At 40.4% G+C, this 72089-nt stretch overlaps 2 protein-coding genes across 2 annotated transcripts in view; both read left to right on the top strand.

Annotated features, from left to right (window-relative positions):
- parvaa (parvin, alpha a) overlaps positions 1-3619 on the top strand; it is a 23683-nt gene extending 20064 nt beyond the window's left edge. Inside the window, exons 12-13 of the mRNA XM_054777438.1 lie at positions 12-84; positions 1909-3619. Of these exons, the coding sequence (XP_054633413.1) occupies positions 12-84; positions 1909-1985 (150 nt within the window). The 3' untranslated portion in view covers positions 1986-3619. The remainder of the gene's footprint in view (positions 1-11; positions 85-1908) is intronic.
- A 10721-nt stretch (positions 3620-14340) lies between these two features.
- Positions 14341-69441, top strand: LOC129181745 (transcriptional enhancer factor TEF-1-like). The gene is made up of 12 exons (XM_054777331.1): positions 14341-14591; positions 40739-41108; positions 55036-55100; positions 56422-56484; positions 57809-57940; positions 59272-59321; positions 60100-60161; positions 60965-61092; positions 61846-62019; positions 65030-65170; positions 66747-66899; positions 66974-69441. Exons 2-12 carry the CDS (start codon positions 40904-40906, stop codon positions 67085-67087), a joined length of 1287 nt encoding a protein of 428 aa, XP_054633306.1. The 5' UTR covers positions 14341-14591; positions 40739-40903; the 3' UTR covers positions 67088-69441.
- Positions 69442-72089: the final 2648 nt, after the last annotated feature.

The following is a 72089-nucleotide window of genomic DNA, read 5'->3' as shown; positions in this document are numbered from 1 at the left end:
TCTCTCCTTAGGTACATAATGTGTCCTTCTCCTTCGAGCTGATGCAGGATGGAGGTCTGGAGCGACCAAAGCCAAGGCCAGAGGGTACGACGATGTTGCAATGCACAATGACATAATACAGTGGAACCTCTGTTTTCGTCATACATCCGTTCCAAAGGGCCCGATGAAAACACAAACGTACGAAAACTGAAGCGATGTTTCCAAAGTAAATAATGTAAATCCAATGAATCCATTCCAAACACAAAAATATGAACAAATACACCGTTTATACAGAATAATTATAGTTTTACATGCAAAACAATGCAAAATGATGAATGAAATGGTTACTGTACACGAACATTTAACTTTACTCTTTTATCTTTACTGAAGATGGTGAACACAGAAAAGAGCAGAACTTTAAAGAGTGGATAGTCAGAGCAGTATACTTGCTCACTTGAAGTTTATTGTAAACTTCAGCAGCTAGTACAATCATTATTACACACACCGGCTCGGCTCACTTCCTGTGTCTCCCCAAACTTCCTCCTGCAACATGTGTTAGCTACTTTACTTACATTACAATCCTATTGTAAGAGACGCTACTTTCGTACTTTGCTACAACTTCTTTCTTGAATTCAATCGCGTTTCTCGCCTTTTTTATGAAAGTTCTGTCACTTTCAACTTTCTTTGATGTGGTAAGATATTTTGCAGCCATAATAAATAAAACAAATGGCACACACAACACTCAGAAATACACAGTGCGCTTGAACGCCTCATCAGTGCAGGACATCCATCCGTTTTCTATGCCGCTTATCCTCATTACGGTCACAGGTATGCTGGAGCCTATCCCAGCTGACTTATGGGTAAAAGGTGGGGTACACCCTGGACTGGTCGCCAGCCAATGGCAGGGCACATATAGACAAACAACCATTCACACTCACAGTCATACCTATGGACAATTTAGAGTCACCAATTAACCTAACATGCGTGCTTTTGGAATGTGGGAGGAAACCGGAGTACCCGGAGAAAACCCGCGCATGCACGGGGAGAACATGCAAACTCCACACAGAGATTTGAACCCGATCTCTTCACGATCTCCTAACTGCGTGGCCAACATACTAACCACTCGGCCACCATGTGGCCCAGTGCAGGGCAAACAGTTCTTATTAGGAAGAAGAAAGGAGACAGAAACTGAGTTGTTCTTCTTTCTGTGTGCGTTCTACAAATAAATAAACCACACACACATACATAAAAAAGATGACTGAAGGATTCCCTGGAATCTGTCTATCGTGTCCCAACTCCAAAAGAACCACTATCTGCTCTTCACAGAGTCGCTAACATGTGGATGCTCTGTTAGGGCACTTTTTGGCCGTACGACAACTAAGACAGTGTACCAAAACCAAGACGTATTATTGGCAATAATTTTCGTCAAAAAACTAATCCTACGAAAACCTCCATGTACTAAAACCAAGGATTCACTGTATAGATATTTCATGATTTCAACAAAAATGCTTAACTTCAAAATGTGTTTATCTTTATTTTCAGATATAATAATGACAGTTTCAAATTTGTATATTGTCTTGAGTGTAATTGAGTGCATTTAGAGCTCAGCTTATCTTGTATGCTTCAGTTTTTCCTCATCATCTGGTTTTACAAGTTATTTATTTATACTGTGATTTATTGTGCCCGCTTATTATCTCATCTGTTGTCACTGAACAGCTACACTTAATCAGCTTGAAGTAAGCAAGCTAGTTAGTGGGCTAATTCGCTGCTGAAGTGCCAGATGTTGCAGGCTGTCCAGAAACTGGGCTAAGTGGTTATTGGACATCTGCGTACTGCATATGCACCTGTAAGCTTTAGCGCAGAGACAATGACCACATGGACCTTTGCTGGTGTTCTGCCATTCATTTGTCTTTTTTTCCCCCTTTGCAGATATAGTGAACTGTGACCTTAAGTCAACCCTGCGTGTCCTCTACAACCTCTTCACCAGGTACAGGAATGTAGACTGAGGACACAATCAGCAAGAGAGATGCTTTTTTTTTCCTTTTTAACCATGGACCACACTCTTAAAGCTTAAAAAATATCATATTTTTCATCTTTGAATTTGAGGATTATACTTCTTAGGGCATACTCACACTAGGCCGATCGTACAGTACGTTTGACTTGTGTGAACGCACTGATGCGTCCAGGCGCTCGTTTGGCCACCATTCCTTGCACATCCATAGAATGACTACAATGTGATCACTCTATGCAGATTTTTAACCAACACACTTCATAGTGCTTACGCCCTAAATCCAAAGTCACTTGGCATTGGGATTCAGACCTCTGGACACAATTTAAAATATGTGTTAAACATCCTGAGCAATGGCTAATTCTCTATAAATATATTATTGTTGGACGTATAAAAATTTCACATTGTATTTATTGTACATTTTGATACACAAGTGCCTGTTTTGTTTCCACTTCTAATACTTGATAATGGGATGAACACATTCCAAGATTTTAACTTCAGAAATGAAACTTTGCATATACAGTCGTTGGATTTGACTGAAGTTCACTTGCGTCAAGGCCTCTTTACTACAAAGCAGTTGCTTAAAACATCTTTCTGACTGCTTCCAGACTAGTGATAATCGGCCTGGCATTTTGACACAAATCAGCATCTGCCTTGTTTTTAAAGTTGACGACCAAGAGAGATCAATATAAACTCTTTGTAAGTTTTGCCTTTGGCTGCTTGCAAACATCCAAGAGTTAACAAAGCACCTGCAAATTTAATCCGTTAGTTTAGGTCGTTTTTAGACTCATGTTACTATTAAGCTTATGTGGACCACAGCAATAACACCCTCGAAATAAGATGGTCTCGATCCAATCACAAATAATGCTGAAGACATTTGATTGTGAGAACAAGGCCTGATGATAATCTGGCCATAATTTCATGTTTCTCAAGCAACATAGTGATTGAATTTGTAATACAGGGTCAGGCAAAATGATCTGACACATTTGTAGGTTAAATAAAAGACAAATAAAGTAAAGAAACAAGAAAGTGTTTTTATTTTCGAAAAGTACATATAATGCCATTCTGTTTCATTTATGTTTTAAAAATTAAATCAGTGAAATGGGATCCATTATTGTCCACACACTCAATGCAGATCCAGTAGCTCTGAAGTTGGTAACCCATAACAAGATGGTGTTTCGAGCTGGTACGGGATCATGTCTACCAAGATTGAAGTGCAAACGGAACGCTCGTTGTGTTGCAGTTGCAGATTCGTTTGTTTTGATAAACGTTTCCACAATGAAAGCGCGATGCTCACCAGGCCAATTCATGGCAGCACCTGAAAAAGAAACGAAAACCAATGGCATTATAAAGAAACAAAGCAAAATGGCATTATATGAATAAAATGGCATTATATGTACTTTTCGAAAATAAAAACACTTTTTTGTTTCTTTACTTTATTTGCCTTTTATTTAACCTACAAATCTGTCAGATCATTTTGCCTGACCCTGTATATGTTAAGATAAAGATGGTATGGGCAAGGTAACTATCAATGCTGCCCACATGCTATCTATGATGTATCTACTGTATTTATGTATTAATCTACGGCATTTAATAAATACTTTAATCCCAGATAGCAGCTGCATCTTGTCTTTTTACTCGAAAGCAAAAAAAAAAACATTTCTGTAAAAATTCAGGACAGGTGGATTACTTGCTCGGAAACAGTGAGGTGGACAAATGTGTCAAAGTGAGTCACAGTTAATATTAACAAATAATAATGTATGATGCTTTTGGTATGAGTGTATACTGAAAGTGGCTTCAAAGAGAGAACACTTTTGCGTGAGTCACAGTATCCAATACTCAAATGCTCCCATCTCAGATGGAACAGATCCTGCGGGATCTGAAACCATGTTATGATCATTTCCGCTGCTCTCCTTCGCCCGGGGAACAATACTGCAGTGCTAGTTATGACTTTGTTACATGAATGTTATTGCATTATTGTTACGTCGGCACTCTTTGTAGGAGTCACATTGGGATTCTGAACTACGATTTAGAAGACACAGCAGTGTAGCAATGGATGGTTCTTCCTTGTCAAGGACAGGTAAACAGTTTTACCAGAATTAGACTAATTGTAAACACAACCCACTTTGTTGGCATTTTAAGAGACAAACAAATACTGTACACCTTTGTAATACGTACACATTGGATTCAGTTGAACTTCTGAAGACAATGATCTGTCCCTTGTACATTTTTGGACTGAATTCCTCTGATTTGACGATGTATATGAAAAACGTCTCCCATAATTTCCTTGTCTGGTTTCCTGCTCTTATGACTCTTCAGCTCCAAGTTTGTCATTGAAAAAGCTTAGTGGATGTGACTGCTATATGCCACGTTTCTGTTGAGTTGTTCTGAGGCAGTTATGATGGAGCCATATGAACGCTGTGTAGCATCAAGTGGACAAAAAAATGTGACATGGCCATGAAAAAGAATCTGAGCAATTCTGCTGATGTTTTGTACATCCAGTATGTTGCTGTGTCTACTAAAATACAGCATATCGGTTTCACAAAGCGAGCAAAACAATATATTTATAGCATATCTGGAAACACGCGAGTGACGTTTCATGCGAAATAACACATTTTGCCATGTTTAATGCTGATATTTCTCCGGTTGCTCCCGAATTCGACATCTGATTTGAATGAGAGACATGTCATTCGAAAGCTAATACAAACTAGATTAGGCCTCCAAATTTGAAATTGGCCAATAGGTTTATCAGAAGTCACGGGAAGACGTCATCACAGGATACATATTCATATTTATGGGCCTGTCATAAAGAAATTGTCCTTGTTTCTGGTCGAAATCATTTCACTGTAACCCCAAACAATGCACTAACATCAGAATCAGTGCCATTATGTTCCATTTGTGACTGCAGAGTAAGAGTGGACACTCATTACCGTCTCCTGGGTTTACTTCAATGCATTATTTTACTCCACAACCACCCACATTTGTGACAATTGGCACTACACATTCTCCTGGGTTTCACAATGATTTTGTTAACAGACTGCATAAAATGAGTGGACGCAGCCAATGTGCTGTCATTCATTGGTTTGTGATCGTTACAAGTAAGACCTTGTCATATGAATGCGTGTATAATCTTCATATCCTCTCCCAGACCGTTTTCGTGATCTGTTTAAACTATTTACATCTCGAGTGTATCTGAATAAGCTGCCAAGTCATTCAGGACTCAATACTTTGTACAAGGTCTCTCTAACATTTCAATGTGTTGCAATTAATCAGAGTTGAATGCTGTCAGATTTAGCTTGTAAACAGCTCGGTATTGAGGTGATAAAGGGGTACTATTTCAATTACTTGAACAGCATTTATGCTTGTGTGATTACGACTTGTATCGTAAACAAACTCCATATCCACGCCATATCTTTTTAATGATCAAATCCCTAGTACTCACGTTCTACAGTTTGAAACCTTTTGGACCAGGATATTTTGGTCTCACCCCTTACAAATGCAGCCATGATGGTGAACATAAAGCCATGAAAGGTAAAGCTGATTAGATCAGCAGTGTTCTCCCTGAGAAGCAGCAGAAGAGTGAGGGATCTTCTGACCTCTTTTGACTAGTTCATTCAGTCTATCTTCTCCTCTGAGCAGCTTAATCAATGGCCATCATGAAAATGGAGCCTGAAGGCCAATCCTGTAAATGCTATCTTTCGCATCTGCATTGCGCTCTATCATTCAATAAATGTCAAAAATCCGAAGCAGGCTGGGCTGTTCTCAACTGTCCGTAAAAGGCAGCATTTAAGAGCACAAAAGCTGGAAGAATATTTGTAGACCTTAAGGCCCACTTGGTACTCCTCATCTTTTACAATGCTTTCCACTTTGCAGAACTCACTGAGTGGGGAGAAAACTGTGTGGGTTGGGGATGAAATACACACTGCGCTTGGTATACAGTATTATTAGTAGTAATTATTTCAACTGTTTTCATTCAAAGCAGCTTCATGTGGATGGTTGTTTGATTGACCAATCCAGGGTGTACCCCGCCTCTGCCCGAAAGTCGCTTTGGATAGGCTGCAGTTTCCCTGTGGCTCTGAAAAGGATGAGAGGTAAAACATGGCTGGATGGATGGCGGTGTGATTTATTATTACTGCTTATTATTACAGTTGGGAACATGCATACATACCGTACTATATTTGACAAAAATGTTTAATACTTTTTTATATCACCAGTTTATTTCACACTTTTTAAAATGAAAACTGAAAGGTATGAAAACCTAAACAATTTGGACCTTTTAGGAAATAATATAAATCCAATGAATTCTTTCCACACACCCAGCAGCCTCCTGTATCGATAAGAATTAGCCATAAATCTTTAGATGAATCGATTGTGGAGACATGCGCCAGGCATCGTGAGATAAACTTACAAACAACACGAGAGCCTGGGCTGCCAGCAAAAGGATTGTTGCGCACGCTCTAAAGCAGGGGTCACCAACACAGTGCCCGCGGGCACCACGACCACATGAGATGCCCGCAGGCCTGCTTTTCATTCAGGTTTTCAGTTACTAATGTGAGAACACTAGAAAGAAATGTATTCTGAAACCTAAAATGTGAGTTGTGGATACCAGCATTTTGTGAATGTTTTGGTAAAACAAGCACATTTGATTTGTTTGGGTTGAAATAAGGTTTGAAAATTCTTTCTACAAAAATGAGTAGCTCGTGGCCATTTTCATTTTCTAAAAGTAGCTCTCACAAGAAAAAAAGTTGGTGACCCTTGCTCTAAAGCTTGCCATGGTTGAAGACGAGAATGGTTGTCATGCTAGCAGGCTAGCCTGCTGCTGTTAGCGAGTCACCGCCTAGCTAGTCACCATTAAAGATTTTCAACACATCAGCACAAAAAAAAAGATTGGAACGTCTTTGCATTTTACAAGAAGAGCACAAAACTTGACCAGCCTGACCATCAGAGGTGAGTATGGTAACTTTTTGCTTTGTAACTTGTTTACTTTGAAACATTACCCATTTGTTACCTCCCCGGAGTGTTGAAAACTCAGTGCTCGGTCTGAAATGTTGCACGTTGTTATGACATTATTACTGTATTATTATAGGATAATTGTTATGACATTTTGAGTATGGGATTGTTTACTTCTCCAAGCTGAAACAGCATTTTCATTGCACCCAATTTACTTATCTGTGTTTGGAAGAGATGTCATTATTTAAGGGGCTTCGCGCTATTTACTTGTGTATTTTTGATTGGACTGAAGTTTAAGACTTCTGTGTTTTCATTGTTATATTTCAGATGGATTGATGCATGGATGTTTATTGTCATTGCACACAGTGCACAACAAAACTTAGTTTGGTGGCTCCACTTTCATTTCTAGCAACATTGAGACATATTAAACGTCAATGTTCCATATGTAACAGGCATAAACATATACAGTAGGTATAAGATTGACAATGTAAAATATTGATCCTATCAAAGAAAAAGATGTTCATTCAGCAAGTCTTTTTTTTGGTGTTTGTCTGAACAATAAATACATTTGACATTATTTTTGCCAGCGCCTTACTGCATGCGTGGGGATATGATGTGCTGTTAAACATTTGAAAATACCGTAATAATGCCACGTTCATATGATTGGCATCTCTATTTTATAATGAAGATTAATGTCTACATCAACAAACATTAACCGTAGAATCAAATCCAATCGTATTGTTTGTGCACTGCATTGAGTCGTATCGAATCATTCTGTTTTTAAATTATATTGTCTTAGAATGATACCGTAACTTGTGTATCTAGATTCGAATCGAATCATCTATCACAAAGAGATTTACATCCCTAACAGGGCCAGTATTACGTGCAATATTGTACGATAATCGAGACAGCGTACGAGGACCCAGGGAATATTTTGGCAAAAATGTTCGTCAAAAACCGAATCATACACTATGTTAAGGTGATTTCTTTTTTTGATTGGGTCAAATATGGTTGCTGATCATAGACGACCAGGGCAACACAGAAAGACATCAATGGAAGTGAAAGGGAAGTCGGTTAAGAATGTATCCAACACCAAAGGATTGGACATACTGATATATTGACATGCCAAAAAGTACTGTGGATGTAAAATAAAGGGCTCCTAATAAAGCATTGAGCAGCTCTTCATCATTAACACCTTCATTATCTCACTACTGTCTGCTTGATATGGCTCATTTTCATACTCGTGTTGAGCCAAAAAGGTCTCACATACATTAGTGACATACATGTACAGCTGAGGTCCTCAGCCATACTTGGCCTTGAGTCTTAGGCTGCTATTGAACCTGTAAGGAATTCTTCAATGAAACCATCCACGATTACTGGATGCAACTGATGAAATGTGCAGAGAATAAAAACCCGTATGTGTGCCAAGCACGAAAAATGTTCCATTACCACTGGAAGGACGAGACTACAGCAGGAAATATGACAAATACAATTACCCTGAATTTTGTATAATATGCGTACACGGGCTGTACATGTCTAAGTGCTTTAGTGAAGGTTATAATCCTACATAATAAAGCCCTCCACAGTCCTAGAGCTCAAGGTTTTAGTGAAGTACAAGAACACAACTCGGCAGCGCTCATGAATGCCTTACTTTTTCAGTTTACTTTTCCTCTAGTTTCTATCATTCTGTTAAATACGAGAGTTTGATTAATTTATGATCTCAAGAGGTTTTTTTAATGACTTATCTTTCATTTGCAGATGCATCCAGCGTTCCTTAAGTGTCTACTTGTATTAATCAGTGGTACCTCAGTTCAGCTTAGATGAAAAACGAAATGTACGCAAACCGTGGCAGTTTTTCCCGTACGAAAATCATGTAAATCCAATTAATCTGTTCTAGATATCCAAAATATATCAACAAAAAAAACTAATTTTAAGAAGAATAGTTCTAGTTTTGCATGCAGAAAGCAATGTGAAATAATTACAAATGACGAATAGATTGACCTTATTCTTGATGCGGACTTTCCGTACATCGTGGCAATGTTGAATTCACTAGTGTTTCATATTGCAAATTGCTGGCACTCGCAACTTCCTTTGGCCCCATGGTGGGTTATTTAGCAGCCGCACTCAATAAAAAAATGCACAGGCAGTGGGTCAGCAAAGCATATCATGCTTTGTTTGGACACTTTATTTTACAGAACGATACACTACGTGGCATACGTAAGTGTTTATTACGTGAAATATTGTTCGAAAATCGAGACAAAATTTGCAAACGTAGATCCACAAAAAGCCCTTCAAGCTGATCAAATCTTTGTGCAGGTGACTTCCAAGATGAATCCAATGCAGAGCGTCTATAGAAGCGTCCGGTTGTTAGTGAAATGTTACCACCACCACGACTTCCATCTTAAAGGCGGTACACGCCTGATCAAAATTTTAAGACCAGTTGAAAAATTGCAAGTATTTACATTTTGCACTGTTGGATCTTAAGGAGGTTCCAAGTAGAGATTCAAAATGCAAAAAGATGAAATGGGACTGAGACGAAAAAAAAACAACAACTGAGTAATCAGTTTATTACAGCCATTAAAGTGAATGCTGTTCGTCAGCTGATCAAAAGTTTAAGACCATAGCTAATAAAAAAAAACAACAACCCTGAAATCCCCCCAAAATAGACATTTTCCATGAGTATCTGCGCCGTTCTTGTAGATCATGCTCGATGCGAGTGTTTCTTGGAGGCTAGTGGGAATGTTGCTCCAGGTGGTGAACATGGCTTCACGGAGGGCACCCACTGTCTGGAACTGATGTCTATTTTTGTAAACTTCCCTCCCCATTCATCCCCAAATGTTCTCAATTGGATTTAGATCAGGGAACATGCAGGATGGACCAAATGAATGAGGTTTTTTCTCTGGAAGAGGTTTTTAGGTGGGCATTGTCAACTGCAGCGTTGTCAAAAAACAACCCAGTCATTACCACACAGACGAGGGCCTACAGTCATGAGGGATGCCCCCTGCACAACCTGACGGCCCATTGTTCCATTGAAGGAAAAAGCACCCCAGGTCGTGATGCTGTGAGGAGTGTAATCGGTGTTGCTGATATGCAACACGCGCAAAGAGCGCAAGTCCTTAATATTTTTACTCTTGTAAAAGCATCAACACATCACCAACACATCTCGCACAACCTGTTTCACGTACAGGTACGATATACTATAGCCTCAAGAAAAACATTTAAAAAAATCACCCACAATCAGTCCTAATTGGGGGTGGTTTGCTTCCCTTGATGCGTCAGTTACTCCTGACTGACCACAAGAGGGTTCTTGATTGCTCCCTGCATTTTCCCTTGTCATTTTCAGGTCCACGGCAAGCCGAAATATGACATTGCAATTATTCAAACGAGAGCACAGATTAAAGGGTTCCTTTTACTCTGCTAGACTTTATCTTTAAGTATTTTCGAATCTCTTAGAGCAGCGGTGTCCAAACTTTTCCCACCGGGTACCACATTTTGTGCTCTAATGATGCTAAAACCGATCCATCGTAAGGCCAGTTTATGCAAAGATATTTGAAGAAAACATTAACATCTTAGCTTTTGTGTTATAGGTGACCAAGCAAATAACATAGTAGAAGGGGAAACACTGCAATTAGTCAAACAGTTGAATAGGAAGAGTGCAGCAGCATGATGCAAGCTAAGGTTGCATTGAACTAACACTTCAAGCAACACGACCACACTTTAACATAAATCTTTCAATACTTTTGTTGATACAATAAATGTTCACTTCCATTTTGCTCTTCCAATCAACCGTTTAGGCCTCGAGGCAGAGTGTGTTAATAAAACATCAGGTAACCAGGTGAGGTCAGATTTAAGGTCAAACCGGTGACCTACAGGTCACTGTGCTGAATATCTTAGTGGCCTGCTTTTTTTCTGCGTGGCTGTGAGTCGGAGGAAGGAGACGCACGTGTCACCACACACATGTGCGCACGTGTGGCTCAGCTGTGTGCGGGTATGTGTGCAAGCGTGAATGTTTCTTCCAAACGGCGCAGTATGGAATGGAATAGTGTGCCTGCTGCTGTGCTGCTTGTCCTATGCTGTGGTGTAGGGTTTCAGTGGGTGTTCCGGGCTGTGACCCTGGCATATCTGTGTTTGTTTTCTGTCACAGCCACTCCCTCTGGTGAGATGACAGCCCAGCCTTGCCTGAGGGGATGAAACCTGAGATAGGCAGAGCTTAGTAGTAAACAACAACTCCTTTATGCAGCGGCTGCTTGCCTGCATTCAAAGATGTGACAGACAGACTAAATATTTTCTGGTTCGGCCAGTGGCTCCCTGCAGTGGTGGGGCCACATATAGTCAAACCACACTGAAATAAGTACATATTTAATTTTAAGTTCCTTACAATAACTGGTAGGCTGTGCAGCAGTTAAACATAATACACAATACTTAACCCATAGGAACCCAGAACCATTTCTGGAAAATGATGGGGGACATACCACAGAACAGATATTATTTTGATGAAATACTACTAATTAATGTCACAGGTCCGTGATGTTATGTTACATTGGGTGTTAATGTAAATGTATTCTTTCTTTGAAAATAATTAAACTTGATAGTTTGTTTTTTTGCCGAGCCACCCTTCCCTACACTCAAGAACACGTGCTGTGTGTCGGGCTCCACGATCCACAGGGGGCAACATTTTGCGCAAGGGGCGCATTCTCCGCAAATGCGCAAAGTAAGCTCATTGCTCATTCCGTGAGGCACCAAGTCAGTCCGAGACAGGGACCGAATTCAGCAGGTAACCTGTTAGTCCCTGGTGATGTACGGCTGCTTCCTCTTCAGGCAGAGGACACGAGTTTAATCCCAGTCCCGGATGGATTTATTCTGTCAATTAGATATTTTGCACTACAAATATTTTATTGAACAATTAGTTTCCCATGTATTTCTATTACTCCAAACCAGGTTTAAGTCAAATAGTATAAAAATAGCTTTTAAAAATTGTGACAAATTCATCAAAGCAATATTTTTGTAGCTTATTTTTACATCAATTTAAATAATATAACATTTGAATTGTTAGAAGGGTTTAAAATTCATTTAAATGATTTTTAAAAATAAGCTTTTGGAAATGAACTGACACACTGGAGCGACTTACATGACACCCACCCCAGAATATTTTGTATACGTCGCTTATAGGTCTTAATAATAAAACATTTTTAGCTTTGCAGCACATACAATCTGTGACTGACCCATTGACTTGTCTCCATCTTCTCCTTCTCGATTAACGCTAAGCTGTCCTTAAATTTGCAGCCGGGTCCGTCAAAGGCTGCGCTTCAACTGCCAATTTATCAACTCGACATCATTTCAAAGGTGCTTTCAAGTGTAGCCAAGAAATGTGGCCTTCGTTTCTCACCTGAATACGTTTCACAAGATCTCACCAACCGATTTGATATTTTTAGAGTAAAATAACACCGAGGACATTCCAAATAAATGGACTCTTGCATACTTTAACACAAGTGCGGCCCCTGGGCCATTTCCGGCCCAGGGGCCCCTGATGTAGTGAGGGAAAATTGAAATGTTAATTCTAATAATAGTGCCCTGCGATTGGCTGGAAACCAGTCCAGGGTGTGTACCCCTCCTCTCACCCAAAGTCAGCTGGGATAGGCGCAAGCATACCTCAGCGAGTATTAAGCGCCATAGAAAATGAAAGAAAAATTATAATAAGTTTGTGACCTATAACACAACCTATTGTAACGTGTTCATTATTAATGCTCGGTTAATTTGATAAATTGTCCACAGCTGTGAATGGCTGGTGGTCTATATGCGCTCTGTGATTGGCTGGTGACAATCGCAAGGATAGAAAATGAATGCATGGTTTTAGCCTGTTTAAACAATCGCAAATATCCAAATGGCCCCTGAATCCTTGGATTTTTCAGTATCCAGCTCTCAGTGGAAAAAGTTTGGACACCCCTGCTTTAAAAAGTTAAAATGGGTCTGCAGGGCACAAATGACAAATGCCCCACAAATTCTGCCAAGCAACAAGTGGCTGGACATGACGCTGACTAAAGTTCAGAAGTCATTGCTAATTAAACACGCCCATGTTTTTTAGTACCGTACTTCTGGAAGAAATTATGAGTGTGTTTGAACACGACCGCCCTAGAGATGCGTCTCGGACCGCCGGCCAGCAGACTCTAGTCCTTGGTGAGGCAAGTGTGAACGTGTGAATGAACCAAAACAATGACAGCACCAAATGCCAACACAACCAGATAACGCATATCAACACCCAACAGAGACATTACTTCTATTATTATTTCAGTTATTTTTGCACCATTGAAACTTATTTTTAGGCATAATAAAACATGTTGAGTAACCTCTGAGAAGCCTATTTGCCTTTGTGTCTTTTTTTACAGACAGTATTTTACAGGATAACCCTTTTCTATCCGTACAGAGGAGGCATGCTTGAAATGTATTGAAATGATAAAGCATCTTTGAGTAAACTTAGAGTATCATTGGAGCACCTCGTTGCCGGGTCGAGCGTCCTGGTTTTCTGTCATGAAAATATGGTCACCTTATGCAATGATAGCTTTAACTTTAGTAGCTAAGAGGGAAAGGCTTGGCACACCAATTCCACCCACTCTTACTGTATTTAAGGCCTAGGCTACCAGCACTTATTAGTTCGCTGACGAAGCTCTTCGGATGAGGAGTGAAACGTCCGACACCTTCTTCACAGAAGTACAGATGACGTCTCAAGAAGCCTTTTCCTCGATGGACAACTCCTGTACGACTGAGAGCCTACACAGACGCTTTAGTAGCTAAGCTTTGTCAAATCGCTATTGTTATTTGATAACAAGCATAACTAATACGCGGGACGTATTAACGTGCTCAAAGCAGGAAGAGGGCAGGATATGCTGTCATGCTGGCAGTCCATTCGAAAGTTAAGTTCAGAGGATGATTTGGTCTGCTGACAGAAACCCTTGCGTGAATGCAAACCAGACTACACTAAAGTGACCACCAAGTATCATTTTTAAAGTAAAGTGAGTCATGTGCCGCAAGTGTGCGCCTTAATTTAAAAAGTACAAAAAAAAAACGAATTTTATAATAGCTAATATAGCGTACAGTAGCTAAAAAACACTATTATAATCTGCTCTCTGTTCATTGGGATGCCAATTTTGTGTTTTCTTTTAGTTTTAACTGTAAGAGTCTGACTAAATACACATGACGTTCCATTTTCAACTTTGAAGTGTTTTGCGCTAAACGGCCTGTATTTGCTGTCAGCTGCTTGCAGTTATTTTCTTTCCCTATTGAAAAGAGTTTGCACTCTTTCCTTTTGTTGCCGTGAGGCTCCACTCCAGTCAGCCTGGCCCCTTCCCCCAGCTCAGCTCTTTCTTTTCTGCCACCCATCCTCCCATCTCTCACTCCATTTCATCCATCCAGGGTGACGCCAGTCACCCCGCCCCGTTCAACTCAGTCCACCGCGTTCATTTCATTCCTGCTCCCATTCCGCGCATATTTCGCATCCTTGGAGAGAGCGGGGCATTTTACGCACTAAGCGCGCCCTGTCCTCAATCAAACCAAAGCCGAGTGGACACTCTCCAGTTGCCGGAAGACTTCCACATGTCGCGAGGGCTCATGCGGGCGCCAAAGTGTGGGAATTAAGCGAGAAAGAAGCGAATGAATCGAGGTAAGTTCTCCAAGAGGAAACCTCTTCCTTCTCTTTTGCTTGTAAACCGCCGGACGCTCACCCCCAAGTGCTAACTGACGCTTTAAAACACTTTCGTCCACATTGACATGAATGTAGACTCTTAACGTCCATGTTTGGCGTATAAACAACAGTACGAACCGCATTCAGTGATTGTCGTTCCACTTTTAGTTGAACGATACAGAGAAAAGAACCGTGTTTTTATGCCAAAATTGAAAGGCTGCTTCCTGATCGTTTGCGTTGTCCTGATTGATTGATCGAACAAGCAGAGTGCAACAAAACATACATGCCGCTTAACAAAGCAGAGTCAATGGAGGACTTGTTGCATCGGCGGCTTTTCTCTTCCTCTGCAGGCAGGCAGGCAGGCTGGCTGGGAGGGTGGGAGGAGGGTGGAAGGCAGGCAGGCAGGCAGGCAGGCCTCAAGCACTGCACATAGGCCACAGTCTACACACACACACACACACACACACACACACGCACACGCACTCACACACTTGCATATAATACATTACACAGTACTAATCATATACATGAAAGACCTGAAGGGTGAAACCTGACCTGCCTATTGGCCGGTCATCCTGCGAACATGTTGTATACACGAACGAACATGTTGTATACACAAACTTAGTTCATTAATAGTACAGCACATTTTAAAACAGCTGAAATATGTTGTCACTCTTCCATATGCTTACATGCACTCATAAAATGAATTGGGTTGAAACCAGGTTCTGAAAACACACAAACGCCTTAATTTGATTGTGTTTGACTTTTTAAAGATGGGATTAACATACCTAGTTTATGCGAATGGATGCCAGTTGCCTCATTCATAAAGTGGATGGATAAATAAAAAAAAGTGTCGGGATGTTCTCAAAGAAGACACTTTTTATACGTGACATGACCCCTGAACGCACCCCGGTGAGTAGAAACGTATTAAACAGCTGTATTTTAACACCAAATCATGTGTAGCTAGTGATAAGTAAACATAGCGGTAGATAACATAAAAAGTATGTGAGAAAAGCATTCCCATCCAACATCCTTAATCATACTTGTAGTATTAAAAATAAGAAAGGAATGTCCATAAACAACCATTTAGACGTCATTGGCATGTAATTCAGAAATGTCAAAATAATTCAATGTGTAGCACAACATTTGTATAAAAATAAGTCAAAGCAATCCATCACAATGGTGATCTGAGGAGCACCACAACCAGAAGAACCAAAGCAAACGTCATTTAAACACACATTAAAACAACACAGAAGAGCCGCGGAAAGTGAATGTAAATCTGTTAGACCAACGGCTTCTGCTAGTGACAGCTATTAGCATGTACCATTCTCTTCCTCTACCCATATAGCGAAACAACCACTGTCAAGCCGTTGCATTTCGGAGGCGCACAGAGTTTGATCAATTATAGAATTACAGGTCGTGCATGTAAACTGGGACTTCACAAAGAAGTGTGAAAAATGGAGAAACCAAACTGTTTGGGGATCAATTTCACTGCATGTGAACATACTGATTTTTGGGATCATTTGCACGCGCAACAACAAAGCTAAGATATCCTTTGAAATGACCAGACTTTGATATTCATGATGATGAAAGAGCTGTTTTTGTGCTTCACAGTCATATTTATGGCAATGTCAGATTTTACAAAGATGCCTTCAGGTTTGATCAGGGGTGTCCAAAGTGTGGCCCGGGGGCCATTTTCTCCACGGTCGACGGGCACAATGTTATAAATGCTACAAATGGTACAAACACAAACAAACTCCAAAAACAACTGCATGTGTGCAATGCAGAAGTTAACCAGGCTGCAAGGGGATCCAGACCTTTGCTTAGGTTAACATTAGCTGCTTAAATGGCTTGCTCTATAATATTATGAAATATTACGGCCAAGTGTTAAAAAAGACAAAGGAAAGAAAAATGTACCTTTTCATTCTGCCTCTTCAAAGTCTGGCAAACTTCTGTTTAATTCTGTGAGCGTGCAGCATTTTTCTCATGCAGTTATCGTTGGGGTTTGAGTGTGTTTTTTGGCATTTAGAGCATTTTTTTGTTTTTTGACCTTGCAGCATTTATGTGATTGCAGCATGTGTAATTTGCAGCATTTTCCTGTTGCATTTGTTTTATGGTGTTTACTTGTTTGCAAGCCTTTTTTATATCTTTTTTTACTAAAATGATTGTGTGTAACAATCAAATGCAAATACCTCAAGTCCAAATTGTTGTACATTTGCTGATTTACCCACGCTGAGAACAGTAGTGTATCTACGTTTGTGCGTGTTTTAGTTCATCACAAAATGACTTGCTTGTGTAGTACATTGTTTGTGGTGTTTCCTGCAGTCCCATGGAGAGTATTTTCCTAACATCGATACTGAAAGCAAAAGCAAAACATTGTCATGTCAGCAGGGCCGAATTTATTAAGGGAGAGATCTGCATTTAACCATTTTGAATCAATTCTGGGGAGAATTACAGATCCATTTATTTATTTTTTTATTTGAGATGTCAGAAAGTACTGAGGGGAAGTGTGTATTTTCCATAGATTTTCCTTTATGAACTTTTGATGTGTTTTTTTCCTCTAAAGGCAGTAATCAGAATACAGTCCTCCCTTGTTTATCACGATTAACTGGTTCAAGACCCGACCGTGATAAGTGAATTTCCACACCCCTGTAGTCACTTTTACACTCGCATTAACGACAGAAAATAAGGCAGTTAAGACCTAAATAAGACATAATATAGACTCACACGTGTTAGCATTGGAATAGCCACACACTAATTCCTGCAGTGGCTATTGTCTCATAGAGGTAACATTACTGACACCTAGTGACTAGTGTGGAATACTACATATCAAAAATAGGTATTTGAATGTGTCTTCTGAATGCCTTATATTTTCATTTAGTTCATTTAGATGTTTTTATGCTTGAAAATGCCAGGAATACGTAAAATTTGCTTAAATATTTTTTGACTAGTAGGCTGTAGTCAACCACAAAACAGCATGCTTTATTGATACATTGTGAAGCTGAGAATTTCAAAGCGTGAAGCGGTGAGGGATGACTGTAGTTGAGATCGAGTGAGCAGTGCCTCTGCTGGCTGTAGTCAAGTAATGCATTCAATTATACCTTCATTGCGTCACGCAAACAATACAACACAATTGACCAAATGCATAAAACACAATCATTGAATTGGTTAATAAATTATGATACACAATCCTGTTAATGGGCATACTTAATCTATGGTATAAACTTAATTGAAATGATGCCAGTTCCTATGACGCCTTCAAGTTGTTTTTTTTTTTAAATCCAGGAGTCTTTACTTGTACACACGCACACACATTTGTAAATAACTGACACTTTTTTTTATCCCCCGTGCCCTAATAATTGATAAGTTAGTTGTGAAAGTGTAATTGTGTGAATGCTGTCATTGTCTTTGCTGTGTCCAGGCCTGGGAGTTTACAAAGCTTTTCATCACCCTGGGCAAACAGCCTCCCCTCGTCCTCCTTTCCCTCCCCTCATCCACCTCCTCCTCCTCTCCCTCTTTAGTCCGTTGACATCTGTTTTGAGTGCTGTGTGCACCTGTAGACTATGGAAGTGTGTGTGTGTGTGTGTGTGCGTGCGTGTACAAGAGAGGGGAGGAGGACGATAAAGGGAGGCGCAGAATGCAAATCCAGGCGTTTGTTTCGGGACTAAGCAATGCAGACCGGCTGACTAACGACCATTTGGTGTATGTGTTAGCCACTTGCTGTCCTGGCCAGGCAGGTCTATTGTTGCAGCAGCAACAGGCGCCCGTGGATGAGGACGCACCATATGGCCTCTGTGTGCTGTGTGCTCAAGTCACAACCGCTGTGTGTACTTGTGTGTGTGTGTGTGTGTGTGTTCACGTACCAAACCAATGCGGTGTCAGTATGGTGGAGTTGCTCGCTGCAAGCTGCTCGCTGCCTTCCTCCCTTTTGTGTCATCTGTCGTCTCATTGCTTGACACGAGGACAAAATCTGGCATCCAGACTTCTGCAATTTTCTTCTAAAGACATCAGATTTATGCCGCCCTGCTTTTTAAAAGCTCCCTCTTAGAGCAGAATCGTTTTCAATTAATGCCCAGTGCAGCTCTGTGTCGGCACAAATCAACAGGTGATACAGTAAATCTGGGAATTAACATTTCTGGCAGCAAAGTGCTCTCTGGTGCTCACTGATGTGCCAATTAGAGACCTACCTCTTTATTTCAAAAAAAAAAACATCTCCTCTATACCCTAAACAGCTTTAATTCTGAGATCATCACCTTGTTTTCTTCCAAAATATAATAATCTTGTTTATGCTGTGCTTTCCAGGAAGGCCTCCCCCTTGCACATGTGGTAGTGTACTGTCATTGTGGTCGCTGTTCAGCAAGCCGTGGGTTGAAAGAAAATAAATGCTGTGTGTTTCAAAACAGAAGTGTATATGAAATGAAATTTAGACAGCAGCAGAGCCAGTTTATTAGAGTAACAATGTTGAAAGAGGGGGGGCTGAGTTCTGAGGGGAGCAAGGGGCAACAGGAGTAGGTGGGGGTAAAGGGAGGGTGGGTTTTGGTGTGGGAGGTTGGCAGGCTTTGTTTAGCGGACGGGGGGGACAATAGGCATACTCCAGGGTGGGGTGGGATAAGGGGGGATGGTTTGTGGCTGCAGGAGGCCAGCGGAGCCTGTGCTGGCTTGTCTGACTGCTCCGGCAGCCTGTCAGTCTTCTGCAGTAGTCGTCTGTCTTTCAGTCTGTCTCCAATGGCCACTAATGAAATTTGACCCACAATGCACCTCTGTTAGGCTCGCTTTGGAATATCGAGTTTCACAATATCAATGCTGGCATCTTTTGGATGATTTTGCAATAATTTGGACAATAGGCACCCAGTACGTTTACACCGACTCAAAAAACATGGTTGCACGAATTCGGCTGCAACCACCTTTTGAAACCCGTGTAATTAGATTGTGTTGAACTTTTTAAAGATGAAATTTACACACCTAGATTATGCAGCTGAAAACCAGTTCCCTCGTGCATGTATACACTTTGATTGAGCAATCACCGGAGCTCCGTGGAGGATCATGGCACCTCCCTTAACAACATTAATTAACAGGAGAAGAAGCCGGATGGAGGAGGCAATGTTTACACCCACAAGGAGACAGATTAAAGGTACGGAATGTGAAATAAGTCAATATTTTAAATATATGGACACATTAAAAACCTGTGGCTGAATGTTCTAGAATATGTGGCATGATGCCTGAACACAACCCCATGGGGTACAACCGTATCAGCCAGCCCTATTTACACTTTTTTGTATTCACAGTTCAATTAAAATAGATGACAATCATACATGTGAATTTCATTAGTAAGTGATAAGTAGACAATAACAGTAACACTGGTAAATAACAGTAAAAAGTATTCGCTGCCTCTCAATAAATATACTGTATTTCAGTGAAGAATAGAATGTCCATTTATATCAGTTTGTTGATCCATAAATGTCAAATAATTCACTGTATAGTGGAACATTTGTGTTTAAATAATCGGTCAAAGCAAACCATCACAGCGGCCATTTTTTTTTTCTACGCCTCTGAGGAGCACCATAACCACAAGTAGAAAATAATGCAGATGTCATTTAAACACACATTCTAACATTACCAGCAACACGAAAAGGCTGTGGAATGTTACAGTATGTTTTCCGTTAAACCTGATGCTTCTAAAAGTGACAGCTATTAGCACGTAGCATTCTCTTCTTCTACCCACGTAGCTAAACAGTCTGAAATGACCACAATCGCCCCCTAGCATGTCGGAGGCACAAAGCATTTGGAACACCATCGAATTAGAGAGAGTGCATGTAAACTGGGACTTCACATAGAAAAAATGGAGAATCCGGATTTGGGGAATACGACTGTTTCGGTGCATGTAAACGCACTGACTGATGTGTGTGCAGCATACATGAAATTATTTATCCAAGCACACGTGCACATGTATACATAAAACATGATTAGCAATAATTCTTTCCCTCACTGTATTCTGTATTCTAAAACATTATTAACAATATAACATGTGTAAAATGAAGTTAACCATTGTAATGCCTACTGTTTTAACACCGAGTTCGTTGTGTTGCAGATCGATCAGCTTCACACACCTGATTGTTTAAACATACTTAATTGTTAAAAGAAGTTAACCATCGTTCATAGTAAACCTAAAAACAAGACTTAACTTTGCTATCAAATGTTTAGTAATGATGGAGTTTTATGGCTTTAAATGTGAATAGTGTATACTTTCCACAATCCCTTAACATCGATTTGCCTACAGATAATCCTTTGACGCTCACTGAACTGAGGTGTCATGCGGTTTGCTGATGTCTTGCATGAAGTTCTCAGGCCTGTTTTACTTTAGAGTTTTCACTGATTCACAGACCATTTGATCAGGCAAACCTCTAATTTGACACACTCGTGAGACCATTTCTGCAGTTTGTTAGTTTCCGGGAGCAAGCGTCTATACCTTCGTCATCAGTCAGTGTATTTTCCTGCTTTCCTCCTTATGTATCAGGATGCTTCACACGTTGACACGTTGTTTGGTCGGTGCATAATGGTAGCTGAAGTAAATGCGCATTTTGGTAGTAATTGAGTAGAAGCGGCCTGACATTACTGAGAAGGCTGTTTGTTGACACTGCCAGAGGTGTTTATTTAACAATACAGTACGTTTATTATTGTGGTTGCAGTTTGCAGTGGTGTACAACTTAACTGCGTCATACTGTATCAAATGTTTTAATATGGACAACATTTATTAATACAGATCCTGTACCCATTATAGATGCGATGTGGTTGTTGTGTCCTACTGTGGCCACAGGCAGGAAGTACAGTGGCAGTAGTGTGCACAGCAGAGCCAGTGTTTGGCAGACAAACATGATTATCTTTGCAACAGAAAAGAAGGAATCTGTCTGTACCTTCATGTTTGTCTTTGAAAGTAGCAGACACACAATTATGCAGTTATTATATTCCCTTGCCCACTATGCTACTCACCCCCAAGGAGCCAAGTGGAAGAAGTTTCTGTTAGTCTTGATCAACAGGTAGCGTGTACTTGGCTCCCATCACCTAATGTATGTATTGCTCGAAGCGAGTCAGCGTTTTGCAAGTTTAAGTAAGTCTCAAGTCTTTAATTTCAAGTCTCAAGGCAACAGTCCAAGTCAGGTCTCAAATCAAGACAAGACAGGTCGAGTCAAGTCCAAAGTCATAGGCTTGAAATTGAAATTGATTCCCTCCAAGTCTAAAGCACTGTTGAGTGTCTCTCAAACATTTGAACAATCCATTACATTTGACAAATACAACGAATGCATTTTGAATTGTTTAATTAAAAAAAAAAAGACCAGCGTGTAGTCCTGTCACGATAATCAATACATATCTTAACCGCACGATAAATAAAAACAAAATGACTATTTTTCCTGCCTCGATAAATTGACAGGTGCATGCGTTTTTGTTGGCGCTAAAGAGTGTATACACAGAGTGCTGCAAGGGAGTGTCGTGAGGAGTAACAAGCAAACAAACGCAAATGGGTGATTCTCCTGAAAGGGGTACCAGTGAATGAGAGTGTTCACAGGCGTACCAGCGGCAATGCAGCTACTTCGAGGGTACCACAGACGACTGTGATTTGAAGCCATAACCATGTGAAATTATACTGCAAACATATTGAATAGACAGAGGAAACGATATTGAATACTTTCTTTGTGCCTGTTGTGTATATCTGATGTCAATTTCAGCCCGTTCGTGCATAATTTTGTGACTTGAAAAAGTTTGTGACAAAGACAATTAAATAAATAATACAAAACGGCGGAGCTCGGGTTTCAGTGGCTGTGATTCCTGAAGTACACCTCATTGTGCACCAAAAACATTTTGCTGCATACAAAACATGTGGTGTGACAAAACGTTACACCTCATTAAACGTAAACAGCGCCTTCCACGCACGTTGCTAAAAGACAATCAAGGAAGTGTATATGTATATTTTCGGCTTTGTCTTATTTTGTTTGTTCGTTTTTTTATTATCTTTGTTTAATTTATTTTATTTAAAAGCTTTTGACATTCCTATTATAATGTTAAATACTATTGCGCATTAATACTCGCATTATTATGCCATTTCTTATCATTACATGAATGATGTTGAAAATAGTTCTTTAACTGCAATCATTTGTAGGACAATTATTGTTCAGCAATATGCGTGATTGTGACGGGCACACCAGTGTGACAAGACTTGGTCACAGAAAAAGAGTTGTGACATAGCATTTAGGATTTTGTCAGCGCACAGAAATGTAATCCACACATTTGTTTGTCCTTAAACCTGTTTGGATGTTAATTGAATAATTTAGTGAGGCAGATTGAAAGGGAAAATCTGTCTTGCTGGAAATGACATAACAATCAGACAGTTCAGTACCTTCCTGCGATTGGCTGGCGACCTGTCCAGAGCGTACCCCGCCTCTCGCCCAAATTCAGCTGGGATAGGCTCCAGCATACCCGCGACCCTAATGAGGATAAGCGGCATAGAAAATGTATGGATCGTTGAATACTTTGAATGGGGACACATTTTATGCAACACATTCACTGAAAAACTCTAGTATTTTCAGGCCATCAGAGTAAAGTCCGGGTCAGGTCCCGACTCATTGTTGTCAAAGTCCAAGTCGAGTTGCAAGTCTTTGACGATATTGTCTAGTCGTGTCCAAAGTCATCAAAATTGTGACTCGAGTCCAAGTCGTGTGACTCGTCCACACCTCTGCTTGAAACTATAGGATAAGAAAGGCTCAAGTAGCCAAAGACAAATTCAAAAACATACTGTATTGAAGACATTAAAATGAGCATCACAGTAGAAAAGAAAAAGACAAACAAAAAACAATTGTGCTCAAAATTATCCAACTCCCATTATATTATTATATTAATGTTCAAAATGTGCAAACTTGACATACATTCATTTACGTGTGGCGGCCCGTAAGTAATTAATTTGGACTGCCTCGGCCTGTTAGGAATTCTCCATGTGTATGCATGTTGTGTGTGTGTGTTTGTGTGTGTATTGTAATCGGTGATGCTATTCTCTCGGCTGTTTGCATTGTATGCTGTATTGGTGCTGAAGTCATTGCCGTGTAAGTTTTCCAAAGCTCCTAGAGTTATATTTGAGGCATTAATGACTTCTCCTAAGCTCCTAACTCCTAAGTGTGATGTTTGACTGATGTTCTGATATCATAAGAGTCTAAATGACAGCTGTGTTTATTTAGTAAACAGCACCTGACTGCTAAACAAATGAGCTATTAGGGCTAACCCGCACGTACTGATTTAAGGCTACAGCTTAAGTGACACTTATTTTATGCTAGTATATTTGCCGTCATTGTTAATGCTACTATTCAGTTCATATCAGTTCACACAGGATGGAGACATTGGGTTTATTTAACTAGCACCGTATGTTCACTTCAAGGTTGATGAGTCCATCTGATGACTCTGCTCACTGACAGGAGTGGTCAACATTTCCATACACCAGTTTCAGTTTAATACTCAACACTACCTGTTAGCCCTTCTCATAAACACATTGTTATGGGACATGGCTTTGTTAGCGACATAGAAACAAAAGTGGAACATTTCTGACCAGAACACGAGTACCTCTTTTTGTTTCAGTTGAAATGAAAACCATTTTAGTTTCCAGCTTTTCTGTTGTTTTGACAATTAGCTAAGGTTTATCTTTTATTTGAGCATTGTGGAAGGAAAACCTTGCTTATCTGTCTTAACGTTGCCCTGAGTCAGTTGCTTTGCTAACTTACAGACAGCAGATAAAAAGAATGTGAGTGACTAACTCCTCACTGGGACGCCTGAATCAACCTCTTGTTTCCTGAGCCCAGTAGGAGGCGAACAGGAAGTAGGGATTTCAGCTCCATTTTGCTTACTTTCCCAGCTGGAGGAGCTTCCATGATAGAGCCCTGCAAGCTCAGCAACAGCTTACTCTGTTGTCTGATTCCTTCCAGACTACTGATTGTCTTCTCTACGTAGAACCGGTGGAGGAAAATGCAGTTTAAACCAGCAGTAGGGAATAGTTGGGTAGGCTCCCTTACACAACATGTAGAAATGAAAAAATATTTGGTAATCTATGTGGATTCAGTTTGTAATGTATTCAAGTCGGACATACGGAGTGGTACGTTCCTACGTAGATGCCATGGAAATGAACATACACTCCTGATCAAAATTGCTGCTGAGATCGGATGCAGTGAGACAGTCATTTTAAACTTCTTAAAACATCCTGAGGGTTGTGGAACAAAAAAGTCAAATTGTAGATGCCCCCCCCCCAAAATTCACTGGCCCTGAGCCAGAGGATCCGATTGGCTGTCAAGACATGGGATGATCCTCGGCCCAAATGAAGGTTGGCAGTCCAATAACCATCAGACGGCATCCACGAGAAGGGTTTTAAGAACAAAAAACATTTTAAAAAACCCACGAAATTATCACGAGAGCACCAAACATGGGACGTTGAAAAGTGGAAGAAAGTTTTATTCTTTGATGAGAAAAAAATGTTAACCTTGATGGTCGTGATGGTTTCCAGCGTTACTGGCATGAAAACGAGATCCCACCTGAGATGTTTTCCACATGACACAGAGGAGGGGGAGCCATTATGATCTGAGGTGCTTTTTTCCTTCAATGGAACAATGGAGCTTCAGGTTGTGCAGGGGCGTCAGTCGGTGCATGGCTATGTGGTGATGTTGCAGGGAACATCCACATACCTGAAGGCCCTTGTCTGTGTGGTTGGGTTTTTCAACGCTGCAGTTCACCATGCCTGCCTGACTTCTTCCAGAATAATAACGTCATTCTTTTGGACTATCCTGTGTGTTCCTCCTGATCTAAATTCAATTGAAAACGTTTGGGGAAGTTTACAAATATGGACATCAATTCCAGACAGTGGATGCCCTCCAGCAAGCCATGTTCACCACCTGGAGCAACATTCCCACTAGCCTCCTGGAAACACTGGCATCCAGCATGCCCAAACCAATACACAAGAATGGCACAGCTACTTATTACTTTCTTTTTACTGCCTTTTTTTAAACATTTTACTTCCATTTTAGGGGGTTTGGGTTTTTTGGTCTTAAACTTTGGTATTAAACTTTTGATCACCTGATAGACTTCCTATTACAGTCTAATGGTTGTTTGCAATAAATTGCTTAAACTAAATATTTTTAGTCTCACTCCCATTTGTCATTTCCCATTTTGAAGCTCTACTTAGAACGTCCTTAAGATCCAACAATGCAAAATGTAAATCCTTGGAGTTTTCCAACTGGTCTTAAAGGTTTGATCAGGAGTGTATGATGGTAGGTCAGACTCATGTTTACTATAGTGCAAGTAAGTAAAATACACAGCAAGTGAAATACCACACAAGACAATTTAAAACGTTAAAACGTTTACAAAAACAACTTTTGAGGTGTGGGAGTTGCTCTCATGCTGCTGGGAAGACAAATACTTGACAGAATCCCAAGCAGAACCATCACTTGTTGCTGATAGACGCCTTTTAAAAAGAGTTGTTTTCTCTTTGGAAAAGGCAGCCAGGATTCAGGTTGCAAATACAATTTTGTTTCTAGAAGTGCAAAAAAAAAAAATGCTGGTCAAAATTGTAATAATCTGTTGACAAATATGAACTGATTATATCTGTTAGTTACCATTCAATGTAACGAACACTTACGGATTGTTAGAGTAAGCTTGTGTTGGACCTTCAGTAGTGTGGCCATTATTTTTTTCATAAAACCGAAAAGCCATGTTCTATTGTTGACGAACAATTTCTTTTTTTCTAGTCTGTAATTTTCCAAATTAGAACTCGAATGCAATCTCTCCAAGTCTTAGCTGCTAGTATCCCTAAATGAGTCTATTCATTAAAGAATGTAACAAAAATAATCCAAATACCCCTATGTGTGTGTTGTCTTTTGAATCGTTTGATTCCCATTGATGACCTTTGTTACTCTTCTGCACTCACTCGGTGCCGGTAGTGCTTTATTCTGCTTTAGGACCGTAGAACAGGAAATGACCAGGTTATGTTGTTCAGGATATAAGCTTTCAAATTCTCTACCAAGCTACCACACAGGCACACGTGGGCATATTTTTATGATTTGTCACATCACGTTGCAGCAAACGGATGCATACTGCCTGAGCTCTGCATTGCTGTCAGAGGTTTAGACTATTTTGGCGCTTTTACTGACCTCAGATCTCAATCACAATCACAGGATTGCTTGCTGATACCCTTGGACTGAAAACCATCTGGCATGAGGTACTGATTCATTGGGGAAAAAGAACACAATTGCTACTAGCTGTTAGCAGGCCAAGCTAATAATCGCGAACAAGGTGAATTTTGAAGCAATTACCTAGCCACAGAATACCTCGCAGGAATAATACCGCCCAAGAACATACAGGCCCAGAACCTCCCAACCTGGTTGAAGTGTCAGGGGAGTCTCAGGAGTCAGAGATGTATGAGATGATGGATGGGATAGCAAGAAAATCATATAGCACCTTTTGGAGGCTAAAGAATGAGATGTATGAATCACAGAGGGGGGTGAGATTATACAGAGCCTTATGAAATGTGTGTGTTTTTTGTTTTTTTTTAACCAAATTCCGTTTTTTTTTCGTTTGAATTTTTTTAAATTCAGTTTTGCTTACCTTTTACACATATTTTACCAGCATTGAGTGTGTATGTTTATGATAGTAAAAAAAAGGTCCGTTAATTATGCAATACATCGTTGGCCAATTTTGGCCAGTATTTCATAAACGGATGCAGCTTGTAAGTTTTCTAATGGGATGTCAGCCTCTCAACAAACCCTTGTGATTAAGGAAGACGTGTATTACGTTATTGTGTTATTAATGTAAGATATTTTTTATGATAACCTTATTTTGTTTTCACAATTAAGACAGTATGTGGCGACTAGCGCTCTTACTTTGAAGGCCGGAAGTGTATTGTGTGTGTGTTGAGGGTGTCTATTGACGGTTAAGACAAGCTGGGAGCAAGAATAAACGTGTCTCTGTCCTTATTTCACTCAGAACTTGCACGATGCTCGTGTGCATTAACAAGCGGTAAAACGCACGCATGCCACCTGAGTCACGTGCCGCAATAGAATACTCTGCTAAACTAAGCTAATCCTGCTAGCTTCCATTCACGCTCTGTAAGAGAGGAGTTTTGAAGTTTTGTCACGAGTTCCAAGTTTTTTCGACATTTTAGTTCGGGAGTGTGAGTGTTTGTGAGTGATGAGATTCCGCCACGATTGAGCAGTTCGCCAAGGAAATACTTCACCACACAAACATTTCATTCACATTATGTCAATTTCCGCAAAATTCCATGTTTAACAGAAGATGCTGTCTTTAGTGGCCAATTCGGCGATTTAGTCAGCGGAAATCCTAGGGCCCTAATTGTAGTACGTAGTTACGCAAGGTAAAGTATGAGCTCTCAAGAAGGAGAATGAAGAAAAGAACAGATCACATTGCAACTTAAGAGTAGTATGGATGAGATGGAGCAAGGCATACGCATGAATGATGTGCTTCTGACTGGGTTCTCTATTAAAACCAGTTTATATACCGTGGACGTCGATAACAAAAGGGGAGAACCAGATGAAATGTACATGTATGGAAGTGGATGGATTCCATGCAAGAATATGTAAAAGTTGCTTAATATGGATATCTTTTGACTAATAATAGGCTGCAGTCAACCATGAAACAGCGCCATTTATTAATGAATTCACTTTGAAAAACGGTGACCAAGCGAGGGATTTATGTTTGAACCACAAAGTGGTGCGGGACGACTGTATAGATGTACTGTTGTAGTTGTAGTTATGGAGCAAGAAAATATTCTACGTACACACACAGACAGACACGCGCACACTCTGTCTCGGCAACAGTCCTAAATTCACACTTATTAAATGGTGTTGGGATACCTCCCCTGGCCTCCCTTTCCTCTGTAGGAAGATGTTGGCCTGTTGTGTGCGCGTGTGTGTTTGTGTATGTGAGGGTCTGTGTGTGAGACATGTTCACCTCCACTCCACCGATTAGGAAAAGGCCAGATAAAGGCTTCCCATGACTTGAGTAAAAACTCTTGATGTTGAGTACAGAGAAAAGTTAAACCTTCTGTCACATTTTCCAAGAAAATCTCCTCCATCAATGTGAAGGCTTGGAGCAATTGCCATGGGTGCATGCTTCAGAGCTGATGAAGACATGATGGAGTAATGAGTGTGTGCTATGAGTCAGAAGCCTCTACCCCACCAATAAACATCTCCCTCACAAGTTCAGACTAACACTAGCTTAGAGGAAGAAATTGCCATGCTTTGTTTTTTACTAATACCCCATGCCGTTGAAAACAAAAAAACTACTGCAAGTATTGTGAAAATATTGTTATGCACAAACCTAAAACCAATCTTCGACATAATGGATGGACAAAGGCATCCAGAAATTACAATAAAAAAGAAATATGGAATTTAATCTATCTTCTACTATGAAAACAGTGTCTCCAAGAGCCTAACCGAAAAAATTGTCCATTGATGTTGGATCTTATGTCTATCCATCCATTTTCTATACCGCTTCTCCTCATTAGGGTTGCGGGGGTATGCTGGAGCTTATCCAAGCTGACTTCGGGCGACAGGCGGGGTACACCTGAAACAACCATTCACACTCACATTCATACCTATGGACAATTTAGAGTCGCCAATTACAGTAACATAATTAACCTAATGCATGTTTTTGGAATGTGGGAGGAAACCGGAGTACCCGGAGAAAACCCACGCACGCACGGGGAGAACATGCAAACTCCACACAGAAATGCCCAACTGAGATTCGAACCCGGGTTTTCCCGATCTCCAGACTGACTGTGTGGCCAACATGCTAACCACTAGACCACCATGCGGCCGATCTTATGTCTAAATCACACCAAAATTAACTTCAGGGTCACGTGACACTGAAGGATATAAAATAGTCATAAAACACTGTATACAAGAATTAAATGAAACAAAATAATGAAAGCCAATTTCATAGCTGAAATAATTCTGTGTGTCTGGCAAATAATTGCCTCCAAGACAGTAGTTATGGACCACAACAGAGGCATGCGTAACAGGGAAGATTTCAATGTGCGGGCAAAGCAGCTCAGTCAAAGGCGATCACAACGTCCTTGCCATGCGAACATTCTCACGCCATTCTTCCAAAATAACCACATGCTTGTTAAAAAGTTGTCCCACCAGCTAGACGTCCGATCGGGTCTTATCCCAAATTGCCGTTGTTGGCGGGAGCGGCGTAGCAGTTTTAATTTCAGAGAGCAAAACAGCATCAGCTACGTTCTCCGATGCCCATAATGGCTCCTTTGTTCGTCAGTGTAAAGTGAAAGTAGGCGTATGTTTATTCAGTCATTTCAATATGCTTAAGATGTTTGCCATTGTACGCATTAAATTATACTTATGTAGAAAGGACAGCTTGAGTTTGCTGATTTTGTTTTGGCACGGTTCATCTGATAGTAGCCTGTTTTTAGAATAAAGAGATGATTGATTGACCGCCTCCTCATCATCCTTACATCGTCCGGGTAGACTTGCAATACAATATTTATCCTTAATGATGGTAGCGACAGTCAAGCGATTGCGATTGTGGCACACCGCGCTGTAACTAGTTCTGAAGATAATTACAGTTTTTAATTAATTTACGGGAGCGCGTACGTAATCACTCAGCAGAGTAACACATAACGTCGTAAACCAAAGACCCACCTGTATTTTGGCTTCTCCACTTTCAGTTGTCCACGTGTCATCATATGACCCTGTTCTTACTTCACACTCCTTCCAGTAATGTAGCGTTGATGCAAGACTGCCACCAGCATCACCAACACATTTTCTTCTTTCAGTGTGTGGTTGATATTGTGTTTTTATGCCCATTACCAATGGGTGCTGTCTGACCTACAACAAGGTGTGTGCGAATTGCAGTTAGCCTCAAATTACCTTAAAGGAAAACTGCGCTTTTTCGCATCACAATCCTGATGCGAGGAATGAACACATGTCTTTCTCTTTACTGTGTGTTCTAAATAGAGAAAAGCTGTTGGCATGAGGATTCACCTATTCTGCCTATAAAGCCATCTATTAAAACACCTCCAACAAAGTACACCGTGTAGTAACAGGTACATTCATGATGTAATACACATGTACTACCTACAGTATCACCTACAGTATCACGGACTCTTGTGCACCACAATATGCCATTTTATGACATGGACATGTGCTGCTTATACTGTACACCGGTGCGGCTTGTACATGTACAATATGTGGTAGAAGTGCATTTGATAATAGCTCGGCATGGATATTTTTGCATGTAAATACACATTCGACAGCAAGGAGGAATTGAGAGAGCGTGGAGGAGTGTAGCGTGAAGAAGGTTACACATTGTAGGGAAATTTGAACGCATGCACAGGCACACACGCCTGCACACACATAGTTTAGTTCCAAATGTAAAAATTGTGAATAGTTAATGGTGTTATATTCGTAAGTAAATTATTTTAAAACAACCCTTTTTGGTATTATTTATGTAGTATAGTTGTTTACATATATGAGCTGTCACAAAAGCAAAATATTTTTGTCAAAGTGAAAGTTATGCTTGAAATGTATCTTTCCACAAAAATCTGTTTTTTGTCCCTTTTTTTGTTGGGAACTGATATTTTTCTGAAACTTACCTATGTTCTACTGCTGATTACTAAAGAAGGGAAAAAGGTAGAAAGAAAACGTTTTTTTCTGATGAAAGACGAGATTCTAATCTTTCTTTTGGTAGGTTACATGTTTATGTAGCCATAGAACACAATATTCTGTGTGCCTTGAAAAGTCAGTCAAAGTCGTCGGTACTGCATGGTACAGTTAGAAATCCCCCCGTTTTGCATGTTCATGCTGTTTGTTGTGAATGGTGACCTGTCCCACTTTGACGGTCCTTGAACGCACCTAACTTTCTAACCCATCTAACTTTCACGCTGCACAGGTGGACTACTATACTGTATTTTCCCCGTTTTTCTTTTGCCTCATATTTGGTCCTAAATGCAGATACTATGTGGGAATGCATAAAGCTAAGATTTGATGACGTTATTGAGTGCATATTTGTTGGATTTGTCCACGGCCTCAAGTTAATTTATGCTAGCGAACAGCAACTTGTAATTTTCTCTCCGAAAAACAAACTCCAGGCTTGTAGTGGTGCATGGTGGGTCTGTATTCATTTAGCACTTTTAATTTGATGTTGTCCCTGTCTTAGTTTTACACAATACAGAATAAATAAGATAAATTAGATTGCTATAATGTATGCACTGCTACTATTTTACATCCATTCTTAACTACGAAGCATGCTTAACAATTGTTTTGCCAGCAGCCCAGGCTCTCGCATTGTTTGAGACGCACTGTCAGCCGTTTGCTAGTCTTGCAATACCTGGTGCATGTCTTTGCAAGCGATTAATCTCACAGGCGGCTCCGTCGCATTTGTGACAAATGACAAACAAGCAACGGAAGAAAGTTCACTAGTAGCTCTAAACATTTTGTTTTGCTTTTCATGCTTTTTACCCATTTTATTCCTCTCTCCTTCACAGTAGTGTCCATTTCTTGCAAATGTGTTGCAACCAATTACGTAATTTTAACAATGATGTATTTATGTTTTTCAGAGTTGAAGTAAACGTTATTGTTTTGGTTGACCTTTAATTGTAATATTGTTTCAGGGACAGAAGGTATATCAGCCTTGGCGAAGATAATGTTGTTAAATAAATAAAAATAATAACAACATACATAACTGGTACAATTTTGCCTAGCAAATCTGTTAGGAAGACCAGTCCAGGGTGTACCCCGCCTCTCGCCAAAAGCCAGCTGGGATAGGCTCCAGCATACCCCTGCGACCGTAATGAGGATAAGCGGCATAGAAAATGGATGGCTGGAATCTGTTAGGAAGGCTGCTACTCTTCATGTGACAAATGAAAGCTTACCTGAATCACCTCACATACTGAAATATTCCGTCGCAGTAAAAAGTCAAGATAATTGTGTCCTTGATCCAAAGGAACCATTTGAATCTGGACAAAATATTACACATGCAGGATAATTCGGTTTTATCCTAAAGCATGTCAAAAGTAGAACAATGTTTGCTTTGCGGATTATGGGAAAATCTGCCTTCATAGAGCGTGTGTGTGTTTGTGTGTGTGTGTGTGTGTACATGTTGGAATCAGTTAAAACAAATGCCATCAAATGGCCCAATAAAAGAATTAGTGGAGGGAAACAACTAGCTTGTGATCATAAAAGTACCAACCAAGACCCCCACTGCAATTCATATGTTTATACCCTCTGGTGAAGCAAACAAGCCCAATTTCACATGGTTGAAACAACATTGGCTTGCTTTTGAGACTGTGGCAGGTTTAAGCCATGTGTACTACACGCAGACAGACACACACATGTAGCTGGCATGTAGGATGCTGCAAGAAACTGGTGCACAAGGAAGGAAAGAAACACCAAGGGGGAGCATGTGGGCCCAAAGCAGCTGGAGGATTGTGGCTGGATGCCCTGTGTGTGTTCTACTGAGGGGTTGGCACTGACACCACGAAGCCTGCTGTCCTGGCTGGAGTGGCCTGGGCCTGCCTGACGGCAGACACACCACACACAGAAGGAGGGGTAACTCAGGGTATGGAGCCCAGTAGCCAGAGTTGATTGTGGTGTGACTAATGTTTCTCTCCAGCATCCATCTGTTACTGGGCCCCTCTCATGTGAGCATCTCATGAAAACTATTTTTGCCCCCTTCACCAACTCACTCCTAATGTCTGTTATGATGAGCAAATTCACATTGACTGCAAAACCTATGCTATATAGATACATATACTGTATAGCTTATTATTTACACACAGTTAGTTTGAAAACGATTTAAAATATCATCAACATGTTTCACTGCGCTTTATTTTGATAAGCATGCACTGGAATTGCCTGTCTGCCTTGCTGGCACTTGACCAGTGACCAGATACCTGACACGTCTTGTGTTGACTTTCACGTTGTTTTTTACTATGGGGAGAATGAACAATAGCCCGTAAAATGTGGAGTCAATTGACAACAGCTTGTCACATGCTAAGCCTATCTATGCCAGCGGGTGTGATCGCTCACGTTTCAATATCATTACGCTCTCTGGCATTTCTGTTTACATGCCTGGCTGGCAGCATCTAGCTAGCTCGGAGCTACAAGTCGCTATTACGTTCATGGGACACATTAAGTGTCACTTAACAATCTTGCTCCCTTGTTATCATTATAATACTTATGGCTTGTCTTCAAAACACTAGTTGTGTGTCGAAGTTGTTCAACAGAAACACGTCGTGTGTACAGCTTTAGACAGTGACACCATCACAGGGTTCTCCAACAGGTAGCACGTAAGCTAGCAGTAGCTCACCAGCTGATGTTGAGTAGTGCGCCAAAGAATATTTGCTTCACCTCTTAGCATTTTTATCAGTGTTCTATTCAAACATGACACCTGTATTTAATGAAAAATGAGCACACTGAGTGGAGATGTGATTTGTAAAGATTTTTAATGTTGGCAGTGCTCTCAGCAACTTTGCCATTAAATTAACAGTTTTGCAATGTTCTCGGTTGATGCTCGGCTAGTTGAAAAAAGTTAAGTTGCCGTTAGACAATTCCAAGAGCCTCTGACAAATAGATTGTTATTAAAAATTGTCTTTTTTTCTTGTTGTCTTTATTTGCGTGAAACTATTTTTGTACTATTTGACACAAAGCAGATTTTAATTTGATGAATGTTTTGGAATACAACGAATACTTAAAATAAATTCTTCAATAATTTATTTTTGTTCAAGATAACAAAATTAACAGAATAAAATAATACAAATACATTCCTTTTATTAAACAGAAATTTGTCTTGCTTAACTTATAGGTTGCAGGGGTCTCCAAATTTCAGCATTATAGAGCTGTCTTGTTTGTTTTATTTATGACTGGCAACATTTACAGTAAATGCACTTTATTTACTAAGCAGCTCTCCACTCCAACAGTGTGGCCATCGTCTTTATGCTATTTTGTGGTCTTTTGTCATTATAAAAAGCCATAAAGTTTTAATTAAACAGTAATAGAGTCGAATCTAATATTATTTGACACTTTGGTGAGTCTGTGTAGGCTCTCAGTCGTACAGGAGTTGTCCATCGAGGAAAAGGCTTCTTGAGACGTCATCTGTACTTCTGTGAAGAAGGTGTCGGACGTTTCGCTCCTCATCCGAAGAGCTTCGTCAGCGAACTAATAAGTGCCGGTAGCTTAGGCCTTAAATACAGTAAGAGTGGGCGGAATTGGTGTGCCAACACCCTGCTCCTATTGGTTCGTTACACTAAGCCTGGGCGGAGTAGTGGTATAATCCTATCCTGTTATTAACTGGTGAGTTACTCAAAATCACCTGGCGAGCTAGAAGACCTCTGTGATAGGATCACCATCATAAGGGTGGACACACTCTGTGTTTATGTTCATTGAACAACACACAAATAATGTTTTGAGGACAAGACATAATTAGTATAATGAAACAAGAGATCAAAATGGTTCAGTGACACTTGAAAAAGTTAGTACGTACCCCATGACGGTAATATCCACTTCTGTCTTTCCCATACGACAAAAATGAGCTCCGAACTAACTGCATTGCATGTTTGTCTTAAAAACAAAATGTCACTGTGGTAAAAAGTCACACATGAAGCCTGAGACCAGAAAACTAGCTAGCGAGCTCGAGGTACAGCAAGTGACAGCCAGGCAAAGCGTGTAAACACAGATGCAAGAAACGTCAAACAGGAATAGGTTTGATAAGGGAGTGATCAAACACGCTGGCATCGAATGGCGTAGCCTGTGTCAAGCTGTCAAACTGAAGCCAGACTAGTTTTGATTCTTGCGGCAATACGGGACAAAGTGCGTCCCTCGTCGGCTCAGTACAGGTGTTTTTAGCCCTATGTGACGCAGCACACATGTAAGATTTGCTGCTGCACGCTGATCGTTTTCTGTGATCAGCTTTTAAAGGCATTAATTGGCATATGCTGATCACGTGTTTTTTACGTAAATCGGCCGATAATGATTGGTGGCTGATTGATTGGATACAGTATATTAGCCCAGTGGAAAAGGCAACAGATGGAGTCCTTGCCTCAAACGAACTCTCCTTTCCCTTTCCTGCCCGAGCTGTATCACTTCACGAAGACTCGAGTTTCACTGACTAACGGGTGCTCGTCAAGCATCGACAGACCAAACTTGGTGCGCATGTGCAAGTTAAATAAAATAGACTCTCAGTCTCTTAGCAAAAACTGCACTTCAATAAAAATCACAATCATAACCAAAAACCAAAAAATAGACCCAGTCTCCGTTAAAATAAATAGCACACATATGCAGTGATGCAGTGTATTGTTAAACTAATGTAGGGGTCATATTTGAGTTGGACCGCATATCTGTGGTGACGGATTAAAATGCAGTGTTTCTGTTGTTCTCCGCATGCCTTCTTTCACTTGGTTATACAGTTCAGGAATTGCTGTTTGTGACACGTACATGGATGTTCTCCCAGGCAGTCTGTCAAACACTTCTAGTATTTCCCGAAATGTTGTCTTTTCAACCGTATTAGAAGGTTGCCTTTCTTTTGCACTGTAGCGGGCGACACCGTCTGTGAGCGTGCACCATTTTGCGCTGTTTCGTTTGTATTTACTTGGCCGACCAAACACCTCAGTAAGCGCTGGCTGTCGGAACGAAGGCTCTGCTGCACCTCCTTCGGTATTTTTTTCCCAGTTGAGAAAACAGAATGGATGGTTTTGTTTCAGGTGTGCATACAAGTTGGTTGTGTTCCCCTTCTTCCTCGTCACTACTTTCGAACAAATGCGACATATCGGTTTGTCAGTGTTCATGCGCTCACCTTGTTCATTCTTTTTAAAACTGAAACATTCCCATATTGGGCGTGTGGCATTCGCCTTAGAAACAAGGCCTTGTATTTGTACTTTCACTACTTTATTGAAAACCGTTTCAAATTGTCAAGTATTTAGGATTTTTTTTTTTTTTTTTACAGAATTCTAATTGCAGTACCAGCTGCCAAGAAACTATACATTCAAAAAAGAACAGCAGTGGCCTATAGCCTCCTGGTATATAAAAACAAACAATACTGTTTTGACGGCGCACGTCCGTCACTAACTACCGGCACTACATTTACGCACATACATGCACATACACACGACACTCACTTTAGACGCTCACCTTCCCCACTGTGTCGCTGTCCCATTTATTTAATCACAAACACATGCAATGCCTCCTCCCCGCTGATAAAGTACACCAAGGGTGCACACAGTTGTGTCTACTTTGTCCTGTATTGCATACACGTCACACACATACTGTACATACTTGTACACGCCACTTACCTCCGTCGCTCTGTTTCCCCGGTCCAAAGCAGCACCAACACTTCTGGAATGTTGAAATAGGAGATTTTCCTGTGTCATGTTGGTTACATGACATGACGTGTTATGTAAACTTTCAAAACTGCCTAAAAAGACTTTTATTATTGTTTTATTTTAAATGTTTCTTTATTTGTACTTTTGTGACTTTTTGAATCGTTGTATCAACTTTTTGGAATAGTGAACCATGAGTTATGGTAGAACTCATTGGTGGACTATTGCTCTCGTTATTTGTATATACTTGTAAATTTTTTTTATGTTTTTCTCTTTGCCACTGTATTGTGCACTGTTTTTGCTGTTTTTTGCACTTTGGCAGTAAATACTACCTGAGCATTCAATCATGGTTTGACAAGAGCCCCACCACGGCTGTGCTTACAAATATGCTCATAAATAACAACAGTAGTCAACTATTTTGCATTTTTCTTTTTCTGTGGAATTTTATACCGTAATTTCCGGACTATAGAGCGCACCTGTATATAAGCCACACCCAATTTACTGTAAAGAGAAAAAAAGATTTGTATATATACAGGCCACACCGTTCTATAAGATGCAGGTGTCCACGTCATAACATGGGATTTTTTAGTACACAGGAAGATTTATTTTTAAACAAATTCAGTCTGTGCTGTCTTCCCCAGCAGTCCAACCCCCCCGAAACCCACCGCCGACAGTGGCCCTCCCGACACCACTCGCAGACCCTAGCAAAAACCTGAAAGCTGCATCACTTGCATCTCTCCACGCGTTTTCCATGATGAGGGTTCGCACAAGAAGCGCAATGTGACTAATCCGAAGCACACGAGATGCCACAAGACCAGAACGCGACCACATATTAGCTGCATCACTGTATAAGCCACAGGGTTCAAAGCGTGAGAAAAATGTAGTGGCTTATACACCGGAAATTATGATATATTTAAAGGCTCAACGCCACTGTTTTTTATTTGTTTATTTTTTCTTTTCCATTTTTGTGTTGGCACCGTGGTTGTAGTGTGGCCAGCAAATGGCCCACGGGCCGCGAGTTTGACAACCCTGCTTTACAATATACAGGAAAAATAAAGTTTTAGTTCATATCATGAGCTCAGGGACTGTCAGCGAGCGTCTGATAATGTCATATATCATGACTGTATTGTTACATTATTAAGTAACCATCGCTGTTCACGTAGGAGGGCGAGTGAGTATGAGAAGCCTGTGCCTCTACAAGCACAGTAAGATGGCTCTCAAGACAATGGAACATACTGTATATTCGGGTCATGTATAATGTGACATCATCTTGTGGTTTAAGAACTTCGAATGTAATGTGTGCATGTCAGTTTTTGTGAATTTATAACTGCACCTCATTCATCCGCCTCAAATGCGAAGCATCTCCACACGCGACTCTTACTACCTGGCTTATCCATAAGCCAAGTTGATGTGCTTTCCCCGTACTTGTTTGTCTTTTTTTTTTTTTAAAAAAGACTGCAGACCTTCTTCGGCGTTGACTTTGGAGAGAAAGAAGCGACTCGTGCTCTGTGAACAAACCCAAAACAACAGGGAACCTGGGAATTTGCAAGTTACCTTACAAAAAACAAGCGCTAAGTTGCTTACAATAAGTGGACTTGGCGACACTGCTGCTCATTCACCTCAATGCTCATACGAGTGTACTGCCCACATCCGTTAGAATCCATATGGCTCGCTGAGGGAAGTAACATAGTCGATGTTGCCGATACCTTAAAAAAAGAGCAGATATTAATGTATATTTTGTGTTGATATCAACTTGGTATGGAAGTATCGATTCTTGTGACAACACTAGTTACATTTGTGAACCACTGTCGGTGAATGATGTCCATCGGGTGTATTATCGCTTGAAGACATGCAGCTGTATGTGCACAATGTCACTCACCCTGTAAGTGCAGTAGAAACAAGGTGCTTCAACACGCACACTGCTGAATGAATGGATTGTTGATTGAATGGAATACTAGGGGTGTGAGGGCAGGAGGGCAGAAAGGATGGAAGTAAAGGGCAGGAATTTGGAGAGGAAACATAAATGGAAGTGAACAGAATGACCACGGAAGGGGCACCCGAGGAGAAACACTTCTAAAAACAGCACATCTCATTTATTGAATGTTCTGGGGAGGCTCAGGACCTGTTCACATGGAAACGTTTTTAGTTAATACGCAAAAGGTTTTTACATTTTCAGCCTTGCGTCCACATGCGCTTCTGCTTGCGTTTTGAAGGGGTGAAACGGCCATTATTTGCAAACGCCTGTAATGAGTAGTGCGAGTACACCCTTAGTGTTTGTGTTCTTACGGACCGGAATATTTCCTGATAAGATTATTCATTTTTAATTGTTTTTTTTTTTTTTTTTATTGATTTGGTTTCTATGTGGACAGGTGCTCAGTGTGCTGATGTCTCCTGTGGGGTTGTTTGTGGTCGTATTACACTCTGCTCAAGTGTATAGACGACGTTATAATGCAGCCAAATTTGGCTTGATCCTTTACATGCTCCTGTTGCATGTTTGTGCGTATAAATGTAATTATACAGGCGAGCACACAATAAACACACACACCTTAACAACATTATCACACTCATAGGTTTGTTCAGGCTGAGGCAAGGGCCAGTGCTTGGGAAGTGTGAACAGTTGAGCCCAGACAAAATGACATGTGTTTGCCTAAGGAACTGGCACTGGATTTGTGTGTGTTTGTGTGTGTGTGTGTGTGTGTGTGTGTGAGTGATATGTATTATGCCAACCCTGCTGTTTACCATAGGGGATTTTAGAAGAATTGTAGGCAGCTGGCAACCCCCTTTTAATTTTTTTCTGCCTCCTTAATCTGCTTGTTGCTGTGTGGAGTGTTTGTTGCTCTACTTTAAAAAAGAAATGAAGCAATTTGTTTGTGTTCATGAAAGGAAGCAATAATATGCCTCCAGCAGTGACCAGACAGGCCTCTACTATGAAATGAGTTCTTTATGAACCCCTATGAACCATATGTTAGCCCATTAAGTGGGAAGAAACCACAAAGCCAAATATAAAGTGATAGTAATTGCATCAATTATAGCTACAATGAATTATAAAATCTGATACCAGGTCTGTGTTGTGCATGCAGAGGGGTTTACTGGGACATTCAATGGGATGGGACCATTGTCAATATTTGTGTTTGCTCCTATGCTTTGACAAGCCAAAACATCTGCGATGATTCTTATTCAGATTGGGCAAAATTACCATCAAACAACAACACAGCAATCGTGTTAAATGGCGTTGGCTCCAAATTGAAGTGTGCTTGTCCAGTTGTGACAATGTGTTTATTCAATCTGATTACCCTCGAGAACAATCAAAACCATACTGCAACAAGTCATTATTATGACTTGTTGCAGTTATGGCTCAGAGACTACACCCATGTCTACAGTTAACCTTTATGTTTCGGTGACTCCAGATGTGTCCATGACACCTGCGCTGTCTCTGTAACTTGTTTGGAGCATGCCCAGTTTTGGAAACGAGCTATCATTATGGTGATGGTGTGAGTTATTTTAACGTTCTTTTTCACATCAGTATTCATCACATATCACAATTCACATTCCACATGTCCAAAAGGAGTAGGAAGAATCTTGTGTAGTTGTATTGCAGCAAACGTAATCTATCTGCATATAGACAGATACCACAGACTGTTGATGACAGTTTATCAGGATGTTGGCTACTAAAAAGTTATAATAACAATTGTTAGTGACTAATTGGAGCGTAACTCAATCTGCAACATAAACACTTCTTTCTTTTCTTTTGTATCCACAGGGTTCCTGACAACTGCCTTGGGATTTCTGTCCAACTTTTCACTTTTCTACGTTTTACCAACCATTTGTTTGTAATATTTAGCATTTTTGGACTACCAGAAAACAAAGTTTTAGTTGTGTGCTGCCTTGTGTGCTGACCACACAACGTCAACTTTTAGCTGCAAGTATGGAGCGCAGCAGCTGGAGCGGTAGTGAGAGTCCTGGGGAGGACATGGACAGATTGAGTGACTCTGGAGGAGACAAGACCATGGAAGGGGACCCAGAAGGGGTGTGGAGTCCTGACATTGAGCAGAGCTTTCAAGAAGCCCTCGCCATCTACCCACCCTGTGGAAGAAGGAAGATTATACTGTCCGACGAAGGAAAGATGTACGGTGAGTGTTAACAGGACATGCTGTTAAACCACTGCAGGAGCAAAGTTGTTATTCACAGTGTTGCTTTTTTCCTTGACGAAAACGAGACAGTGACGATGGCTCTTTGGTGACTAAAACGTGACGAGTCGTGTGTGAGTTTCCGTTGACAAGACAAGACTGGATGAAAATGTTAGTGGGTGGTCTATCACAGTTGTCCCCAACCTTTTTTGACCCACAGAACAGGGGAGGGGTTTCTACATTATTCTGCATTCTCACATAGTATCAGCATTTGGGACCAAATGTCCAAATGTGAGGTGAAAGAAAAACGGGAAAACTACAGTATAGTAGTCTGTCTGTGCGGCGTGGGAGAAAGTTAGCACATGCACAATGGTGTGTTCAAGGACCGTCGAACCAAGTGGGACGGGTTGCCGCTACCAAACAAACAACATAACCATGCAAAACTATGGCATTTGTAACTGTAAATTATTTTTATAATAAAATAATGGCCCATATTTGTAAAATTGATATGCATTTACATAACATTTGCTTTTTTAAGTGGTTTTTTTATCATTGCACCTGAAAGTTTCGGGCATAATAATAATAAAAACATCATACCCGCACCATACAAAGACATTTCTGTGTATGGTGTGGGTATTATGTTTTTTTAAGAAATTATATACCTACATTTGATTTTGTATTCACCTGTAAACTTTTACATCAATTTACATCATCCAATTTCCGCTACTTATTGAAATAAATTAAATGTTTCTTGTATTTATTTTTGTACTAAATCCGGACTAAAACTATCACATATAGAAATGACTAAAATGTGACTAAAACAAGAAGCGGGACTAAAAAAAAATGGCTGCCAAACACTGCTAATTCATTAATAAAATGTACCATTTAATGAACCTGCAATCCTCAAATAGTGACCTCCACTCTAACAGACACAGAGTATCAATTAATTGCATCCCCCATCATCCACACATGAAACACATACTGTAAGTGCCTCACACCAAACGACTTGGTTTTTGTACTTAAAAGGTACTATGATACTCCCATTCAATCACAGTCAGAAATCACAAGCACAGGTCATAGAGTCCACTTTTAACACACTGACATTAAGTAGTTAACTGAGGAGCCTTTTTGAACACAGTTACCGTATTTTCTGGACTTTAAGTCATACTTTTTTCATAGCTGGTGCAACTGCTACTGTATATAAAAATATATACTTGTACTGTATATGGATGAAATTTAACATGTGCTGCCTTACAGTTAAAGTGAGGTGGTGTTTTTTTGGTGACACCTCGTGGCCACAATAATTAATTGATAAGGTTGACATTTTTTTGTTACGAAATACGCTTCTGCCTTGGAGACGATGTGTCTGTAAGTAATGTGCAAATATAATTATATGATACCTGTGTTGATTGAGAAATGTCGTATTGTAAACGGCTGTGTTGTTTAAGTAGCTATTTCTAGCTTGGAGATTGTAGCTACTGCGTCAGCCACTGACTGGCTAAATACACACATATAATTTTTTGTCTATTTTAATTCATTTGTGTATGCAAAAATGAACTGTAGTTGTTAAAATATGGCTGTTTGATACATTATACACATACAGCATTGTCCAGGCGTCACGTCACTTATTAGTAGGAGTGGGAATCTCTGGTCACCTCACGATTCGATGCGATTCCGATTCAGAGGCCTGTGATGCAATGACAAATTGATTATCGATGCATCTCTAAGCATCTTTTTTGTGATCAATAGTTTGCCAATTTTTTATGCATCATTTTATATTTCATATAAGTCATACTGTATATTTCTTTTTACTCACTGTGTACTACTAAAACAATACAAATATGCTTTATTTGTAATGATCCACAATTAAAATAAACATGAAACTGAGAATTTACTTATTCCATTATCATTTAATAATTGGAAGGTAACATCTACCGACATATCTCCCATTGCACAGAACCAGCAGGAAAAGTAAAGTACGCCACTAGCAGCATGTATAAATTTAAACTTCAACATATTCTGAGTAACCAACATTAAAAAAAAATCTGCCATTATTCACAAATAAATAATAAAGACTTCTGAATTCAAACTAAAATCCTGAGCATAGAATCTCTGACAAAATAATATTTTTGCTGTATGGCAAAGTCCAAAACAGCTTTCATACAAAATATAGATTTTGGTACCAGTGGCTCTCATTCAAGAATAATGCTTGCAGACGTCAGTATCTTATGAATAACCCCAAAAATAGGCTGCCCTTATTCACAATTGCAGTGTCAGTGAAACGACTTTGCGATGGGACGTTGAATCCAGGTTCCAAAGTGCGCAACAAAGCACGAAAGCCCAGCTTCTCAACAACCGAATACGGCCGCAAATCCTTGGCAATAAAAGTTGCGATTGACTTTGTGATGCGCTACGCCTTTTTTGAGTTGGGTGGAAAATTTGTTATCACCTGCTCGATGTTTCTCTGGTTGGCAGCAACTTCAACTGATTGTTTATCCTCCTCGTTCGCGTGGAAACGTGCCGTTTTTTCTCATATGTTTTGTGTTCCCAAAATATTTTAAGCTTGTATGACAAAGCTTGCATATTGTCTGGGTCTTGTACAGCTCATTTTACCTTCAACTACGTCAAAGCCAAAGTGCTTCCAGATGCTCGCTTTGCGGGTGCAGTTTGTGAGTATTGAAGAGAAACTGACATAAAAGTTTGCATAAATTAATGTAAACTTGCCCGCTGTTTACTCTGGCAGCGAGTTCCCATGGCGCTGTATATATCTTTACATATTTATATTCTTTTTTTAGAAATGTCAAATGGCTCAGAGAAAGTATAGCGTACTGAGAAGCGTCCTGTCTGCTCATTGGTCTATCAATGAAACTCACGCTGATTGGTCCTCGTCTGGGCGACAGCAATGAAGAGTTGAACATTTTTTAACTTTTGCGTCGGTATTGCGATGCAAGCCAGCATGTGCACGAACACGCACATACACAAACTTTCACATGCACGGATTTTGTGTGTCGCTTGGCTGGACGGTGACACGCGATAATCACACTATCGCAGGTTCCATTGAAAATGAATGGAGTAGAGGCGATGTCGCCTCCCATGTGTGGCGCCCTTTACCCTGAGGTGCACTACTATAAACTGTCCAGGCAGCACCTCCGCTTTCCATCTTTTTGTTCCGTGTTTTTATTATCGACATTTATAAATCGATTAATAATCATCTATGTCCGCATCGCTATGCATCTAAGAATCAATTATTTCCCCCACCCTTACTTAGTAGTGTCTTCTTTGAGAACATGCTGACATTTATTAAACAGGTACGTTTTTATTGTATCCATTTACAAATGTGAATTATTTCAGCTCCTGTAGCTTTAGTTTGTCTCCTTGTTGGCGTAAACATTGCCACCTCCCTCTGGCTTCGTCCACTTCTGTTTGAATGTAATATTGGATATTAATAAAGGAGCAGCACCATGACACTCCTGAAAAGCGCCCTTTGAGGGTAAATAGTGATCCATGCGACTTATAGTCCAGTACGACTAATGTTTTTTCCCTCATCATGACACATTTTTTGACTGATGTGACTTATAGTCCAGAAAATGCACTGCAAACAGTTGCATCTACCAAATGAATTGAAAGTTATCTGCTGTATTAAAGATGATCTTAGGTTAGGTGGAAATTCTGACGATTAGCATTCAAGTCCCCTCTGTGCACACTCCACAGTGTCGTGTCCATCCATTTTTATGTTCTGATTAGTTCCACCCAGTCTGCCACTGTCCACCCATCCTAGGTTCTTGCAGTTCTTTTTGCATTTTCTCAATAATCCAGTTATTTCATTTCACATTTTTTCCTCTGAATTTTTTGAACATATTTCCTTTGAAGTTTCCGGTCAAACCCCAAATGTTGTTGAACCACTAAACCAGTTATAAGTGTCTACAGATCTATGTTTAATGTTTTTGACTTTATATGGATCGTAGCCCGAAATCTACTTTGTAAGAAAAAGTTCCTTGACAATAATTTTGTGGCATTTAGAAAAAATTTTCAGCAGATGGATTATTTATCAGGAGAAATACTCAGAGATGGAACAGACAACAGAAAGACATTACACAGAAAGTTTTTTTTCCAAACAGTGCGTACCAGACAGTGGTGCAACACTGCTAATTAACAGTGCAGAACAGAACACAGCTAGTTAAAAACAGTGCCGGATAGTGCATGTAACATAGAGTGGATAACAGTAGCCTACCCTCTTCCGTGTCAGAACTGAACAGCATCCTAATTCCTTCGTCACAAATGTCGGCTCTCTCTCTCTTTTGGTGAGCTGTGTCCTCCTTCAAATGGCAGTACTGGAGTCCTACACGAAGCAGCCATGTTTCAGCCAAATCCGTTGCCATCCATCCATCCATCTTCTGTGCGGCGTATCCTCAAATCCATTGCTTTTAACTTGAAAGCGGCATCAATTTAATTGCTTCGTGTATGTTCTATGATGGATAGTTTGTCACCACCGGGTTGTCACTGCGAATGTGCACAACTCGTCTACATTCCGGTACAGTCGGTGGCGGTATGCAACTAAACTTTGGTTGCGACCTGCAATAAAGTAGAAGAAGAAGAACGTTGTTTATTTTCTGTAGTCAGTGTTAGATGGATGGATGGATAGATAGATAGATAGATAGATAGATAGATAGATAGATAGATAGATAGATAGATAGATAGATAGATACTTTATTCATCGACAAAAGAACAATACAGCATTTTATGTTTTGGTTTATATGCTTATTGTATTACTATTTCTGCTGGAGTTATCATCTGGACTTCATAAGAACAACGGTACAGTGGCACCTTTGGGGCCGCCTTTGAGTCCGCGTAGTGCGTGGATTCTCCTGGATCCAGGTACGTCTCAGCTTTTATACGTTACATTTCCTTTTTGTGTTTATTCATCATAACAGGCTTTGCAAGCTTGGTGGTACATTTATGGTGTTAATTGAATAATTCCAAATCCAACAATGTTTTACATTTGGTTTTAGTATAAACTGTGCTCGATGTTGCTCACTCAAGTGTGTGCAACGAGAACGACAGGGTTAGCAAACGCGGAGAAGGGTGGCTTCTCAGCATGTTTTGGTTGTTTCCTGAACTTTTTTTTGCCCTCATGATGGACTGTCTTTAGTAATAGCCTTTTACGAATTACATATTTAAATGATTAGTAGAAGTTCTGAAGTATAGGGGATGTCAGGAGGGTAGAACATGACCAGACCACACCAAGCATCATAGGAAATGTAGTTTTTAGCCACATATTACTTGTAGCTGCACCGGCGTACAAGCCGCAGGGTTCAAAGTTTGAGGAAAAAGTAGCGGCTTATACACCGAAATTTACGGTATTTCATTTAAATCAGTCGAAAATAAAAACTCAATCCAGAGGTTTTCTGTTCAAAACAAACCAGTGGACTGTTTGTCTCAGATTATCTCACAGGGCATGGAATCTCACAGACTTGCAGAGTAAAGATGTGAGAATGGCTTTAATACCATGTGTGTGTGCGTGTGTGTGTGTGTGAGTGTTTGGTAGTGTGTTTGTGTGTGACTAATAAAATGATGAGCAGATGGTCCTCTGGCTGCCACCAGCTGTGCCTCTCTCTTGCCGCTCTCTCTGCATGCAGAGTGCACTCTAGTGAATTCTTTATGATACTGCTTGAGTTTGGGGCATCTGAGTAATAAATTAGAATCCTGGTTCTCCAATACTTATTTTTCTCTGACTCATTTGAGGAAGTTTTGCTTTGGGACCTTGATACAGTATGTAGAGCTACGGAAATGGCTAAAAGTCATTGGTCATGAAGACTATTGTGCAAGACCCTATATATACACATGTATATATACATGTATATATGTGTGTATACTGTATATATATATATATATATATACAGTATATATATATATATATATATAAATGGAGTATATATATATATACAGTATATATGTGTGTGTGTATTCATCCTTTGACCATTCTTGTTTTGTTTTTGGACCCAGAGTTCTTTATTTTTGGTTTGTTCCCTTTCCCTTCTCAACTGTGAACCCTGCAGCCATCAGCCATTTGACTCAAATGCTGTGATAAATCCACTGTATACCACCTGCTCAGCATCAGACACAGTTAGCTAGCAGCTGGTATGCACCGTGAATAGAATGTCTCGCTCACATTCATCTGGTAAATCCAAATAAACATGGCTATTGATATGTGTCAGTTTGTGCACCCTTCACTGCAATAGCTCGATGAAGCGATAATATGCAAACAATGTGTGCATCAACAGGCCTGAAAACGCTTACACAAATACTGCAAAACCCCAACACATTTGTTAATTCTGGCGACATGCAAATGCTCTTTAGACTATCTGTAGACGAGAGGAGCCACCGTTGATCTAAAGATTACAGCCGCAGAGTACAGTTGCCCCCCACCTACGCGCAGCTCGGCATTCACGCCCCAACATATTGGCAGATTTATTTTCTCCGTTTTAAAATGTAAATAATTGTTTTTTGTTGTTTTTTCAATAAAAAAGTGGTTTGATGGCTCTATCTGCAAGGGGAAAAGGATGCTGCAGTTATGAATCGAGCAGAGGCCACTGTCTCACAAGCGATTTCAAAATTCCAGCAAGAAGTGACGTACAACTGCACGATTTGTAAGTACATTCAACAAAAATATAAACACAACACTTGTATTTTTGCTCTCAGTTTTCATGAGCCGAACTGAGAGAGCTAAAACTTTTTCTGTGTACACAAAAGGCCTATCTCTCTCAAATATTGTTTACAAATCTGTTAGCGAGCGCTTCTCCTTTGCCAAGATAATCTATCCACCTGACAGGTGTGGCAAGATGATTAGACAACATGATTATTTCACAGGCGTGCCTTAGGTAGGCCACAATAAAAGGCCACTCCAAAATGTGCAGTACATGAAAAATGGGACCCCAAAAAATGTGCTGGGTTTATATTTGTGTTGAGTGTATGATACTGTATACTGTATCCCTCTTAATGTGTAAAACTGACTTTAAAATGTCTTTCATTCAAAAGGATGTGAACAACCACTGAAAATGAGTGAAAACTCTGTATTATACCATGCCAGTAGTGGGCTACGACACATCGTAAAGAAACATTTTCTTATTGATAATTTGACAAGCACAAAATGCTTTGCATAGGCAAAATTATGAAGAATGCCATATGAGAACTACTTAGAAACATCTTCACACCTTACTGCCATTAATAGTGGCTTTGTGTGTGTCACAGTAAAAGTAGAATAAGCTGCAGGTGAGCAAAAATGAAAGAGATAATGTCTCACTGTGACAGATGTATCTGGGCCGAAAAGATACCCCCCACTGGCTGCATGAAAATTGGCTGCAATAGAAAAGAAGATGTGCAAGGGTGCCGCGATGTACTTGTTGAAGAAGTGCACCAAAAATTATAAATGGATGCGTGTAAAAGGGAGAGAGAATAACAAGGTGCATAATGGTGCCATTATACAGCAGAGATTCAATATAATGACCAGTAGGCTTACAGTGTTTAACACGCATCATATGGCTACGCTCACAATGTGGTTTACGCCACGGGTTATTGTGCTTTTGAACATCCTAAGAAATAATGTAAAAAAGGAGCAGAATAATATTCTGTACTGACTTTTAATCCGCATGAAAGTTTTAATTGGTATTAATTATATAACGTGTTTTTTTTGTAGCAATATATCATTTTTTACGTGTTGTGTACAGCAATAACTTTTTCACTTTCACAGTGCTGTTGAAGAAAATGGAGTGACAATTTAAATCAAAATTATACATAGATGCTCAGAAAGCATAGAGCGCATCTGGAAAGTATTCAGCGTGCTTCACGAATCATAATGACAACATGAAAAAAGCATATTTGAAATGTTTTGAAATATATTCCAAATTGAAAAACTAGAAAGCTTTAAAAATAATGCAACAACCCCGCCCTGAATGAAAAGTATGCTTGCAGGCGCCTCATGTGGTCATGGGACGCTCCCTGGTGCCCACGGGCACCGTGCACGTTGGTAACCCCTGGGCTATATATGAGATGAAAAATTTAGACAAAAACATATTTATCACTGGTGAAACTTAGAGGATCAGACACCTTCTCAAAAACTCCCCACATCTTGCCAAGTGCCCGCCCCCCAGTGAGACATTTTTCATGGCACGTTTCGCAGGGTGCAAAACTTATATCACTCTCACAATGACAGGAAGTCCCACACGGCAGACATGCTTGTTTTGGCTTTGTGAAGCGAAAGTGGGCAGGAGACGGTCGGTGGAGGCTGGATGCTGCAATGGGGGCGGTGGTGATCGGTGGAGGTGATCAGCGTTATAAAGCAATTATCGACATATGCCGATGCCGTGCTAACAAGGAAGCTAACGCTGGTGTTATAGGTGCGACGGTTAAGTGGGCCAAGTTTTGGCAACACAGCCCATGCCTGTAGTTTCAGCATATTGAAGTCCAGTTCCGACAGAAAAGAGCAACACAGGACGTGACACAGAATCTCCACATAGTGGCCACGCTGGACCGCCACTTTCTGTCATACCACAGAAGATCTTAGTGGTATTGCAACCGTGACTTTTTCATGTCGTGGTATACCGTAAAACCAGTACTCGGCCCATGACCAGTTATGTTATGAATATGTTTGTGATCCCTACAACCATTTCATAGCCTATTGTTCACCGACAATACCTTAACTGGACTTGATATTAGCTCTTACCAAAATAGCAACATTGTCCAGCACATCATTAAGGATATCAACCGATAGTGATATCCGCAGCAGCTCTTACCTCCAAATAATGTTGCGTAATGAACACATGCTTCTTTTCCTGTGACGCCACAAGATACATTTCACAAATAAACACAGTTTGCGCAAAATAAGACAAATACTGCAATATGCAATACACGTTATAGAAAAAGTGCCATATTTATTTAAAATATTTAGCCTTCACAATATAGTCATTTAAAAAGTCACGACCAATAGTCAACTATTATGACCTGTCCTATCAACAGCAACGATACGGTTTGGAAATTTGCACATTTCTATGTGGCACAAACATCTGTATAAGAACAAATTGCAAAGTATGAAACTTGGAACTAATATAATCAGTGAAATGACAAACTGGACTTATTCAGCATATCTCTGAGAGTTGCTTATTATTTGACTGCATGACCACGGCCTGGCTCTTAGTGATTCTTCCCGAGGTATGATATTAGATGAGAAATATTACAGTAAGTTGCCTTATTCTCCCCTCGCATTAACAGCTCTTTACAGTCATTGCGAATTGCATATTTACAATCTGAAGCAGAAACATGGAAATAATTCCAGACCGCCGATATACTGGGCTAGCAATCTAAAGTTAAAATCATGCCAAAACTTCACAAACACATAAAAGGTGTTCTACTTACGTCTATTGATTCACAAACAAACTCAGTGTGGTATTTATTTATTCATTTACAAAAAAATATATCCTTCAAGTACAAAAACAGAAAAAGCTGCAAGTACAAAAAACACTTCTACAACTATGAAAAAATCCTTCAATTACAAAAAAAAAACCAACTACGAAAAACTGTCACATGACTTGAGGCACATTCTTACACTGTCACGTGACTTTTGGCACAATTTTTTTTGCCTTGCAGGTCCACACACAGATGCTTTCAGAGTCACATTGCCGTAAAGTTTGAAATACATTCACAGATTCAGACTTCCTGGATCAATAACACCCAAGCGAACGACAGCAAACAATACCTCTTTCCAACAGTGGTAAGACAAACAATGAGATAAACCTGTTTTTCTTCATCAAAACGACCAGTCCTCTGTAGTATGACTTACACTGATCTCTATGAGCAGCTGGCAGCAAGACTAGACCGCAGGGACCGTCTAAATGTCTATACCGAAAAGAAACAATCAATCATTTTGTAATTTTACTTCTGTGAAGTGTAGGGCCCCCATGCTCACCTCACACATCGATTGCATCATCCTGGTTATACAAGTACTACAGCAATTAGTTTGGGAAAAGGTGCTTTTACATAATTTGGGGTAATTAAAAATGTATTCATAAATATAAAAGCACCTTTTTTGTGCCAGTATAGGCCGATATCGGACATCCCTAATAAACAACAATGGCAAATCAAGGGAAAAGAGTAATACTTCATATGGGCTGATAGTAAAGTGGACATGCATCTCACTTGAACACAAAGTTACCAAAACAATAACTAGTAAAATTTCCTTACATGTATCAAAAATGAGACACAAGAGAAGCCAAAAAAACCCAACAGGTTTTCACGTCAATACGTAAATGCTTGGTAAAGGTATGGGGAAACTTTACTGTGGTGAAAGTGACCTAAAGCCAGTTAGTTCATTTATGAACAGAATCCCAGCACTTTCACAGTGGTTTGGAAAAATACTCAAGTCATGTGACCGAAATCTCAACATATTAAAGTGTGTGTACAAAATGGGCAAAAATTCCCATGAGTGAAGTCGAACTCTTGGGCAGAAGTCGACAGTAGATCCTGCTGGACAGAAACACGTCTGTAGCGCTGGCTTGTTAGTGAGGTCATTCAGTCTCTGACCTTTTGTTTGAGACCTCCTCTGTGAAGCAGCTGCACCCCTTAAGCACTGTCCAGTGAAGGTGGCGACGACGTGCAAAGTGTAGTTTGTTGAGGGCAGCACAGTATTGGTACTCGGTTACTTGGTAAATAAAGCTGCAAATTTGACAGGTACTTCCCTGCTCTCATTCAACAGGACCAGATCTTCGTGTGGTTTTGTAGCTGGTAGCTGCTCTTTTATTTATATGTTATGAGAAGCATTTGAACCCCCACTGAACCTTACAGTATACAGCTATTTAAAGTTCTAAATGGTATTCTTTATTGTATCGAAGCATTAAAAGTCTCAAGTCTCCTCTGGTCTCAAACACTTGCTCTGTAGTTGGAGATAGATGTGTGTGTGTGTGTGTGTGTGTGGGGGGGGGGGTCTTGTGGGGCTTCTGTTTGTCACCGTTAATGACCATCTGACTTTGGCCTTGAAGTCTTTCACTGGGCAAGTAGAGCGGGAGGCAGAGACAAGGAGAGGGAGGGAGCAGAAGGGAAGCCTATTCACTCCAAGAGGGACATAGGAGGGGAAAGGGAACAGTCAGACCAGAGAATGGATGGACAGAGGGAGGGAGGGAGTGTGTGTGTGTGTGTTGGAGAGTTTTTAAAAAGGGGGGCTAGAGAGAAAGATGTATGCCGCAGGGTTAGTGAAGGATGATAATTCACCGTTAAGCCTCCTAGAAAGACCAGCTGGCCCCTCTGGAGTCAGATGTCAGCCTCCACAGCCAGGACTTGCTGTGTGTGTGTCTTGAGTGCACAAGTGTGTGTGCGTGTGTGTGCGTGTGTTGGCAATCATGCATGTATGTACATGTATGTGTGTGTGTGTTGTTGTCAGTGGCAGCGTTTGACTGCTGGAAGGAAAACACCTGCATGGAGAGCTGTAGATTTTATCAGTCTACGCTGCCTATCTCAGTGACAGTGTGATTGGTCAGAACACGCACGCACACGCACACGCTCACACACACACCATCTGCTAGTTAGTTAGGGCTATTGTTGTGAACCATTTGGGTTGTGTGTTGAGGTTTGGCTTTGTGCTGATCTTGACCACCAGTTAGCCAGCTGGCCTGACTTTGGTTTTCTACTTGATTGGAATAAAAAGAACACTAGGACACCAACCAAACAACATACAAACACCCACACATGACATGCAAGCTACGTGACAAATGACATGGAGCTGCCCCATTTTAAATTTCACAACTTTAAAAGGTGTTGTCTATGTGAACACATGCTTTATTGTCTCTGGCTCTTTAGGCTGCACTAATCTATACTAGCCAGGTCATGCTGTGCTCCCTATTCAATGGGTTGAATTATTCAGCATTGTCAGAGTGTGTGTCTGTGGGTGTGTGCGCACGCACATGTGCACCCATGTAAGCACGGTTACAGCTGGCCTGCTGCTTTCTTTAATCAGGAGATGGCCAGTCTGCATGAATGCCTGTATTGTTGGGTCATGTGTATTCAGAACCATGGCATGTTTGATTGTGAGTGTGTGATTATGTGTGTGTGTGTGTGTGTGTGTGTGTGTGTGTGTGTGTGTGTGTGTGTGTGGGACTCAACAGGGGTACGGTGATCACAGCGCTACTATGTGAGGCTGTATGTCACAAGGTCACTAGGCCATTAGTACTAAATTGTGTTATTCATTGCCAGTGTCATGTGATTTCTGATTGGGGAAGTAAAGACTGGTTTTTATGCTGCCGATAACGATCCGGATCATCTACGAGTGAAATTGGCAGATACTGATACTGAACACATACGTTAAGTGTAAATTTTTAAATAAACCAGAACAGTAACAAAATGCTCACAACTCACATTTTGTATTTCAGTATGCATTTCTTTCTAGTGTTCACATTATTAACTGAAAACCTGAATGAAAAGCAGGCTTGCAGGCACCTCATGGTCGTGGGGGGCTCCCTGGTGCGCGTGGGCACCATCTTGGTGACTGCTGGGCTATATGATATGAAAGGGGAACCATAACATTTAGACAAAAACATATTTGACTTAATTTATCTAAATCACTGGTGAAACTTTGAGGATCAGGTGCCTTCTTTAAGGAGACTTTGGATACAAGCGCATCCAGCAGGACCCCAGGCAGTCGGCAAACCCGGTTTCCTCCGCTGACGTCCGGCCATACAGCCAGACGAATCCAACCACTGTTCGGGCTATCACGGGCGCATGCCCCACGTTTTGTCTAATTAGCTGCCACTCGACCAACAATCACAACGCGAGCCGTGAAAACTCCCCACACCCTGCCAAGTGCCCGCCCCTCAAATGCCGCAACAAACATGTTTTGTAGGGTGAAAAGCTTAAATTACTCTCAAGGCCCTGTCACACCTTGACGATTAAGCCAAGGTACGCCAACGTATGAAAAATTTGGCCAATACGCTGGCGTACGTCGAAAAAGTTATGGGTAAATTTTGTATAAGTTAAGAGCACGCTGAAGCACGCCAGCATACGTCACAGTACGTCCAAGTCGTCCAAAAATTTTGTGCATGCACAAAACGTTTTGACGTATGTCAACGTATGATTCATACGTCCCGCATACGCGGGCAATAAGTTATGGACTCGTTGACGCCTGTTCACACACGTTATTTGTAACTTACGCACAAGTTGTAATGCGTCAACATACCTTCAGACAAAACTGTGTCTTCTTGCCAATTTTCTTCAGCATGATGGTGATGTTGACACTGTAATGTCAAGTGAGGTTATGATTTGAGTCATCAAGTGGCCGCCTTTTTATAGGTTACGGCACGTGATCGTCGGCCATACGCTGCCGTGCGGTTTGCATAAGTTAGACTGGCGTTGGGCATAAGTTGTGAACGCCGGAAACACGCTACGCATTCGTTGCTATAAGTTGTCTATAAGTTATAGAAACGTTCTATGTAAGTTAGTAATACGTCAAGTATACGTCGAACTCGTTATGAATACGCTATTTATATGCCCAAAATTGAAAAAAACGTCGACAGTTCAACGTATGCCATCAAAATGATCACGTCGGGCATGCGCTGGCTAAATTGTCAAGGTGTGACAGGGCCTTCACAACGACAGGAAGTCCCACATGGTAGACATGCTTGTTTTGGCTTTGTGAAGGGAAAGTGGGCGGGAGATGGTCACTATAGGCTGGCTGCAGCAATGGGGGCAGAGCTGATCGGCGTTTGAAAGCAAGTATCAACATATGCCGATACCATGCCTTTTCACGGAAATCAGCCGATGCTGGTCGGTGTCCGATCTATCGGAGCAACCCTAGTAAAAACAGTTCAAATGTGATTGTGTTTGTTTTTGCATACAGACAATTGAGCCTGTAAGACATTTCATTCATGTGCTCTGTTTTGTCTTTGCTGTGTAGGTCGAAATGAGTTGATAGCCAGATACATCAAACTCCGCACAGGAAAAACACGGACAAGAAAACAGGTATGAATGGAAGAAACTGTTGAAATCCATCTTATTATGATGTGTATTCAACCCTTTTCATATATGTGCATGTGTATTGTGTATGATATTAATGAACAATCCGGGAAAATTGTACATAGTTTGTTTTTATATGCTGTACAGTATATACAATACCCCTTGTTTATTGCGGTTAACTGGCTCCAGACCCGACCTTGAGTGAATTTCCGCAAAGTAGGGTTTTTTTAAATTTATAAATCAAATATTTTCATAGAGCATAGAAAACCTGTTTACGACATTCTTTATAAATATGGTTTTTAATATTAGAGCCCTCCAGACCTGAATAACACCCGTATAGTCACCTTTGCACTCGTCTTACCCAATAAAGTAGACATAATAGAAAATAAACCATTTAAGACATAAATAAGGCTTGTACACATGTGTGTACCTGTAAATGTGTTCCAGTGGCTCGGACAGGAAGTGACGTCGGTGTTTAGAGTTAAGTTTTAGCAGACATAAATAAGGCTTGTACACGTGTGTGTAGCTGTAAATGTGTTCCAGTGGCTCGGACAGGAAGTGACGTCGGTGTTTAGAGTTAAGTTTTAGCTCAGTGTGTGTTACGGCTGCAACGGTAGCCCTTGTTAGGGATTATTGTGCTTGTTGGGAGATTATTCAAACCTGCTAAAAGCGTGTTGTCTGGCGATCAAGGCTGGTGCTTGTGAGTCTCACCAAACGTTACAGTAACATTACTGACACTTAGTGACCAGTGTAAAATACTGCACATCATGAAAGCGTCTTTGCATGCCTTATATTTGTATTTTATGTCATTTAGCCATTTTTATGCTTGAAAATGCTTAATTTAGGCAAAACAATACATACAATTTGCTTAAATAAGCATTTTTTTTTTACGAATAATAGGCCATATTCAACCACAAAACAGCATGATTTATGAATATATTTTTGAAAAAACGTAATAGAGCAACGCTGTGAAATTCGAAGCGTGAAGTAGTGAAGGATGGCTGTATCGGATCATTTTATTTGTGTACAATACTATATTAATGCCTCAGTCATTTACCCATTGTCCTCTGGTGTCTTTCGGCTATTTTCACATGATGTACATAGATGAATCCAGTCTCTGTTGTTGTGCGAGTAGCATGTGTGTGCATGCATGTAAAGAGTCCTTTCATAACCATGGTAACCTGCCGTTGGATGTTTCTTCTGTCTTTCTATCTTCTGTCCTCATCGATGCACTCCACTCTGCTCTGCTACACTGTTCTACTCCCGTACTGTCATCTCATCTGCTCTGCTTGAATTTACTCTTCTCACCTCTACTGCCTTTTTCCAGGTATCCAGTCATATCCAGGTCTTAGCCAGAAGAAAATCAAGGGAGTTTCAGTCCAAGATAAAGGTCTGTAAAGGGCTGTGAGGTGCACAATACATTAAGTTTGTTGTAAATTTGCACATGCTGATAACCCCGCTTGAATACTAACGTCATAAGCATCAGTGTTGATCCATTTGGACGTTAACTTTTTCAGTGAAATAAAGTGACGGTGGTTCTGTATCCACATACTCAGATCCTCTTATATGCATACAGTACATTCATCCCAGAGTTTCCTCTTTTTTTGTTAACATTTTCGTCGCGTTTTTATTCTTTGATAAAACTGTCAGTTTATTTCGTCAGTGTTTGTCGTCCTTGCATTTTTTTTGGATCATTTTTATCATCTCGTTTTGTGTCAGGGGAAAATTGACATTGATGAAAATTATTTGGCACTGAAATGAACACTGTTGACACGTGAAAGTGCTCTCTTGTTGAACCGGTGGATTGTGCAATTAAGTCCCTAACTAATAGTTAATATTAGATGAAATTAAGAGATGGTGAATAAGATCCATAAATCCTAATCCACCAAGTCTAAAAGACCAAATTTGTAAGATAAACTTAATTTACAGCAAAGCCATACATAATGTCACATTGAGAGAAGCACATTTATGATAAGTTAAGATATTGGGGAATACATACATTGGGGAAAGTTCCTCGGTTACAGGATAAAATTTACATTTACAAAATAAATATGACTAAAGTCAAAATGGAATGAAAAAAATGAATAGAAACGTAAAAAGTAGAACTGTAGTCATCTCAAGAAGAAGGCCAAAACCTTTGTTGTAAAAATTGAAATCTATTGATTTCCAGCATCCTTTTAGTCAGACTTGAATTGTGTTCATTCAGTCAAGTATAAGGCAGGATGAACATCCAATAACAACTTCTTGAAGGTCAACAGTAGTTACTATTAACTGTTATTATTCAGTTAGTTCAGAGACAGAATTAATATCTCTTGTTGTAATTGGTAAAAAAACAAGACGCATTAAGCATTCCCTTGGTGTGTGAACACACTGGAACAACAAATAAACACAAACATGCCACACTGAAATGCATACTCTTCTTTAATTCAAAGAAAAAGGCTAAATAAGATCCATTTGTTTCTGTGCTATCAGTGTATGACTGAACAAAGTGGCCACTCTGCTAAAAAAGATTTTCTACCCAACATCAAATATTTTGTCAGGTCCTTTACCATTAAGCTAGTAAGCTGCTTTAATTTATGTTAAGCGCGTCCATTGATAGGCAAACAAAGCTTTTACTCTCAGCGTGACCTTAACACTACATAGTTCAATGTTTTTGGTTGTTCTGTTCTCCTGCTTATGGCATTGCAGTAGTAATTTTTTTTCTTGCCTGGTAGGATCATAATGCCAAGGAGAAAGCTCTGCAGAGCATTTCGTCCATGTCCTCTTCTCAGATTGTCTCAGCCACTGCAATACACAGCAAACTGCTGCCTGGAATAGTGCGGGCCAACTTTCCTGGTAACACACAGGTAAAAAAAAAAAATCACATATACTCCTTACCAAACGATGAACATTTTATTAAGTAATCAATACCGTGCATTTGGCATGGGTCGGTTACTGGCTTGAACGTATACCACGGTATGAAAACGTCACGGTTTCAAAACCACTAAAATATACTGTCCGACAGTATCAAAGAAAGTGGATGTCCAGGACGGCCACTATGTGGAAATACTTTGTCATGTTCTGTGTTATTCCTCGCGTTGGAAATTGGCTTCGATGTGTCATGGGCGTGAGCTGAGCTGTGTTGCCAAAAGTTGGCAATTTAACTGTCGCGGCATAGCTAGCACTGACGTTAGCTGCCGGGGTAGCATGAAGCGGGTGCGACAAAACGTGTGCATCCCGTAACATGTGATTTAGTGTGTATTTCACATGGCTTTGCAGCTATCAAAATAATGCGTAAGCACATCACACTGTTTAAGTACATTTTCCACATGTTCACGTGAATATCACAGCCTAATAAGGCGCAAATGCCATCGTTGAATAGCTTGTAGTGTAAACAAACATGTATTGACACTACACGTTGCAGCTTAAAACGTATAGTAAATGTCATTTACTAAATGGCAAAACACAGCACTATTAAGTGAAAACATTGTACTCACGTGAAAGATTCCTTCAAAGGGATGCACATTTAGAAGATTTACTCCACTGAGAACAGCGTGTTGTATGCATGCGCAGTAGCGCCAGGTGGCAGAACTCGTCATTTCACCCGTACAGCCGCTGTTGTCGGTCAACATATAAAGGTCACCAAATGTGGAGATGTGATTCAGAACGAGACAGAAGCCGGGGATAACTGGTATAAACCGTTTACTCTTCACTGAACAACAAGCAACAACGACTTAGCAACAGTTGTTAACAACAATCACATGATCCGGAAACGGAATTGAAACTTGCTAACGCAAGCAAATTAACAAAAACTCCGCCAATACACAATAACATTCGTGCTATTACAGAGACAGAAGCATTTATTTATTATTCATTTAGAAATAACTGTGTTTTTTTTTGTTATTTATACAAACGTACATATGTTCCCCTTCTATCATGTTCTATTACATTGTTTAAAAATGACTGTTCAACAGAAAATTTTACATTCGCTTCTTTTCAGTAAAGATAAAATAAAACATTTTATAATGTAACACATAATTCTAATACCATGAAACCGTGATATGTTTGCCCAAGGTGATCATACCGTCAGAATCTCATACCTGCCCATGCCTGTTGTACATATTCGGTAAACTCAAGACAATAGGGTCTTCGATCATCCCTGCCTTGTCCATCTTATTAATGAGTGCTTTATTTTCAGCTGTGGCAGGGGATGATCCCTGGAGGACAGTCCAGCTCCGCCTCAGAAGAGTGAGTCACATTATGTACTCTTTTTAAGCTTTGTGATTGGTTTCAATATGTGGAAATGTCACATGAAATAATGAAATGATTAGAACACAATAACCTTTTAATTAAGTAATGCACGACCAGTTATCATCGTATACGTAGTAACTGGATGTGAATTAGGAGTTGTCATATACAAGTACTAAGCAGAATAATGTTGGCAAGGGGGGGTGGGTGTGACTGTAGCTCATCTTTCCATAGCTTACGTCATGCTGTCTTCTTTAAACTGTTAAAACATTCTTATTTTAACCAAAACAAAGCATACGCAAAGTAAATTTAAAGCTGTCCTTGACCTTGAACAGGCATGCGACATGGCAACGGTTTTCTAGTTGACTGAATCAACAGCACCTCTGCTGGTTGCAGCCAAGTAGTGCACCCAGTTTTGCCTCAAGAAATAAACAGCACTTGACCAGATTTTGAAAAGTAAATGATTACATTATACCCATGCAAAGCCTGGACATTCTCATACTTCACACCTGTCAGACAAGAAAGACAATTATTGCAGCTACCATAATTTTTCTGTTGAGTTAAAGTCACATGACTATGTGATAGCAATGAGGAAATAAAATCAGGCCCCTTATAGCTTTTAGACACTCTTGACCTCTTCGCTTGTGTCATTGTTCCGTTAAGTCATGGAACACACTGTAATCCCTTTCAGTACAGTGCAGGTACAATGTGACTGGCAATACAGTGTGTCCTTTCAGCCTTTTTAATACTGCCCTTTCTGTCTGCCTGTTTCTCTCAGCATCAAGCCATTCTCGCAGCAAGCCTACTCAGTGCAGACAGCAGGGACCACCACAATCACAGGTGAGAGGGACCACACGGCAATTATCTCTTTTCTCTGGAACGAACAGGTGGTCCTCTTTCTTGCCTTTTAGGCTGCAGCTTCGCTTTGGAGTGTTTTTTTGATTGGGCCGAGTCACTGTGAGGCTTGACTTGTGGGGAGGTCCTACGGAGAAAAATGGAGGTTTAATCCGTACTTGCACCACAGACTCACTTTCTAACCTTATGATGTGTGGAAATGTATGGCCGAACACCAAAAGCAGAGTGTTTATCAAATTGCCATCACTTGAATTAAATAGAGGCAACAAGTAACATTTTAAAAGAAGTTAACGACTGTAAAAATATTAACATTAAAACGCAATTTAAGCTCCTGTTTAAATGTATTGACAAAGGAGGGCGTAGTAAATGTGTGTTTCAGATTCTCCTTGATCTTGAAATTGTCACACCATTGTAAAAATAAGTCTATCACTAATGATAAATCATTAGAACACTCCGCCTTAGACTGCAAGTACGATGCGTCGACACTCCATCACAGTAATCTGCAGTTGGTAAGTCTCACTGCAAGGACTTCTCAGCCACATATTCACCTGCTGCTGTCATGTAATCAGCACTCTGTGCCAAACATAAAATACATATTGGAAAGAAAGTAAAACATCTGATACTACTGTTTGTTTTTTTTTAACAGCATGTTGCAGTCATACGTATAACACTGATGAACTGCCATTTCAGCGCTGCATCATCGAGTCCTAATTTATGTGCCAATGTATACCGTATATTGCGGTTAAATACGATGACATGACGTAAATTGGTTTGTGTGTGTTTTCCAGGCTATGAGCGTCCTCCAGCCGCCCAGTCACACAGAGAGCCAGCATGGCAGGGCCGCTCTATCGGCACCACTAAACTACGACTGGTGGAGTTCTCATCCTTCCTGGAAACACAAAGGGACCAAGAAGCAGTTAGTATCACGCACACTTACACACAGCAGAGAACAGTGCTAGCCTCCATTGTGTGTCTCCAAGTATGACTAACCTTGGTAAAGCTCTGTCTCTTCAGTCTATCTGTCATGCTGCCACACTATGCATTCAGTGCCATTTTTCTGCCGTGCGCACACAGACAGCAGGCATTCATCTTGTTGTTTTTTTTCCTGCTCAAAAACTATTTACTGCACACAATATTTTGTGTGGCAGCAGGCAGGAACGTAATTGACTACTCTGGCATAACGCACACAAATCCATGTATGAGTAATAAAGCCTTAGTTAACAATAATTTAGAAATAATTTTACTGCTTTGACCAAAGACCCTAATGCAATGCTGACTCCAGTCACAATGATATCGCTCATATGTGCTTTGCTCCAAGTCATCTACTTGCTAACATAATTCTCTATCAATCCTTCTTCCTTTTCACAATATAAAAACACAAGTGCTATTGTACTTTTTTGTTGTTAATGTATTGTTTAGAAATGACTACCGTATATGTTAATTGACGTTTTATTCTTTGGATTCTTTGCCATGATTTATTATTGACATTTAGGCCCATATGAAGGCTGTAATAATAAAATGTGGAATACTGCAAGAGTGGCCTTGAAATGACTCACCAAGCTATTCAAGGAATTAAAGGGTTGAGTTCCTTTGTCTTTGATGAACAAACTATAATGTAAATGTTTTTAATGTCTGGCCCGCCTGATCCATCTTCTTCTACTCCCTCCAGTACAACAAGCACCTGTTTGTGCACATCAGTCAGAGCAGTCCGAGCTACAGCGACCCACTGCTGGAGTGTGTGGACATTAGGCAGATCTACGACAAGTTCCCAGAGAAGAAGGGTGGCCTGAAAGAGCTCTTTGGAAAGGGCCCTCAAAACGCTTTCTATCTCATCAAGTTCTGGGTGAGCACGTGGCTAAATTGGACTTCCTGCTCAGACACATTTTCTTTCCTTCAACTCATTTAATTCAAGCTATGGTGTAATTGCTTAAAGGGATGGTTCATATTTTTTGACATGAAGTTTCGTGACATCCCCATCAGCAGTGTAGTTCATCAACAATGACTTTTCCCCCACTCTGTCCCATGAGCCGAGTTCTGGGGCCTCCCATGCAAGACTGTGAAAGTCTGCGTACGCCAGAAACCCAAATTGTGAGTACAGGCAAAAATATTCAAACCTAAAAAAAAAGTGGCGTACGCACACATTCACGCAATTTGTGCTTCACCTGCTGTCCAAATGCGCATCTCCACCCCACGTCACGCCCCCTCCACGCCTTCAGTGCAAAGCGGCTCATGAATGCGACCTCAATAGTTAATGACCCTTGATTGCATTCCGCTCGGTTCTTCTGAATCATGGCTGCTGAGAAGCCAAAGACAAAGAAGCGGAACTTCACCGAAACTGAGGTAGAAATCTTAGTTGGAGAGCTGGAGGCCCGTAAAAAATATTTTTATTATTATTATTTTTTTAACAAGAGGAAGATGAGCAAGTCTGCTGCCAACAGCGTCAGTGGAACGTGGCGCAGCGTGGTAGAACTATATCAAGGCACACATTTCCATTTTTGTGAGCATGTTTCTACATTTTTCCTGGTTGATACCACATTTTAGATGAACATAAACTTAGCAAAATCTCTTTCATTTAAAGGTAGATGCAATGACAGAAAATGAGGATGAAGTTATGTCGAAAATGAATTGCTGTAATTCCAGATTGATAGTTTAAAAATATTTAATTTAATGATGACATTAACACCATCAAAATGTTAGATATATTATAGTTATTTTATGAGGAATTAATGTTGTGTGTTATTTCAAAGCACAACAAAAGAAAAGCCCATCATTCCACACAAATAAAGGCCATGGATGGTAAATCAGTGTTGCTCTTGATGACATACTTGACACATGCAACGGAAAACTGTCTTATTTTTTTTTTTGTATAAATTGTAAAAAAAAAAAAAAAAAAATAGCGAGAACCCGAGCACGAAAGACATATAAGCTCTGTGTCTTGTAAACTTAGACCCTAGAATTATTTGACAACCTCATGTTGGTGCGTAATGATGTTTATCATAAATGACAAATGATATCCATCAGTGTCATGTCAAATAACAACACTTTCCACAAATGTTTTAAGTAGGTTTGTCCGATAATATCGGCCACCGATATTGGCATTAAAATTGTGATATCGGCCAACATCGGTATTGTTTTTTCCCTACATTGAAAGCCGATATAGAGCTTTTAGCACCGACGTCACAAAATTGCAACGTTGTTGAATGATGTAGTTAATACTGTGCCGCTCACAAGCCTGTGAGGAAGAAGTAACTGGCGGGGTGGTGGTTGGGGGGGTGCGCTGTATTTGTTTACCGTACACCAACCACAAAGGTGGCGTAGCAGTGCGCACTTTCTCAAGTCAAGTTGTGTTCTTGAGGTACCAAACTTGGCGTGGAAAATGGCGTGCGCAGCTTTCCGGCCCTGTTTTGTGCATACGCAAGCTTTATAAGTAAGACCCCTGGTCAGTTTTTGGTGTTGAAGAACGTAGTTCCAGCTAGTTGGTGCGGTCAGAAAAATAAAGTGTTTTGCTTCTCAAAACAATATGAGTTCGAAAGAGTAATACATTTGCCTTACATATTGTTTTGAGCAGCAAAACGCTTCACTTTTCTAAAACTACCAACAAGCCGGAACTAGTTTCTTCAACACCAAAAACTGACCACAACTCAGCTCACAGGACGAAGTGGTGGAAAAGTCACTGTTGATGCACTACATTCCAGAAGGGGATGTCCATACTACTGAATGTCAAAAAATCCAAACTGTCCCTATACAGCAACTCGTAGTTTTCCACTGAGGCCATGTCTTTGTGGTGCCAGTTGTGAGTGTGTATGTGTACTTGTGTAGTTGTGTGGTGTCTTTCCACCTGGGATATGGAAGTGGTGGATTGATAAACACACATTTGCTCTGTTTGAACACCTGCTCACCTGACTCTTATATTACACCATTTCCACATAGCAGTGTGTCTGACTTTAAACATCTCTGGCACCCAAGGGTGGCACTGTTCTAACTACTCACTCTCAATTGAACTACAGTGAAAAAGCATTTCCTTCACTACTGAATATAGGTGAATACACACATATACCACACGTTTTCAAGCAATCACTCATCGGGGAAAAAATTATAAGTGTTTTCAAATATTAAGGGTTTATTGCTTTGTAAAATTAAACGTAAAAAAACTGCAAACTGATGGCTGGTAATTCTACAGTAAACAAAATAACATAAATAAATAATTTCTAATAATAATTTACAATGTTTCTTTTTGGGAAAGTACAACAATGTAGACATGTAACAGTAACAGTTTGAACAGTCAAAATTTTATTGATAGTAGGTCAAAGTTCCTTAATTCGTAAAGTGCAATATTAATTGTTCCAGCTTGGAGCACCGTTCTCGATCTCTCCTGAACAATGCAGACCCACTTCTTTCATGTCATCCACTTGTCTTTGTCAGTTGACATATTTCAATGGGAAGACAACAAGAGACTTTAACAGCGGAACGCTTTTCAAGCGCTAGCTTCTCCTTGGAACAATTGCTCGCCCCTCCAAAGGTTGGGGTGCACTGTATTTGTTTACCGAGTCGACAGGTGACTATATGACGAGACAGTTACACTTCCTGTCCATCACTCAATTTGTACCATGTGAGAACTCGGTACAGCACCGAAATATCTGCTTACAGAAAGTAGGATAATCCGCAACTTACATTGCTACATGAAACAAGCAACACCTTAGATAGTTGAGATGAACTGTTGCACCACACAGAGCTCAATGGCTAAGCAGAGTTTCAGAGCTGAAAGTTTGGAAAGACCTTAAACGTAAGTGAATGTGTTCATATCTAAATTGTGCATTTTCTCAATATTCTTTTGTTTGCTCCTCATTTGGCAGGCGGACCTAAATTACAACATACAAGAAGACCCGGCTGCTTTCTACGGTGTCACCAGTCAGTATGAGAGCTCAGAGAACATGACCATCACCTGCTCCACCAAGGTGTGCTCCTTTGGCAAGCAGGTCGTTGAGAAGGTGGAGGTAAGTACAATGGCCTCTCTTGAGGAAGACACGGTGTGACTGATGTCTTACTATGTTGAAAATTAAAGCCTAGTATACGGTAGATGTCTTTACTATTTTCAGCAATTAGTACTTGCTGTACATTAAATATTAAGCAAGGTAATAACAACTAATACATACAGGGTGGGACAAAAGTAGGTACAGTGGATCCCAGCATCGTCACAATTCGGAATTCCAACTCGGGCAATAAACAACAAGAAGCACAAACGACAAATACGTAAAGTCGAACAGTGTTTACACGGTGCCTGCAAGGCATGCTGGGCAGGCGGCAGAGCTGTAGCTGGGCTACCCACTCTAAATAGTAGTTAATAATTACTGGAAGAACTAATAAGAAATCAAGCAGTGTTCATACATGTGTGTGTGTATCTATTCGGGATGCTCCGGCCACCGATCACGACCAGCCGATTTTCGTGAAAAAGCACATGATCGACATATGTCAGTAAATGCCTTTCAACCCCAATCGCAAAAGCTGATCACCTGTAGCTAGCACTATTGTAGCCTGCAGCTTTCCCTGCATGCATTGTAATGTCTTGCCCTAACTTACATCTTTGGTAGCACCCTCCTCCCACTTTCCTTCACACTGAGCAGGCGTGCCAAAACAAATCACATGCTATGAAAAATATTTCCAGTGGGGGCAGCTTGTTAAAAAGCTTTAATTTAATACGGCATTTGAAGAACAAGCACTTGACGGAGTATGGGGAGTTTTCAAGGCTCACGGTGTGATCATCAGTCAAACGGCAGCTAACGCAGCCAAAACACTGGGCAACACTCGCTCATATGTGTGTGACAGTCAGAATGCTAAGCAAATAACACGAAAAATAATTGAATTAATCGGACGAGATGACCAGCCTTTGTCGGCGGTGGAAGGCACTTGGTTCACCGACTGCACTCTTACTTACCTGAAAGTCCTGCTAGAGCTCCTGCAATGTGCTCTCACACCCAAAGTCTCCTTAAAGAAGGCGTCTCATCCTCTTAAGTTTCACGAGTGATATACAGTATGTTCTCTTGAAATAGTACGTCAAATATGTTTTTGTCTAGATTAAGGTGATCTTACGGTTCCTTTTTTCCGATCATAAAGCCTATATACTGTAGCATGACTGCAGTCAAGAATTCTGGGCCCAATAAAAAAAAAGAAAATCACTTAAACTGATATAAGCTGTTCACCGGCTGATCAAAACTTCAAGACCAGAGCTCAAAAAACCCTAAACCCCCCTAGAATAGACTTACTGTAGATCAGAGAAACTTTATTAGGCAAGTATTGTGAACTGCAGCGTTATACTGTTGAAAAACCCAGTCATTACCACGCAGTCATGAGAAATGCCCCCTGCTACATCTCCACGTAGCCATTTTCCGTTTGACGCCCTTGCACAATTGGAATTAATAAATGAATGACATGAACGAATGCTCTACTTAGAACCTCATTATGATCCAACAGTGCAAAATGTAAATTCTTGCAATTTTTCATATATATGTGTGTGTGTGTGTGTGCGTGTGTGTGAGAGACTGGTTAATGAGTGCCTTTTCTCTTCTCCTTCAGACGGAGTATGCCCGGTTTGAAAATGGACGTTTTGTGTACAGAATCAGTCGCTCTCCGATGTGTGAATACATGATCAACTTCATCCACAAGCTGAAGCACCTGCCAGAGAAATACATGATGAACAGCGTCTTAGAGAACTTCACTATTCTGCTGGTGAGGACATCAGATAGTCTGAGTGTCTGTGAATGAACGAATTGCTTATGATTCTTAATATTTGTGGATTTCAGGTGGTGAGCAACAGAGACACTCAGGAGACCTTGCTGTGCATGGCCTGTGTGTTTGAGGTGTCAAACAACGAGCACGGAGCCCAGCACCACATCTATCGTCTTATCAAGGAATAATACACACACAAAATGATGGCCTTTTTGAAATGTCTGAAAACGTATTCCATAAAAGTGTCTTTCAACCAAACAACGTTGGGAAGAAAACAGGCTGCACGGTCACAACACGGTCTAACTCTTACCAGATATATCTAACAGAAGAGCTCCAAAACGCCACAAGAAAAAAAGAGCAGATGCTGATTATCTACTCAAAAACCCATCAGATCACTTTGTGAGGGTTTACAAATATCCACCAGGTGATGTCACATCTCATTCAGTGGTTTCTTATTTGCAGCTCTGATGTTGGAAATATGAGTGGTAATTTGTGTTGCGTGGCTTTGTGAAATCAAAAGTCAAAATAATATTCACCCGGTGAGACTGTGCGTGCGTGTGTGTGTGTGTGTGTGTGTGTGTGTGTGTGTTATTGTTCACATAAAGATGGACACTAAAGGTCAGACCCTGTGTATCATCAATAACCAGAGAAACACTGGATAAAAAACTACTAGTACAATACAGCGGTGGTCTTGTACAGATAGCAGTGGTTAAATTGTGTGAGTGGTAATCTTGCGCATAAAAAAGGTTTGTCCCAAAGAAAATAATCTTTTTTATTTAACCTTTTTGTACAATTCTTGAAGAAAAAAAAAAGAATAGTCTCTACATTTTGGAAAATTACTATTAATAGCATATATTCTCTATTTTAATTCCAGGAACACAATCTAAAAATGTATGTTAATAAGAAGTTATACGCAAAACTAAAATCTTTCAGGTACATTTATGTGCACCAATGTCCATTCCATGTGAAATATGAAACTATGTTGTTAAAAAATCTGTCGGAACGCACTGCAAATTGTATAAACGGAACCATAACACAGTCGCTCGTAGTGCAAAAGAGGTGAGAACGTTGAGAAATGATGTTGGACTTCAGTTGACTTACACCTGCTAACTTGACAGTCTGTGTTTTGTCTTTCCTTCTTATTGACCGGAGCACATTGAAATGGTTAAAGGCAGTACCTTCTTTCCTCTTAGGTTGCCCATTATCAATGAAGAAAAACCAAAAAACGGTGTGCACTGTAGCAGGTGGTGTTGTGCTGGTTTGTCCATGTCATGTTTGGCAGCATGAAGTGCCTTTGTCAGGAAACAAGTGTCTTCTCCCGACCTGTCCAGCTCATGATCTTATTTTGTCACTGTTTGAACATGACTTGAGAACCAGGAACTTCTAATTGCACATGCTCCAATACTGGACTGATGATTAACGTTCAATGTCTTGTTGTAATTTGTTGTATCTTTTTTTTTGTTGTTGTTGTTCCCACAGAATGTAAATGAAATGTTGAGTCATTTGGCATGTGCTTGAGTCTGTGTACTACATGTATGTTGGAGTGAACATGTTGAGACTAACCTCATTCAAAACAATGCATTGTTTGGGCATCATAGTTGTGACTAGTGTGTTTATCCAGCAAATGAGTCCTAACATTAACCAGTAACTTGGGAGTCTTTACGGATATAATACTGTAACATCTCTCCATTCTTACATGATAAACAAAGGGATCTCATCCTTATTGAAGGTGAAAAAACATGTTTTAATACATTCATCCTTGGCCCACCTCTACTCACAGTGTCATGGAAAATAGTAAGAGTTTTCGTATAATCCAGCTAACAGACAAACAGTGATGGAGGTAATGAGGCCTCCTGTTTTGTGCTGAGTGAAGGGGCATTTATTCCTGATGAGATATGGAGCCCGGTACCCTAAAGACTTACAAAAGAGTCGGCTCACTGTTCATTCAGGTCGGGCGCTATGATCTCATCACTGTTCCTTTTGTGCTTGATTTAAAGAAGGTATCTTAGTGGGCACTCTCAGGTTATCCTGTCATTTCTGAAAATCAATCACTGAGACGATGTCCTCACCACAAAGTAAAAGTCACATTTGATGTATTTCAGAAGGTTTTGGTCCTCTGCTGGGTTTGTGAATCACTGTTGTGTGTTGCCAGTGTTGTCTCGTATGTGCTAATTGGACATGTAGAGCCACATGGCACAGAAATCCTGTTTGTAACAAGTTCCCTAATGGCCTTGATGATTTTCCTCCCTGTGTATGTGCACTGGGAGTTTGGTTTTTTTGAAGGTGCTTTGTATAAAGTTGACAATGACGTTTATTACAGATGTTGTGTATATGTTTGATATTCTTATGCCCATCCTATTTTGTGACGAAGAGAGTACATCTAGAAAAATCCAAATGCCAGTGGTGTGTCTATTGGTACCGCACAGGGTCTGATCTTTGCTTGGTAATCTTTTGCCCTCCCTCATGGCTCAAAGTATGTTAGATATTTTCTAGCTTTGTAGCGACTTTGTATGCATATGCTATTCACTTTCAAATAAATGGCCAGTTCCAAATGCTTATGTGTCTTTATTTATAAGCCCATATAGACTCGGGGAACATATTTTGGTTAACGAAAACTTGGCCGTGAGATACTCAAATAATACTCGAGGTTTACTCGAAGATGTTTTATATTTTCAATACATTGAAGTATGCCTCCTTTGTATTACGAAATACCATCTATAGCCAAAAACACAAATTGATTCTCAGAGGTTGGGTTTTATTATGCCTAAAATATCTCTCTCATAAGTTTCAATGGTGCAAAAATAACTTTAAAATCTCGGAAATGAAATGATAGAAATTATAATCAGCCTGTGAGAAAATAATAGCTCTCCTTTCACGTCTTGCTGGGCCAACATGTAACTGGAAAATATGAAATTAGTTAGCAGCAAATTCGAATGCCTGTCAATTTAATGGCCCAATGAAAAAGCAGGACAATTTCATCACTTAAGAAAAAAGTCCTAGGAAAACAGGACATTTGGTCACCCTACTATAAACCACATACTGTGAATTACATTCAGCCGCTTTTATTTTTCTGTATTATTTCAGTATAATTGTGTTATCAATGCGTATGTCACACGTGAAAACAGTGAAATTGGCAGTTCAAATATGTATTTCCACATGTGAACACTAGAGGGAGCCGTACTCAAGGAAACCCTACAAGCTATAGCGCATCAAACTGATATTCAATTAGTCTATTAAATATTGTCAAGGTAAAAAAAAAACTGTCCTAATGATCAGATCAGATAAGGCAAAATTGTGAATGAAACAGCTGTTGGGAAATTTGATGATTCCAACAGGCTAGATTTCAATATTTATTTTGTCTAGAGCATGAATGAGCGTCAACAGCTACTATTTCCATCCCAAGAATACTCCGGTATATGTGCCGGCATAGGCTCCACCACACCCCGGTGAGGAAAAGCTGTATGGCTGTATGGCTGTGTCTGTGGGCGGGTGTGTTTGTGCTCATAATGACCTCACAGGAAATGAGTTCAGAGATTAGAAAAATATTCCGTGTTATCTCACAAACCAGATGCACCATTAGCGCTAACAAATCTTCTTTATCCAGCGTAGTTTGTGTGATCATGTGCAGCCCGCGTATGTGTGAGTATTTGTTCATGTGGTCACAGATGTTTCCCTCAGCAGTTATGTTCCCAACAAACGCTTGCGTTGAGACATGACTCTGGGCAGAAGTTATGATAAAACTGACTAATGGCAGCGGGGAGAGAAATTATTGTAACACTCTGACACGCGCAGTTTATGCGGTTTATACAGGTGCAGCTAATTTGGGGCTAAATTCTAATCTCTTGACATCTCTTTTACTTCAGAGCTACTACTAATCATATAAATACTGTACCACTTGAGACTCAGTGAGGAAATCGTAGTAGGCCATTACTCAATATAACAGTCTTACTCCCGGTGTCCTCTTACAAAGAATGCTAAAATCATCACACAGTAACTTAACACTTACAATCTCGATAAGAAAAATACAAGGCAAGTACCAATTCGAGTTTAAAAATAAAATGCAACAGCTATTTTAACTTCATCCCATAATGCATTTCGTCCCAGCAAAGCATTTCATTGGTTATTGCTGCCGGGGCGCTGCAACGCTGCCTGTGTCCACCAGGGGAAGCCAGAGAGAGGCTGACAGCCAAGTAGAATGCGGTATTTCTCGAGACTGAAGCCTTTTCATCACAAAGATGTGAGGATTAAAGCGGTAAACTATATTAAATGTTGCTTAATGTTCTTATCAATGACAGTAAAAGCATTAAGATGATTCACTTGTCAGGTAATAATAATCACACTTGTTAGTAGATGAAAATAGTTTTTGGGTGTGTATGCAAACATGGCTATGTAACTAGCAACTTAAGCTAACAGATAACTGTAACAGATTTCAAAAGCAGGAAAAAAATGACCTTTTGTCAGCGCAGTACAAGGATGTGGGGGCTTCCAAATGACGTCATACGCCCCTGTGTACATGAGAGGTCTATAAGGTGTAAGAGGCAGATTTAATTCTGCTGAAAGGTGTCTCCAGCAGAGAATGATCCCGTTGGCTCATAAGGATTACGAGGGTATCTCTAAATAATAACGTATGCTACGGTGCAACGCTACTGAACACTGAATAATTCATTCTTCCAGAAACAGTAAGTTCCACTTTTGTGTTATGTGCCCTAACTGACCTCCCGTCCCAGTCATTCTCCTCCTTGGTACATTCCTGAACCAAGAAAGCGCATGGACGACTGGAACGCCTTCACAATGAAATTGGTTGTGCTAGCCATAGCATCCACACCCGCTCGTCAATACTCAGCGAGACCCACACTGACGTCCCTCATTCTACTCACCTTGGCATTAAACGCCTCGCCGTCCGGTGGTTTTCATTAACCCCGACATTGTGTTCATATTTTATACCCTCACAGTATTCAAACGTGACAAAGAACCAAAAATCCCCTCATACATCACTGTTGCTTTGTGTCGGTGTGTGCCATTGTGTGTGTGTGTGTGTGTGTGACCAGGAGGACTGCTGCGAGACGACAGCTGACTTTGCTGATGTTGTTTTAGCGTGGTTGCGGCCAACAGCACAAATGATGGACCACCTCCTCAACATCGATGTCACAGTCTTTATCCTTCACGACGGTCAAAGCCAGGTGTTGCGGA

This window comes from Dunckerocampus dactyliophorus, chromosome 5 (assembly GCF_027744805.1).
Source record: "Dunckerocampus dactyliophorus isolate RoL2022-P2 chromosome 5, RoL_Ddac_1.1, whole genome shotgun sequence".
In the NCBI taxonomy this organism is placed as follows: Eukaryota; Metazoa; Chordata; class Actinopteri; order Syngnathiformes; family Syngnathidae; genus Dunckerocampus; species Dunckerocampus dactyliophorus.
This window is presented reverse-complemented; position numbering and strand designations above follow the sequence as displayed.

What these genes read in the sequence shown, in the direction of transcription:
- LOC129181745 (XM_054777331.1), top strand. Translation starts at nt 40,904, where the DNA reads ATGGAGCGCAGCAGCTGGAGCGGTAGTGAGAGTCCTGGGGAGGACATG. An exon ending in CACAAAGGGACCAAGAAGCA is followed by an intron (nt 61,093 to 61,845) that starts GTTAGTATCACG and finishes TACTCCCTCCAG; the next exon opens with TACAACAAGCACCTGTTTGT. An exon ending in AGGTCGTTGAGAAGGTGGAG is followed by an intron (nt 65,171 to 66,746) that starts GTAAGTACAATG and finishes CTTCTCCTTCAG; the next exon opens with ACGGAGTATGCCCGGTTTGA.